Genomic DNA, 62871 nt, shown 5'->3' on the forward strand with positions numbered 1-62871 from the left:
TTCTGCAGGGGAAGCTGGAAGGTGGAAATTTGCATTGTTACAACTCACTAAGCCCCTCTCTGCGCTCTTCCTATGAACTGCACAGGGCTCTCCCTCCTCTTGGCATTTCTTGTGCCTGATAGAGAATGTGATTCATGCAAGCATATGTGCACACAGGAATGGTCAGGGCCAGTGCAATGCATCTGCAGGGTATTTAATGGATGACAGGTTTTGGGGGTCCTCATACTTAGCTGATGAATCTGCAATTTCATTCAGTCAGATGTCCTTAGCAATCTTACAGGTCAAACACCTCGAGGCTAACAAAACCTTTTGGCTTCATTAAAAACTGGAGAAATGTTCCTGAGCTGAGAGCATCACTAACTAGGGTTGAAGAGGCAGAGCTGGTTCCCCATCCCCGAGGTTATGCTGTTGTCACTGCAGACTGGAGGCATCATCTGACATCTGCAGGGAGTGGAGCGTGAACCTCGGGGGTGCTCTTCTGTCTCTGCCCACCTGAGCACTCAGGGTTTCTGAGTTCAAAATGTAAGGCACTTCACATCTAGGGAGTTATTTCTGCCTTTCCTCTCTGTGAGCTGTTATGAGGCCACTGTTTTAGCTCCATGAGGCAAGTGGATAAAAGAAGAGTATTTTAGTGGGAAGTGAGAAGTAGAGATTTATGTAACAGGTTTAAGAAGTAGACTTGAGGGCTCAGCTGAGAACAGGAACGTTGTGGTTGTGATCACGGAAGCACCGTGAGGACCTGCAGGAGAGAAACAAAGGCAGAGGATTCGTGGGGAGGGGCGCCCAAGACAAGCTACTTAGAGTTTCCATTTAATGTGCTACATGCAAATGTTCTACATATAAATTTCCCCAACTAATGTCTCTAAAGACCACTTATCTTAACATTAAGACTATTGAGAGGAAGAAGATGTAGTTGCTCTGTCATCTACCTCTAGTCCCTGGAGAGTCATTAAGGTCCATCCTGATTTTACAAATATGTATGTAGACATTGGTACAAATACAAACAAATTTCACAGAATTAGAATTTGGTCTGTGTAATAACTTTTTTCACTTCAACTATGAAGATAATTTTCTGTATCAATGAAGAATAGTCTTATAAAATATTATCTTTAGTGACTATAAAAATATTACCATATACTTGAAATTGTATTTGTTATTATTTTTCACTTGGGATATTTAAGGAATTTAATTTAAAGATTAGATGTAGAATACTTAGTTCTCATCTTTTTTTTTTTTTTTTAAAGATTTACTTATTTATTTGGAAGGCAGAGTTCCAGACTTCCAGAGAAAGATAGAGACAGAGAGAGATGCACTGGTTCACTCCCCAAATGGCCACAACAGCCAAAGCTGAAGTGATCTGAAGCCAGGTGCCAGGGGCTTCATCTAGGTCTCCCAGGTGGGTACAGGGGCCCAAGCACTTGGGCCATCCTTGGCTGCTTTCCCAGGCAGTTAGCAGGGAGCCGGATCTGAAGTGGAACAGCTAGGACTGGAACCGGCGCCTGTATGCGATGCCAGCGCTACAGGAGGAAGCTAAACCCACTGCGCCACAGCGCCAGCCCCATAATTACAATCTCTTGTCTACCATGACCATTACCACATAGGCAGCCTAGTGAGTACTCCTCAAACAAAATCCTTGTGGTTTCCTTTTAGGATAAATTGAATGGTCCCAAAGAAAATAATTCCATATACAGCCTTCATGGTCCCCCAGTGAAGGGTCAGACTCTGAAAGATTATCCCCCAGTTGCCATCAAATCTCAGCTGATTTCTTGGAACTCAAAAATAATTTTTGGTCACTATTAAGTGTGAAATGATATTAAAGAAAAGAAAACATTTTAAAAGAGCAATAGGGATAAAGAAAGAAACAGAAAAAGAGAACTATATTAGAGAAAACAGATAATTCAGGGATTAAAGGTAGCTTTAAAACATATACATAAAACAAAAAAAGCCAAACAAAATTTTAATTATTATTTTCACAAAATTTGGAGAAAGCAGCCTTCTTATAATACAAGTAAATTGACTGTTAATCTTTTGCTCATAATATAGCAATTAAAACCTTTGAAAATTAACAGCATGGGAAAAGGATCAGTACAATGTAATATTTTTTCATAAACTTCTAGAGCATTAAGTTTGAAAATCTAGTAAAGATTTTGAATAAAATTTGTCTTAAACCTATAAATTTTATCTCCATCTGAGTTCTTGATCTCTTTATTAATTTATGACTTGTTTTCTTTTCAATAAATTACTTTCCTTGTTTTCTATTGATTTTACATATTTCTTATGAAAATTATTCTTTGATATTTTCTATAATTCCCAATGTTAATGGGGTGTCTTCCCCTCCCCTAACCTTGAGTATATCTCCTTGATATAGCTTATTCTGCCAGAGACAACTGATGTGGCCTCCTTCCTTTGCCTTATTAGTCAGAAAGAAGAATATTTGATGATGTATCGTGGTTTCACGTAAATGTGGTTTATGCAAAGATTTATGTCAACATCCTTCCTCTTCAACCACAGCTCCTGTCTAGTAACCACTTCCCATGCCCAGACAGCACTTTCTTTTCTATAAGTACCCAACAAGTTCTTAGTTTTTCTGAGATTCTTCATGTGAATTTTAACTAGAAGTACATTCTTTAATGATTCGTCCAACAGTCTTCATACATGATGTGCAGAACATGAGAACAAAACTATCTACAAGTAAAGGTATCAAATGCATATATAGTATAAGATTTCCAGCTATGAAGAATACAATTTTCTGTAAGACATTTTTCTGAAGAATACTTTCTGGCTGTATGAATCCAGTTTATTAGTAATCACATTGTAGACGTTTCCTAAGGAGGGAAAAGCAGATGGGAAACCTGTAGTGATAAAAATGATTTGCAATTGCGTAGGTTTGAATTGTGAAGGTGGATGTACAGCTCAGGGAGAAGCACACAGAATCAGGGTGCTTGTCCATCTCCCAGTGCACCTGTTGGGCTGGGGTGAGGCTTGAATTTACCAGGAGGTTGTATTTATAGAGACCACAGTTGAACAGAGGTTGGAACCAAGCTGATGGTCAGCTCAGGTTCATGTTCTGGGCAATGCAAGGGCCTTCCACTGGAGAACCATGCCTTGAACCCTGTGCATATGCAGGGCCATGAGTTAGGGCACAAGTTCATTTTCTAGGACAACGAACTCTTCAAGGTCCAGGCTGAGTTAACCAGTGCACTCTTCTCCAACACCCCACCCAGTGGCAAATGTAATAGATCATCCCTAACTTGCTGTATGCTACAGAACTCACAAAGTACGGTGGCTGGTGTTTTCAGCCAAGTTGGGTTATGTGATTACTGACTCCACAGCAACTTGTTGTAGTGGCTCAAGAATGAGAACAGGATTATCAATTGCTCTGCAAATTTACCAGTGGCAAGAAATATGTCTCACTACCCACTTGCAGTGGTACTGATAAAGATATGCACAATATTAGGAAGTTTATAGTAAGAGTGGTACCATGGAATGCTTATTTTTATTTCTCTTTTTCTCTCTTGTACTTTGTTGTATCTTTTTCATTCTTGCTGAGACATCACCAAGTAAACTTATAAATTCTGTAGTATCTTCTAGTCTTTTTTATATTTAAATTTTAATTAAGACTAGAAATTCTTTCTGACACTTGGAAACCAAAAAGAGGCATCTTTTTAAAAAATATTATTTATTTGAGAGGCAGATTTAGAAAGAGAGAGAGAGAGAGAGTCTTCCTGGTGCATTCCTCAAATGGCCAAAATGGTGGAGCTGGGCCAATCTGAAGCCAGGAGTCAGGAGCTTCTTCCAGATCTTGCACGTGAGTGCAGGGGCCCAAGAACTTGGTACATCTTCCACTACTTTCCAAGGCCATATCAGAGAGCTGTATTGGAAGTGGAGCAGCCGAGTTTCAAATTGGCTCCCATATTGGATGCTGGCACTGCAGGTGGAGGCTTAACTTGCTAGCTACAGCGCTGGCCCCTAGGCATCTTTCTGTTTTCTTCCTTATTCATACATCTTCTTAATAATGAGAGAGTCTGGGGGTCTAAAGTCAACTCAGGAAATGGGTAAATTTCTTTGGTAGTGTGTTCATTTTTGAGGCCCACTTAACATAGGAGTCTTCTATATGTCTCCTGGGGAATTCGAAGGATGTGATTGGCTTTGTGTGGTTGATCACAGGGAGATCTGCACTTGCCAGTGGTTCAGTGAAAGGCAGTTAGGTCTCCTGCTGTGAGCATTTTGATCTGAATGTCTCCTTCACATCAGGTCCCTCTGAATTGCTGGCCAATGGTGAAGGAATTCTGAGAACCCTTCACACAACAGAATTCTGGTTATTTCTTATTTATTTATTTTTGTTTGCTATTATGACCTACACCTTTCTTCACATCCTTGTCATGTCTGCTGACATGATAATATTCCTTTAAAACATATGCCAAGACTCTAATTGCTGTGTGTTGTATGTGCATAAACAATTTAACTAGATATAACTAGTTGTATTAATTAGCACCCCTACTAGCCATGTATAGTTTATTCCCACTAATGAACTTTCTTGCAACTTCTTCATATTGTTAGACTTTTTTGTTTTTGCTCATTGTTGTATACTTTGTGATACTTCCTAATGGCTTGAAAATGTGTTTTCCTGAATATTAATAAGGTTTGGAGCCTTTTCACGTGAGTATTGACTTGCTATGTTTCCTTCTCATAATCTATCTCTGGACTCTAGAGTGGCATTGAGTTCTTTGTTACTTTTACAAGTTTAAGAATAACATATGTATAGATAGAAATAAATTTAAATAGATGCCCCCACTGACATAACAGAAATGTTAGAATGATTTGTTGTGAGCTGCAATAAGCTCAAACTCCTGTTTCAGGTTCTTGCCTTTTATTTAGAGAAATCTAAGTACAGGCACAAAACACAACACGCAGCATGATAAGGTTTATTTGCAGAGTGAGAAGGATACACAGGAAAATGAGGGCTTTATTAAGGGAGAGTGAGATAGGAAGGGGAAACAGGGACTTCCATACCCTGATTTACTTGAGTCCAAGAGAGGAGAGAGAGAGAGAGAGAGAGCCCTCCCTGTCACCACGCTTCTTATCCACTTCCAAAAGGGAAGTGGTTATGTAGTCTGATTGACAAGTGGGGGTGGGGGAGTTGTGGCCTCCAGCTCATGAACTAGCTATCTACCTTGAGTTTTCCCACATCAGTCTGACAACTATTTTATAGAAACCATCAAAAATGCCTGTAAATGTATTTACAAACATACTTAAAGAAAATGAAAAGTAGAATGTCTCAACTAAGAATTTGAAATGTCAACAAAGAAGTAGAAATTATAAAGAAGAAAAATGGAAATTTCAGAGCTGAAAAATAAAATAACCAAAACATTCAACTTAATGATTGGGCTCAATGGTGGAATGGAAGGAGCACGGGGAGGAATTTGTGTCAGAGATAAAATAGAACTTAAGGTGTATGTGGGAATGGAACAAGATTTAAATTCCTTTTGTCAAGTTTCCAGAAAGAGACAATAAAGAATACAGGGGTGAAAAATAGTGTCTGAATACTTCTCAAACATAAAAAATTATCAACCTGTAAATCAAAGAAGCTAAGTGAACCCTGACAAGCTCAAAAACCCATGACAACACACATCCTAGTGAAACGTCTAATAAAAGAAAAAAGATATTGAAAACAGTGGGAGATGGGGCCGGTGCTGTGGCGCAGTGGGTAATGCTGCCTCCTGCAGTGGCGGCATCCCATATGGGTGCCGGTTTGAGTCCCAGCTGCTCCACTTCCAGCTCTCTGCTAAGGCCTGGGAAAGCAGTGGAAGATGGCCCAAGTCCTTGGGCCCCTGCACCCACATGGGAGACCCAGAAGAATCTCCTGGCTCCTGGCTTCGGATCGGCTCAGCTCCGGCTGTTGTGGCCATCTGGGGAGTGAACCAGCAGATGGAAGACCCCTGTCTCTTTCTGCCTCTCCTTCTCTGTGTGTGTGTATGACTCTAACTTTCAAATAAATGGTCTTAAAAAAAAAAAAAAGTGGGAGAAATACTTCTTACCTACAGAGGAAAACAACTTGAATTACATAATTCTCATCAGAGAATTTCTCTCTAGAGAAAGTGTAATAATAATTTCTGAGTGTTCAAATAAATGAACTATCAATCCAGAGTCCTATACGCTGAGAAAATATTCTTCAGGAATGAAGGAGGAATCAAAACATTCTGATATAAAAGGAAGCTAAATGAATCCATCACCAGCACTCCTACCCTAAAGGAATGGTTCATGAAAGTTTCATAAAACAGAAAGAAGATGACCAAGGAAGGAACCCTGAGACATTGAGAGGAAGAAAAAATTCCAGTAAGAAAAAATATGAATAAATAGAATAAACTGTACTTCTTTTTTATTTTTATAAATCGTGTTTGATGATTGGAGCAAAATTATAACACTGGGAGAGTTGTAAATGTATTTGAGAAAAAATTTTTAAAGTAATTATTATAATTAGGGGAGAACAATAGGGCATGATAACTATGATGATTTATATATATATATGCACACACATATATAAATAATTTAATACCTAGAACAACTGCCAAAAAAGCTATAAAAGAATACACTCAAGAATAGTATAGATGAATCATTCTAAAATGTTCTAGTAACTCACAGGAAAGCAGAAAAAAACCCCAGAAATGAATAGAGAAAACTAACAAAAAACAGACTTAAGTAGCTGAAAAAAAAGTTGGCAGAGGAAATCAAAACATGAAACAACCTTATGTTTATAAGAGATGTACTTCATATATGGTGAAAAATACAGTTTTAAAGTAAAAGAATGGAAAAAAGATGTGGAAACCCTAAAAAAAGTAGAAATGATTGCAATAATATGAGATAAAGTAGACTTTCTTGAAGGACAGAATATTACTGTCATGTGTAATAATGACAAAGTTAATCCACTGAGAAGATGCAGCATCTTGTGTGTTCATGCATTAAACCACAGAGCAGCAACATACTTAGAACAAAAACTGGTAGGACTAGAAGGAGACACAGAAAACTCCTCGAATAGCTGAAGACTTTAACATCCATTTTGTCAAAATTGGCAGAACTAGACATAAAATCAGCATGGATACAGAAGTATTCAACAACACAATTAGTCAGCAGTATCTAATCACCATTTCCAGAACCCCACCCAGTAAAAGTTGAATATGCATTCTTTTCAAGTGCAGTAGGCACATACTGAAAGAGATCATATCCTGGGCCATAAAACAAACCTCAAGAAGTTCAAAAGAAATAAATCCAAAATACTTTAATTTGAAATAATTGAATAAAGAGTATGTTTATAGTTACAGTGGAATCAAACTAGAACTCAGTAACAGAAAAAATAATAGGAAATTTCCAAACACACAGGTACTAAAACAACCCATCTAAATAATACTTGAGTCAAAAAAGATGACACAAAGGATTGAAAATATTAAATTTAATGAAAATGCAACATATGTTAATTGTGGGACATGACTAGAACAGTGCTTAGAAAAAATTTACAGTACTAAATGAAAATATTAGAAAAGAAAAAAAATCCAATCATTAATCCAATCCCCACTTTAAAAACCTAAAAAAAAGAAGAGCAGAATAAACCTAAAGGAAGTAGAAGGAAGAAAACAATAAAAATAAAGCACAAATTAATGAAATAAATAAATTGAAAAAATCAATTTCTTTGAAAATGTCATTATGTTGACAAATCTACAGCAAGCTAGATAAAGAAATAAGGGAGAAGAAAAATTAGTAGCATCAGGCTTGAAACAGATGTTAGCACTTGTAGAGATGCTGCCTAAGCATCTCTCAGCGGGGGCAAACTCCCCTGAAATTAGAGGCACAGCCTGGGGTGCTCAATTAGTTGTCACCGATCAGGGAGAACATATGATATTTGTCCCTTTGGGACTGGCTTATTTCACTCAGCATAATGATTTCCAAATTCCTAGCAGGGATCACTTTTCAGTTAAAATTTAAACACCTAAGAATAATTGTGTGTTAATTACAGAGTTCAACCAATAGTACTAGAACAAAAAAAATACTAAAATGGATAAAGTATTACATTGTACATCAACAGTCAGGACAAGAGCTGATCAAGTCACTGTTTCTCATAGTGTCCATTTCACTTCAACAAGTTTCCCCTTTGGTGCTCCGTTAGTTGTCACTGATCAGGGAGAACATATGATATTTGTCCCTTTGGGACTGGCTTAATTCACTCAGCATGATGTTTTCCAAATTCCTCCATCTTGTTGCAAATGACCGGGTTTCGTTGTTTTTGACTGCTGTATAGTATTCTATAGAGTACATGTCCCATATTTTCTTTATGCAGTCTACTGTTGATGGGCATTTGGGTTGGTTCCAGGTCTTAGCTATTGTGAATTGAGCCAGCAGCACACTTTTAGAATGGTCATTCCCGTGTCCTGTCTCCTCATTAGAAAAACCCCACAAGCACTGACTCTACAGATATCCAAAGTAAAACAAGGGAATACTAGGAAATGTCTATGGAGACAAATGAAAGGCCATCACAAAGCACGCCAAACATTGGAGTTAAAGGAAAAGTTTATTGTTGGGGGGCAGCGATAGGCTGGAAGGAGAGGGTGAAAAAGAGAAAGAGCCTGTGTGTGAAAGCAGGCCTTGTCATAGCTTTGCAGGGATGAGGGAGTGGGAACAGTGAATCCTGTTAGAGTGGGGGTAGAGTTGCCGCTTATGGTTGGGCCATTTGGTCACCTGACCCTTGTAAGCTGGGTCCTGGAGTGACCCAGCACCTGGAGTGACTGAACCTAGTGTACAAGGTGGCGGCTGGGCCAGAAACTAAGATGGCACCTGGAGCTTAAGATGGTGCCTCGGATAAGAAGACACCATTTCACTAACATTCCCCCCTTTTATTTTTTATAAAGCAAGTATTGCATGGGATTACACTGGCTCCAAAGGCCCAGGAGAGGTGGAGGGATGATGATCTATCTTGTAGAACTACTTCCTACTGACATGGGGCAATGAGTCACTCTCCCCTGGTGGGGCAACACCTCAAGTCATGATCTCCTGGGTGGGGAGCTGGATTTATCCCTGTAGTAACATTTGGTTGACTGCTTGGTTGGTGAAGGCTTTGGTTCATTCCATTATCACCTCCTGTAAACACTTAAACAGACAAGGCAGTATAAAAGCCAGAGTGAGGACAGCAGCCAATGGTCCTAGGAGTGGCATTAACCAAGTAATTTAATATTTTGTTGTACCTGGCCCAATTGATTGACATTAATAACAACATTGTTCTCCCAGAAAGATGCAAGTTTCCCTTTTTTAACTGTTATAAGTTCTAAAGCAGGTCTGTTCTGTAGTACCATGCCTGTTAGTGAGGTGATTTGGCTTTGGACCTGGTGATCTCCTCTTGGAGTTGTTTTGGAATTGGTTGGTCAAGATAACGTGTGGCCCAAAGCTGTTCCTGAAATCACTACAGAGGAGAAGGAGGCTGCAAAGCTGATCCCAACCAAAACTGGGAGAAACGCTGCTTGTCTCTTGCAGGTAGCAGGGTTTGTCTGTAGAAAAATTCTGAACAATCGCACAATGCTAGGTGGGGGGAGAGGACCACCAATACACACGGGCGGGAGTACAGTGATTGATGTAAGAGTAGAAGTTGTGATTACAAAGGAATGAGGCCTGAGGGGGCTAGATAAAACAAAGGACAGAGTCATTATTTGAGGGCTATGAAAGGTGCTGTCTAAACCAAGAGCAAGTTTTCCCTTTGAGAGTCAAAGAGAGGATCAGATTTTTTTTTAACTTTTATTTAATGAATATAAATTTCCAAAGTACAGCTTATGGATTACAATGGCTTCCCCCACCCATAACGTCCCTCCCACCCGCAACCCTTCCCTTTCCCTCTCCCCTTCCATTCACATCGAGATTCATCTTCAATTCTCTTTATATACAGAAGATCAGTTTAGCATATATTAAGTAAAGATTTCAACAGTTTGCACCCACATAGAAACACAAAGTGAAAAATACTGTTTGAGTACTAGTTATAGCATTAAATCCCAATGTACACCACATTAAGGACAAAGATCCTACATGAGGAGTAAGTGCACAGTGACTCCTGTTGTTGACTTAACAAATTGACACTCTTGTTTATGGCATCAGTAATCACCCTAGGCTCTTGTCATGAGTTGCCAAGGCTATGGAAGCCTTTTGAGTTCACTGACTCTGATCATATTTAGACAAGGTTGTAGTCAAAGTGGAAGTTCTCTCCTCCCTTCAGAGAGAGGATCAGATTTTAATTTTATGTCAGAGAAAAATAGATTAATAGCTTTTGTATGAAAACATATTTGTTAACAAACCCAATAGTTTTTTACAGAAGATAAGGTGCTAAGAATATCAATGTTTACATTTAGACACATTTATCATTTGCCTTTACCCAATTTACATTTAACAATTACACCTAGATGACTGAAGACACTGATACTATATCATACCTTTATCTGAATTAAAATGAAAATTGTAATAATATGGAATTCTAGTCCTTTTTATAAAACTCTAGCTATAAATCAGTGACATTAAACGAGAAATTGCAAAATCTATCTTAGGGGGCTATGACAAGTACTGATTGCATTGCTATATCATCAGAAACCTGTTAAACCACATTGCAAAACAAATTTGGCAAGTTACAAAGAAATATTTTGAAAGGCAGTGATCTCCCTAGATTCAAAAGAGAGAAATTCCTTTAAACCCAATGTCCAGCTACAGCTGAACCAAATTTTCATGCATGAGATTGTTATTTAACCAAGACATAATTTTAGATTTTAATTGAATTTGGGTTTGTTGTGTTCGAATTTCCCAATCAATGCATAAGGCACAGTCGCAGATGCAAAAGCAGAGGTTTATTTGTTACCAGCTGGCTGGGACCTCCTACCCACACACAGCCATTTAGCAGTGCACAGGCAAGAAGCCCTCTTCTTTCCTTCTTTGTGTAAAAGAGGTTTGTTTGTTTGTTTGTTTGTTTTTTTTGGACAGGCAGAGTTAGACAGTGAGAGAGAGAGAGAGAGAGACAGAGAAAAAGGTCTTCCTTCCGTTGGTTCACTCCCCAAATGGCTGCCACAGCCGGCGCTGCGCCAATCCGAAGCCAGGAGCCAGGTGCTTCCTCCTGGTCTCCCATGGGGTGCAGGGCCCAAGCACTTGGGCCATCCTCCACTCACTCCTGGGCCACAGCAGAGAGCTGGACTGGAAGAGGGGCAACCAGGTCAGAACTGGTGCTCCAACTGGGACTAGAACCTGGAGTACTGGCGCTGTAGGTGGAGGATTAGCCTAGTGAGCCATGGTGGCAGCCTAGAGAGGTTTTTATAGCCTTACATTAACAAGGATGCATGTCATCTGGTATGTAGGTTACCTTCTTATTCTCTATATGGACCTAGCATATTTATTGGTTCATTTAAACGTAAATGTGGGAATGACACACAAAGGAGATGGAGGCAGAACTACACAAAGGAACTGGCAGGAAGCATTGGGCCATAAATTCCAGGGGAGCTGGCAGGAAGCAACAGGCCATAAACTCTAGAACTTAACTCTCTTTGTTCTCAAGGATCCGGCCTGCCTCCTTCCTGGTCCAGGATGAGGCCTGTCATGGCGTTACAGCAGGCAAGCAAGCAAGCCAGAGTACAGAAGTGAAACTGGCATTTAGCAAGCTGGGGACTCCAACTCCTACAGGTTCTAGTTTTCCACTGGAGATTGTTCACCTTTATGTAAGGTTTAATGGGGGAAGTCATCCATCATAGTAGATGGATACCTCTCTGGTTGGAGAGAGAGATATTTAAGGAGAATCTGATAGGTGACAGAGTAAGGGGCAATTAGGGAAAAGGAGCTATGTCTGGATATAGTTATTAACCTGGTGAGCCTGCTTGTTTGAAGGGCCAGAGTCTTGGTCATTATTTTTACACAGATTTGGAGAGATATCTCTCAGGGTAATCTTTTCTTTGGAGGGAGACCTTTATTTTGTTAGGTTTTAGGATTTTAGGCTTCAAAGAAGAGGAGGCGGCTAGTTAGAGAAGACTTTAGAGCTGAGTCTGCCCAGACAGAAAGTGGGGGTATTTGAAGTCAGCCTTGGCCCTCAGAGCTGCTTGTTGGGGGAGATGTAGAGCACCCCAAGGACTCTGATAAGGAGGGTGGAGGATGAGAGGAAGACTCTTTGGTGAAGTTTACAGTGTATTGTTTTAGCAGTTTGGAATGTCCCAAGCACAGGGCTTTTATAGTGGTAAACATTTTGTTAGCGTTTACAGTATTTTTTGTACTCAGGAGAGAGTGGCAGAATGGAGAAGGGTTTAGAAGGAGAGAGGCAGTTTTGGCTGTTGACCCAAAGCTAACAAACAAAATATGTAGGCAATACCCACTAATGAGACCAGGAAATTGAGTTTGTAGGAATTGAGATCTGGTGAGGTATGGAAGGCACTTAGAGGAGCAGAGAGAGATGGAGGTCTTGTCAGGATCTGGGGTAAAGGAAAAACTCATTGAGGCAGGGAGCCCAGAGCCCATGGCCTTGTTCCAGGCTGCTGCTCCCAGTCTCACGCACAAATTAATCTCAGAGGAAGGAAGAACAGAATGCATTTTTTGGCTGACATCCTAACTGCAGAAAACCCATCGAAAGACCTAATTATCCTGCCTGGCTTGCTCATGATAAAGCAAAGAGTCATTAGAAGAGTGGGACAGGTGACTTGTTTACAGTAAACTGTGAGCTCAGGAGGATGGAATTGCCACTCCCTTGCTATTCTTATGGTAAAATTGGAGCAGGAGGGGGAGGGGCGAGGGTGAGCTGGAGGATAGGACGACTGGAAGGTGAAGCTACCTGAGCATCAAACTGATAGAGTATGTCTCCTCCCAGAAGGGAGCAGGGCACCGAGGTATAACAAGCAAAGAGTAAGAGAAGGGTGTCTTATAAATCATGCAGAATAGATTGGGAGTCTGCAGAGGCAAGGTTTTCCTCTACCCCAACTATGGAGGGTGAGGCAGCAGAGGTGTCCCCCAATAATGGGTGAGGACTGAGAAGGCTGCCCTGTGTTAATGAGGAAAGAAATTGGCCTACCTGCTACCACCACAGTTACACTGGGCTCCCGGGGAGTGATGGCCGTAGTCGGGTAGTGGGAGTCTGGGCTCCTTTAATCCTCAGATGCCAGTCCTAGAAGGTCAACCTTGGGTGTGAATGGAGTGGATGGCCTATTGACCTGATGGACAAGATAATGTTGAGGGGAACCTCAGATAAGAGAGCACCATTTCACTAACAACAAATATGGCAACACATGGGGTAGATTTTTTTTTTTCCTAAAAATCACAAACCACTACAATTAATTCAATATGGAATAGATGGTTGCATTCTCTTTTAATTTGAAACTCAGATCTCCCATTCTCTGCTTCACTCCCCAGATGACTGCAAGAATTGGGGCTGGGCCAGGCTGTAGCTGAGAGCCTGGAACTTCACCCAAGTCTCCCATGTGGGTGGCAGGGACCCAAGTACTCAAGCCATCACTTGCTGCCTCTCTGGTGCACATAATCAGGAAGCTGGAACTAGGAGCAGACCTGAGACTCAAACCCAGGTATTCCAATATGGGATGCAGGCATCCTAAGCAGAGTAACTGCCATGCCAAATGCTGACTCCTGAACAGATAATTTGAATATCCCCTGCACCTGTTGTGGAAATTGAATCTATAAAGTGAAAAACTCCCCCAAATGATATCCCCTGGCCTCGATGGTTTCACTGAAGCATTCTACTAAGCCTGGATATGATGTGGTATTTCATCGTGACTTTGATTTTCATTTCCTTGATGACTAATGATGTTGAGCATATTCTTACATGCTTATTATTTTTGAGAAATGTCTATTCTGATTCTTTGTCCATTTTTGAATTGGGTTATTTGTCCTTTTATTATTGAATGGTAAGAATTCTTTATGTATTCTAAATGTAAATCCTTTTATTGGGAGTATGATCAGAAAATATTTTCTACCATTTTGTGGGAATGTGTCTTCTTGTTAGGTAGGAAGTTAGATATGAGCTTATGTGTGTCACTCCCCCTCTTCGTGGAGGAACGACACAGGACCCTGCGCTGTTCTTTCGTCCGCTCGGCCCTCCCCGGGCTTGCTGCTGGTTCTTCCCGGGTTGGCTACTATCCCTTCCACCTCCGTGGAAGGGCAGTTCCCCCGGCCACATTCCCCACTTCCGCAGGGGAGCGGCACACCGCCGGCCGGCTCTCTCAGGGGCTGCACAGGTGTTCCTTCAGCTAGATGTTCCCCTTAGATGTTCCCTTTAGATGTTCCCTGGTGCATGCCGTCTCTCTCCTCCTTTATAGTCCTCCTCCGCCAATCCCAACTCGGCTGCCCACACGCCGAGTACGCTGCTCTCCAATCAGGAGCAAGTCCTACAGTTTATTGGTTGAACTGGAGGCAGCTGTGCGGAAGCTGTTTACTTCTCTCCCAGCGCCATATTGTGGGAGAGCAGATGCATAGAATAAGTCTTAATTCCAGTAACTCAGTCCAGTCCGGGCTGCTCCCCACATATGTGTGTATGACAGGCCTAAAGAGAAGATATCTATGTCCAGCATACATCTCAAAGTCATCCCGATAATGTTTTAGAGGCAGCCCGGCATTCGCATCCTGCCCTGCCCCTTTCTACCTGATAACCTGCCAGGTGGAGATCCCTGCCCCTTCTGCCTGACAGTCTTCCACAATCTCCCAGGTGCAGCCCAGTATCTGCATTTCAAATACCCTGCTCTGGATCCCCATTCTCTAGGGGGTCCTGTTCACCCTTCCTCTGAACCCAGGATGGCGCCAGCTAGGCTTCCTCCTGTCTGATACCTTCAAGGGAAAACTCAGATAGGAGCTTCTTAATATTTACAGCCATAAAATCCTTTGTTTCAGGAGGAGATATGTGAAGACAAAGACCCATCTCCTTAAAAACCCCCGGCCTCAACCAGACTGTGCGCTCAGCCCTCTGCCTCTCTGTTGAGCTGCCCGCCTGGCCTGCCCAGGTGTAATCTCTCTACTCAACCATGTAACCTCGCTTCCCCCCACCCCTGTCCGAGAGACTGGGCACTCTCTCTCAGGTCCTGTCTGGAGAGGTGCCAATCCGTTCTTGCGGATGTCCCTACCCTAATAAACTTTGCTACTTTTTACTTTCCACTACTCTGTCTCACGCCTGAATTCTTTCTTGCGCAAAGTCAAGAACCCTGCATTTTCTCCGGTAACATTCTCACTTTCTTGTTGGTGTCCCCTTTGAAGTACAAAAGTTTTCATTTTTTTTTTTTTTGACAGGCAGAGTGGACAGTGAGAGAGAGAGACAAAGAGAAAGGTCCTCCTTTGCCGTTGGTTCACCCTCCAATGGCCGCCGTGGCCAGCGCGCTGCGGCCGGCGCACCGCGCTGATCTGATGGCAGGAGCCAGGTACCTATCCTGGTCTCCCATGGGGTGCAGGGCCCAAGTACCTGGGCCATCCTTCACTGCACTCCCTGGCCACAGCAGAGAGCTGGCCTGGAAGAGGGGCAACCGGGACAGAATCCGGCGCCCCGACTGGAACTAGAACCCAGTGTGCCGGCGCCACAAGGTGGAGGATTAGCCTAGTGAGCCGTGGCGCCGGCCAAGTTTTCATTTTTTAAAAAATATTTTATTTTATTTATTTGAGAAGCAGACTTACAGACAGAGAGAGGGAGAAACAGAGACAGGTCTTCCATCCACTGGTTTACTTCCCCAACGGCCACAATGGCCGGAACTGAAACCATCAGAAGCCAGGAGCCAGGGGCTTCTTCTGGGTCTCCCACATGGGTGCAGGGGCCCAAGTCCTTGGGCTATCTTATACTGCTTTCCCTGGCTATAGTAGAGAGCTGGATCAGAAGAAGAGCAGCTGGGACATGAACTGGTGCCCATCTGGGATCACAGCACTGCAGGCAGAGGCTTTAGTCTCCTACGCCACAGCGCCAGCCCTGGTTTTCAATTTTTACAAGTCCAGTTTATCATTTCTTTTGCTGTTTAGGCTTTTGGTGTCATTTAAGAATCTATTATCAAATCCAAGTTAATGAAGCTTTAGCCTTATGTTTTCTTAGCATTACTTGAGCTGCATTCCATGCCTCGGTATATTGCGTCTTAATTTTTGTTAATCTCAGAATGTTTTCTGGCTTATTTTTTGAACCTTTTTTTGGACTCACTGCTTATTTAGAGATGTGCTGTTTGATTTTCATGTATTTGTGAGTTTCACAAAATTTTTTGGTTTTAACCCATTGGGTTCAATGAACACACTTTGTATTATATGAGTCTGTATGTTAGGTAGGAAGTCAGAGATGAGCTTATGTGTGTGTGACAAAGGCCTAAGGAATTGACATCTACAGGGGTCCAGCATCTGCATCTCAAAGTCAACCTGCACTTCAAATGTCCTGCCTGGATCTGACCTTCCAGGGGGTCCTGCCCCTTCTACCAGATAACCATCCTTCCTCTAAGGCGGCCGATGTCAGCCAGGCTTCCCTTGTCTGATAACTTGGCGGGGGGGGGGGGGGCACTCAGAAAGGAATTTTTCATATTTACATCCAACAAGTCCTTTGCTCTGGAGGAGAAGGAGAAGAGGTGGGAAGGCAAGACCCACCCCCTTAAAAACCTGGGCCTAAATGTAAGCTGTGCACTCTCTCCCAGGTCCTGTCTGGAGAGGTGCCCATTTGTTCTTACGGATGTCCCTACCCTAATACACCTTGTTATGTTGTTTTCTCCTGCTCTCTGTCTCACACCTGAATTCTTTCTTGTGTGAAGACAAGGACCCTTTGCTTCTCCGGTAACATATATGCCTTCAAATTTAGCATGATTTGATTTACATTCTAGCACATGGTCTATCTTGGAGAATGTTCCATGTGTGCTTGAGAAGAATATACGTTTATTAGCACTGAACACTGACAGTGCAGCCAATAGTCTGATCTCCTCTCAGGTTGCCTCTTTCAGGGCAAGGCTTACCGGAGCCCCAGTAGTCATAACACGCCACACCCATGGTAGACCTTCCATCCCTCAATTGGGGACTGGGTAGAAAAAGGGAACTGTCACTTCTCAGTGGTGCTTAACCCCGCCTTAGCCTCAGCAGCGAGCAGACAGGGGAGTGGGGCAGGATGAGCAGCTCTAAAATCCCATTCTTTATAAGAACTAGGTTCTCTGACTTGGAGCTGTGGGGAGAGGGATCCTTTGTTCTTGGCTGCAAAGATCTGGTGTGAAATCCCTCTCTCTTTTTAAAGATTTATTTATTTATCTATTTGAAAGGCAGATTGACAGGACAGCTGAAGAGAGAAAAAGGGAGAACAAGTAGGGGGTGGAGTGGAGAGAGAGACCTTTCATCTGCTGATTCAGTCCCCAAATGGCAGCAGTGACCACGGCTGGTCCAGATTGAAGCCAGGAGCCTGGAACTTCATCCAGGTTTCCCACATGAGCAGCAGGGGCCTAAGCGTTTGGGCCATCCTCTGCTGCCCTCCCAAGTGCATTAGCAGGGAGCTGGATCCAGTGTCTCAGGTGTGGGCTTAACCTGCTGTGCCACTGCCTAGAGTGGAATCTCTGTCTTGCTGAGCTGAGAGTGGGAATAAAGAAATACTCTGGATTCAGGTACTGCAGGCTTGCCTTTCTTACTGGATTTTTTTTACATTTTCACTTGCTGTTTGTCCTTAGCATACTTTCAGAGGTCTTAAATGTTTTCTTTTTATTCTTCACTTACACTGGAGAGTGGGTCAGCAGCACTCCTTACACTGTCATGCCAACAGTCTGCCTCCTTACATAACACTGTTGAAGGAAAACATTATAGAAGCAGGTAAGTTAGTTGTTGCCAAGGGTTAAGGGTAGGTAGGGTAGGTGTGGAGGGCAGCGGGGAAGCAGGTGTGGCTATAAAAGGGGAAGACGATTCTTGTGATGATGGCAGTGCTCTGTATCTTGACTGGGTCAATGCTAATGTCCTGGTAGTGATATTATACTGCAGTTTTTAAAGATGTTACCTGGGTAAAGGGCATACAGAACGTGTGTGTTATTTTTTACAATAGGAAACAGACTGAAAATCACAAATTTAATTAATAAAAAGGCATCTACTATTGAAAGATATTCTAGCAGACAAAATTATGACACATGCTTGCATGAACACATTTTTCCCTTGGTAGCCGTGGACACATAGCTACAGTTTCATTCTGGGGCAAGGTTTAAGTCACAGAGTAGAACTCTGCTATTGGAGCTGGTGCTGTGGTAGGGTGGGTAAAGCCACCACCTGCAGTGCCGGCATCCCATAAGGGCGCCGGTTTGAGTCCCAGCTGCTCCACTTTCGATCCAGCTCTCTACTATGGCCTGGGAAAGCAGTGAAAGATGGCCCAAGTCCTTGGGTTCCTGCACCCATGTGGGAGACCTGGAAGAAGCTCCTGGCTTTGCATTGGCGCAGCTCTAGCTGTGCGGCCAATTGGGGAGTGAACCAGCGGATGGAAGACCTTTCTCTCTCTTTCTCTCTCTCTGTCTCTACCTCTCTCTGTAACTGCCTTTCAAATAAATAAAATTAAAAAAAACTCTGTTATTTGACTACTGATTTTTTCTTTTCAGTGCTGAGGATGGCAGATCACTTGGTTATTTCTCTCCTTTGACAAATTTTCCTATATTCTAGAAGAGAATTGAGATCTATGGATCCTCACTAAATTCTACTTGAAGATATTTCTATCTACATGATCTTTTCCAATTCCCAGTTCATATATAAAGCAGAGATTTCTCTTTTTCACCGTTATTTTTTTAGGAAGTAGCAAGTCTGGAATGTTGTGAAGTCATCCAACTTCGTTGGAAGCGTAAGCACCGATGACAGGCTTCAGTGACTCCTACATGGATTTAGAAAGGGAGTAACTAATAATCCTCCCTCACAGTCAGTAGTCAAGGAATGAATTGGAAAGTAAGCACATAATGATGAAAACTAAGTTATAAAGCTTCTCTAGCTAAAGAGAAGATTCTATTCCATAATTCTATATTAAGTGGCAAAGAGTATTAATCAATTCCTGAATTCTGGTGAGCATAATTATTCTAAGAATAGTTGTAACAAATATTGGTCTTGCTTCAAAGGGATACGTAAAGAAGACTTCAAAAGGGGATTTTTTTTTTTTTTAAATTAGCCAACATGGTTTAGTTATATTGAGGAATGATTTTCTTCTGGGATAATTAAGTTTTAATTTTTTTGTTGAATTTGCTTTTCAGACCAGTCCCTTTCCCTTTCTGTAGTTATATTTAGCTAGTGAAATGACCAAAAGAAGTGGAATAAAAATTAAATTTTTGGTAATATTTATCATGTTTCAGGAATATGATAAATGATCTTCCACATCAGTAGGTGTTGACATGGAAGATCATGTAATTCAACCATTCCATTTTAGTGATAAGGAAATAGAAGCTCAAAAGGGTAAGTCACCTGGCCAGGGGGCGAATTGAGTGCCAGAATTCTGACCTCATGACCTGGAACGCAATGCTGTTCCTTGCATTTGACTGTGTAACTATATTTCACTAACTTGCTTCTGGCAATAGTTACCCCTGCTCAGGCAAACTATTGCCTTCTATTGGAGGGAAATTGGGAGAAGAAATATTACTTTAAGGGATGTGGAATTCATAGAATGAAGGTTCACTCAATTCTTATTCAAATTTTATGATGAATTCAGATAAATTAATATTTTAAATTCACAAGCTTTGAACTGGGTTTGAATCCTAAAAATGACTATGTTGGATCGCTTAAAATGATCAATTCTTAGACCACTACTCACATTAATTAATTTGACAAATATTTTTGAGTGTTATCTTAGGTGTCAAAGACTCAGGAGTTATGATTCTGTTATGATGATTGAGATGTGCACCGGGAGGTGCTGCTTTGCTGGAGCGAAATAATCGGACTTTCCTTCCAATTGTCCTGTGACTATCACAGGTGGGGTCCTGGACTTTTTCACAATCTCCATCTCGTCTACCACAGGTATCAGTGCATCAGCAGCCAGCAGAGTCCAGCGTCACAGCCATTGCCTTCTCTATTTTTTTTTTTTTTTCATTTCCTTCTCTATGAAAACTGACCAGGGACTTCCCACACATGTCTGAAAAATATCAGGTACCATTCCCTCCCCCATCCCCAGTAATCCTTAAATCCTCATTCTCCATTCTGCTTCACACTATAAAATGTGGTTTCCTGGCTCTCCACATGATGTATCTTATTTCTTTCCATGAAACTAGGTTGTTAGGCTTCCCTTCACCATAAATCAGTCATCCTGTCATTTCTCCACCTTCCCCCAAGACCTGAGGTCAGATTAGACCTTCTTAGCAGAAGAATCTGCTGGAGATTAGTGATGCTACTGCATTCTCTATCCCTATTGGCTGAAGAAAAAAGCACTGAAGGGCTGGGGATTTCCAGGAATGATTTTCTTAAAATGTCTCAGTGCAAAAAGCTGGAAGCCTTTTCCAACAGGAATCGGCCTGAACTGAGAACGATGTGGCAGAATCTGGGTCTGAGGGATGAGCCTGTGGGAGCTGCCTGTGAACAGAGAAAAGATGTATTTCTTCCCAAGGACTCATATTTCCATTTTCATCAAATGATACGCTGTAGTACGATGATGAGAATGTTAGTGCTGGACAAACCCAAACCCTCCATTTTAATGGCTTTTTCTTAGCCTTTTAACTACACAGGAATTTCCAAAATGGTTTCCTTGTTGATTTTCCTTTCTATCTACAGCTGTATAATTTTTTTTCTTTTAAGTTTCATTTATTTTGGGGTCAGCACTGTGGCATAGTAGGCTAAGCCTCTACCTGTGGTCCCAGCATCCCATATGGGCACCGGTTCGAGTCCCAGCTGCTCCACTTCCAATCTAGCACTCTGACATGGCCTGGGAAAGCAGTAGAAGGTGGCTCAAGTCCCTTGGGCCTCTGTACCCACTTGAGAGACCTGGAAGAAGCTCCTGGATCCTGGCCCAGCTCCGGCCACTGTGGCCATCTGGGGAGTGAACCAGCGGGTGGAAGACCTCTCTCTCTGTCTATCCTTTTCTCTGTAACTCTGCCTCTAAGGTAAAAACAAAACAAAACAAAACAAAACAAAAAAACAAACAGAGAAGACTCTGCTCACATCAGGCAGAACTGCTCTCTCTACCTGTGTCTGTCATTCTTCCTTGTCCCTGCAGTACCATTTTGTTCATTCTTTTCCCCTTTGCTCCCTTCTTTAACCTGAAGCATGCTCGTCCTCCTTTTTAGGAGTCTTACTATCTCATACACGCGGAGAACTCCAATCCAATTTTGAAAGTTCTTACAGATTTGTAAAACATTTTAACAGTTTTTCTACCTTTTGAAAACTCATGATGCCTGAAATTTATGCTCTTATTGTATTTTATAAACAAATGGGTTGCAGCTTTTGTTGTGTTATATTTATGTTGTCTCTGAACTCCTACAAAATAAAATCTACAGATCACATTGATATTTTTAAAAATTTTATTTATTTATTTGACAGGTAGAGTTACAGAGAGAGAGAAAGAGAGAGAGACAGAGAAAGGTCTTCCTTCTGTTGGCTCACTCTCCAAATGGCCACAACAGAGCTGTGCCGACCCGAAGCCAGGAGCCAGGAGCCAGGAGCTTCCTCCCGGTCTCCCCTGTGGATGCAGGGGCCCAAGCACTTGGCCCATCCTCCACTGCTTTCCCAGGCCACAGCAGAGAGCTGGACTGGAAGAGGAGCAACCGGGACTAGAACTGGTGCCCATATGGGATGCTGGCGCCACAGGCGGAGGATTAACCCAGTGTACCATGGCGCTGGCGCCCACATTGATTCTTATATACCCGCACCTTGAAGAATGCTTTTTGTAATTTCAGTGCTCATACACTTTAAATAAATTTATGTTCCCCAAAGAGAATTTTTTAAAGCCAGAATATAATTCCCATATTCCTACTGTCACTTCCAAAACTGGTATAAAATGTTATTTGCAGAATTGGTCTAAAGATTAGATGAGATAACTGAAAATGCCTAGTTAGGGCCTAGAACTATTGATTCTTTTTCCATCATTGTCCCTGTGTTTTCTTCCGATAACCAGCAGATGGGAGATGACTCTTGATAAATTTCTCTCTCCTTTCCTGTCAATCTCCTTCCCAACACAGATTTAAATTTTCCACCAGAAATGAAACACTAATAACCTAGCACTTTCTCTGCCATTAAGTCCTTGACAAGGGCTTTCCATTTGTGCCTGAAAGGAATAAGTTTCTTCGGTCTAGTATTCTACACCCATCCTGGCACGCTTGCAAAAAAAAGGGGAAGTTCTTGGACATCCACATGACCAGATCCCATTTCTTCAAAACACTAAATTTTGCTCTCCACATAACTCATAATCTGCCCCATATGCCACCTTCTCACATGATCTTAAAACAAGTCTAGGGGCCGGCACTGTGGCATAGTTGGTAAAATCACCACTCTGGCATCCTGTTTGGGTGTGAGTTCGAATCCCAGCTGCTCCTCTTCCGATCCAGGTCCCTGCTAATGAGCCTGGGAAAAGTAGCAGAAGATGGCCCGAGTGCTTGGGCTCCTGTATGCAAGTGGGAGACCAGTGTGAAACTCCGGGCTTCTGGTTTTGGGCAGGCCCAGCCCCAGCTGTTTGGCCATGTGGGGAGTGAATCAGCAGATGGAAGATCTTTATCTCTCCCTTTCTCTCTCTCTAACTCTGTCTTTCAAATAAATAAAAAACAAATCTAATAAAACAAACAAACAAAAAAACAAAAAACAAACCAAGACTAATGCCAGAACTGTTGCAGTAGTCTTAACTCAAATTTGCAGGAGGCAGGTGGTGTTATTTCACCCATTGGATGTATAGGGAGGAAACTGGTAGGTAATGGAGAGTTTCACAAATTACCTTTGTCCATAAAATCGACCTGTTTCATCCTGAAGTACAGAGCCTGAAATCAGGATAGAGAAGTGGCCTGAGGTTCAAGCACTGAGTGTTCAGAATGCTATCTCTGAAGGAAGAAAACAGTTCTAAAAACACTCAACATTTTCTTGCCCTACCCATTCAACGGCAGCAACTCACACAAGTTTGGAAGGACAGAGGACACTTAGCAATATCAGTACTCTAGTCCTGCGGTCATCCCACGTCTCCCTGTGTCGGCACAGCTCCTGGGTTCCCAGTGCTTGCTCTGTTTCCCATGTGCACATCTCAGTCCATCATGTCCCTGAGCAGCAGCGGCTCGGCCCAGCTTCCAAGGCCTGTCAGACCACAGCACCTCTCTGCGTCTCTGTGTCCCACACTGTTCTGTGAGTGGCACATTCACTCTGGCCAGTCAGGGCTTCCCCCTAATTTAATCTCCACCTTGTAACCCCGCCTCAGTACCGCTCCTGCCCATGTAGCTCACATTTGCCCTTTCCTCTGAGTCATGTCCTCCACTTCTCTGCTCCAGTTCTCATTTCTGTGAATGAACCAACATTTTCAAGTTTTCTCTAAAACTCCAATTTATGAGTATATGAATATATCCTTTCTCTACAATCCTTACATTTTGTATCTTGATCTATAACCATTTGTATACTTATTGTAATTTATAAAAATGTATACTTAAAACATTGTTTATTAATTCAATAGCTATTAGCAATTGCCCATTTTGGATCTAACTTTTCTTTCTAGGAGCTGAGAATAGTGCACAAAGAAAATAAAGTCCTAGACTTATCAAGTTTCTGCTCTATGTGTGTTTCTTTCCTGGTAAATGTTGATCTTCATGACATCCTTATCCTGGTACTGCCATCCCCTAGCACACTCCATTGAACACAGGAGGTGTCCAATAAGTGTTCGCTCTTGATTTCATCTGTTCCACCCCACGCTTCTATCGTCCACATAGTACTTAGCATACCACTTGTCATTTATAGGTTATAAGTTAAGATTTGCTGTTTTTTAACTTTTATTTAATAAATATAAATTTCCAAAGTATAACTTATGGATTACAATGGCTCCCCCCCATAACTTCCCTCCCACTCTCAACCCTCCCCTCTCCTGCTCCCTCTCCCATTCTATTCACATCAAGATTCATTTTCAATTATCTTTATATACAGAAGATCGATTTAGCATATACTAAGTAAATATTGAAATCACAGCATTAAGGGCTGGTATTGTGGCGTAGTGGGTTAAGCTGCTGCCTGAGACACTAGCATCCCATATGGGCACCAGTTCAAGTCCTGGCTGCTCCACTTCTGATCCAGTTCCCCTAAAAATGCACCTGGGAAAGCAGTGGAAGATAGCCCAAGTGATTGGGCTCCTTTGCTCATGTGGATGAAGCTCCTGACTTCGGCCTGACTCAGCCCTGGCTGTTGCAGACATTTGAGAAGTGAACCAGCAGATGGAAGATACCTCTTTTTCTCTCCTTCTCTGTCCCTAACTCTGCTTTTCGAATAAATAAAACACATTTTAAAAAAAGATAGCCCTTGGCCGGCGCTGTGGCTCACTAGGTTAATCCTCCGCCTAACGGCGCCGGCACACCAGGTTCTAGTCCCGGTCGGGGCACCGGATTCTGTCCCGGTTGCCCCTCTTCCAGGCCAGCTCTCTGCTGTGGCCCGGGAGTGCAGTGGAGGATGGCCCAAGTGCTTGGGCCCTGCACCCCATGGGAGACCAGGAGAAGCACCTGGCTCCTGCCATCGGATGAGCACGGTGTGCTGGCCGCGGCGCGCTGGCCGTGGCGGCCATTGGAGGGTGAACCAACGACAAAGGAAGACCTTTCTCTCTGTCTCTCTCTCTCGCACTGTCCACTCAGCCTGTCAAAAAAAAAAAAAAAAATAGCCCAGCATCAAGAGGAGTTTGAGACTGACATCAAGGTGGAGTTTGCTTTCTGGACTGCAGTGATGGTTGAGAAGGCGACCTCTGCCGAGCACTCTCCTGCCCCCTCTGCATGTGCGTATTCCAGTTCACCAACTTCCTAAAGAGGGCAGTGAACACTGGATGCTTTAGGAAGTGCTCCACGAACCCATTCTAAGGCGGGAAAGTGAAAATATGGACGGGAATAGTTTAGTGACCAAAACATGGACAGAACTGGCCCAGCCACCAGGAATCCCATCCATCACAAAGCATTCCTGGAGCTGTGTCCTTCACTGCTTCTTCTCCTTCTCCACCAGGTCATTCCTCAACGTGCATGCTGATGTTTCTCAGATTCTCCTACCCTTTCCCTTCTGTGACTTCCTGCTTTGTGCTCCTCCCTTGTTGCCTTGTTTCCTAGCTACAAGTGTTGCAGCCAGGGTAGCGAGCCACAGGCTCGTTTATCATCCTCATCAGCAGCTTTCCGACAGCCTCCCAAGGCACCCACTAGCATGCTCAGTAATTCCTTATTCTCTCTATTTAACACTTTATATTTCTTACTGCAGATTAATTGTTTTCCTTATGATTAGTGAATTTGGTGTCCTATTTGGAAATGCATTTTCGGCTTCACTGCCATGATGATATTCTCTATTGTCTTTTAGAAATTTTATTGTATTGATTTCACATATAGATATAGAATCTTACTGGAATTAATTTTGTGAATGATGATTAAAAATTTATATTTATGTATTTACTTGAGAGTCAGAGACACAGAAGGAGATATATATATCTCACATGGGATACAGGTGTCCTAACTGGCAGCTTTATCCACTATACAAAATGTGCACCCCAGGTTTCATTTTTGTTTAAATCCTGCTGACCCTGCAGCACAGACAGACAAGCTTATCCTTTCCTGGATGTTCAATTAAAAATAATTAGATGGGGCTGGTGTTGTGGCACAGTGCATTAAGCTGCTGCTTATGATGCTGGCATCTCATATGAGAGTGCCAGGGGCTGGCACTGTGGCCTAGTGGGCTAAGCCTCTGCCTGCAGTACTGGTATCCCATATGGGCACTGATTCATGTCCCAGCTGTTACTCTTCAGATCCAGAATCTCTGCTGAGAGCAGTGGAAGATGGCCCGAGTGCTTGGGCCCCTGCCACCCATGTGGGAGACCCAGAAGAAGCTCCTGGCTGCTGACTTCAGATCTGCCCAGTTCCGGCTATTGTGGCAAGGGGTGTGAACCAGCAGATGGAAGACCTTTCTTTCTGTTTCTCTCTCTCTCTGTCTGTAACTCTGCCTCTCAAACAAATAAAATAAAATATTTTTAAAAAATTGAAAACTTTTGTACTTTAAAGGAAACCAATAAGAAAGTTGCAGCCATTTGGGGTGTGAACCACTGGATGGAAGACCTTCCTCTCTCTTTCTTTCTCTCTCTGTTTGTAACCCTACCTCTCAAATAAATAAATAAAATTTAAAAAAAAACACAGATGCCAGTCCTGACTATGTGCTTCTGATCCAGCTCCTTGCTAATGCACTTGGGGAAGCAGCAGAGAATGGTTCAAGTACTTGTGCCCCTGCACCCATGTGGGAGACCCAGATGCAGTTCCTGGTTCCTAGCTTTGGCCTGGCCCATCTCTGTTCATTGTGGCCATTTGGGAAATGAACCAGTGGATGAAAGATCTCTCTCTCTCTCTCTCTCTCCCTCTTTCTGTGTGTGTGTGTGTGTGTATGTGTGTTTCTTCCTCTCTGTCACTCTACCTTTCAAGCAAATAAATAGATATTATTTAAAAAGAAAATTAAACAATAAAAAGGCACAAATGAGAACATACTGTGTAATTTAATTTGTATAATGTTACTGAGTGTGGTTAAGGATAAAGATTAGGCCATGAAAGTACAAGGGAAAGCAAAGAAGCACTTGCTACCCAAGTCTAAAGAGTGAGTTTTCTTGGTGGGAGGGGAAAGCAGTATGGAAAGGAGGAGGCATATTAGGGCTTACGAGTTGCTAAAGTTTTGTTTCAATATCCGGGTGGTAGTTCTTGGACGTTGACAGTGTAACAATTGCTTTAGTTGTATTTGTCAATGAACATGTGCTTCATGTGGTTTTCTATACATATGTTCTTTCACCGTAAAGTTTTAAAAATGTAAAATATATAATTTCCTCACCAAACTCAAATAATTATTATTTATTGAGTACTAAATGATCAATATTTTTAAATATGCAGGGATGAAACAGCTAGCTGGAAATGCAATGTGTATATACCTACTACAAAGTGATAATGAGAATTGAGTGAAATAAAGCATCTGGAAATGTAACTCAGTGCCTGGAAGAAAACCAATGGTAATCAGTTATTAGGTCTTCCTTTCATTTGTCTATGCATAAAACCATGACAAAGTTGATACAGTACATCTCTCTCATGTCTCCATTTCTTCTGTAATGCAAATACAGGGTGATACCAGCATTGCAGATTTTAATTTGTGCTTTTAATATTAGTGAGGATTTCCCACATAGGAACTCTGATATCCAGCTCCTCCTATTTTCACCCCACATTTTGTTTTATTTTTCAGAAACTCCTTCCTTGCTAACCAAGTAACCACGTAGGTCATAATTTATCCTGCAAATTGAAGCCTCAAACCTTTGTTATCAATATCTGATTTAGTCATCCTGTCCTTCATCCACTTCTTGCCAAGATTTTGTATAAGATGTTCTGCTCAGATGTGTCTGACCGGCTGTTGTGGCAAGCTGGGGTGCAAACCAGCAGAGGGAAGACCCTTCTTTCTGTCTCTCTCTCTGTAACTGTCTGTCAGATGCATCTGCTGGAGATAAGTGATCCTTCTCCACTCTCTACGCCCATTGGTTACAGAAAAAAAATACACACACACACACAAATCAGTTACCTTAGAAGGGATGGGGATTTCCAGTGAAACTTTTTCTTTTTTCTCCAAAGCCTCTCACACAAAAAGCAAAAGGTCAACACCTCGATGGATACAAGGATTGATCCTTTGGGTGCTACCTCCAAAAGGAAAGAAAATACATTTCTTCTAATCTTCTATAAGATCTCAGGTTTTGTCCTTAAGTACGCAGTTACTAATGTATGTCTGGGGATCCAAAAGTAGCGCAGTATTCTTGTTGTCATTCCTATTGTCCTTACATTAATTTCTGTGCCCAGCCCTTCATAATTAATCTTGGGTTGATAAACTTTTCCCCAGTTAATAATTTTTCTGCTGTTGTTTTCACATTTCTAAAAGATATGCCTTCCTGGCCAATTTTCTTTTCTGCCTCCAATGTTGTTCAGTCTTGCATGGCCGCTCAGCTCTACCAGCATTACGTAGGGAGGAATTTCAATTCCAGTCTAACAGGACTCCCTACTATCCACTACCTCATGTTTTTTGTTATTGTTCCTGTTCCCCAGCTGGTCTCTGACCAACCCGAAACACAGCTTCTTCCTCTGTGTTCTGAGTCTCACTTCCTCTGGAACTCACATCTATGTAAATACTTCCTTTTTGTTGCAAATACAAGTTAGCACTTCATTTTTTAAAAAGATTTATTTATTTATTTGAAAGGCAGAGTTATAGAGAGGGAGGGGGTGGGGAGGGAGAGAGAGAGAGTCTTTCATCTGCTGCTTCACTCTTCAATGGACTGAGCTGAGCCAATATGAAGCCAGGAGCCAGGAGCTGTTGATCCTGTCAAATAGTTCTATGTTAAATTTATATGTCTATTTTAACTATAGACACTAGTTTCCTTAAAAGTAGGATTTAAATCCCATGTATCTCTGTATTTTCTGGATGAGAAGAATGCTTTTCACCTAGGAAGAACTCAATAAACATATATTACTATAGATCTAAATATTAATTTATATGTATATATTCATATGTGGGGATAAGTATCTGGATTGCTCTACTGCTTAACCCCACCACTCTGTTTGGTAACAATCTAGATGTACCCTCTGCATTTGGGTGGGAGACAGTGAGAGGAGGGTGCAAAAGCACAGCTCGTGAACAGACACATGGGCAGTAAACACCCAGGGTTTAATCCCCCAGATTTTACTTCTGCTTTCAGCCCCACCTCAGCTATGTCTTTAAAGTTTATAAGAGATTTACCTTGACACACTCAAAAATAGGAGATATTACTATGATTTTAAAAATTATTTTTGACAAAATACAATTATAGGTACATGTAATACAAAGTGATGTTATAAAAATCACATACATATAATGTAGAATTATTAAACCAGATTCATTAATCTTTTTTTTTTGACAAGCAGAGTTAAACAGTGAGAGAGAGAGACAGAGAGAAAGGTCTTCCTTTCATTGGTTCACCCCCAAAATGGCTGCCACGGCCGGCGCCTGCGCTGATCCAAAGCCAGGAGCCAGGTGCTTCCTCCTGGTCTCCCATGCGGGTGCAGGACCCAAGCACTTGGGCCATCCTCCACTGCACTCCTGGGGCCACAACAGAGAGCTGGACTGGAAGAGGAGCAACCGGGACAGAACCAGTGCCCCAACCAGGACTAGAACCCGGAGTACCGGCGCCGCAGGTGGAGGATTAGCCTAGTGAGCCACAGTGCTGGCTTAGACTCATTAATCTTTCCATTAACTTAAATACTTACCATTTTCACCCCATTTATCTGTAACTTTGTACCCATGGACCAAGTACCCGCCCCCATTTTCCTCATTTCACAGATTTTGATAACCTCCAGTCTTATGATTTTACAAGTTCAGTTGTTTTAGATTTCACAGGTGTGAGAATGTGTATTATTTGTTTTGTTTTATTAGAAACCCATTTAGCATTCATATTGTTCAAAGTGGCAGAATTTTTCTTTCTCTTTTTATGGTTGAAGAATATTTCCGTGTGTGTGTGTGTGTGCGTGTGTGTGTGTATCAATATTTCTTTACCCATTTATCCATAATGGACATTTAGGTTGGTTCCATAGCTTGCTTACCCCTGATAAGTAACATTGCAGTGAATATGGAAGTGCTGATGGTCTCTTCCCTGTACTATTCCAAGTCCTCAGGATAGACATGGAGAAGTAGTGTGGCTGAACTGCTAGGTCATGGTAGTCCATTTTTTAATTTTTAGAAGAAACTCCAAATAGTTTTTATAGTGGTTGCACCAAATTAATATTCTCACCAACTGTGCAAGTGTTTTCTTTCTTCACATCTTCTCCAACATGTGTTATCTTTTGTTGTTTTGATAATAATTATTCCAATAGGTGGACCAGAGGAATATGGAAATGGAATTTTGAAAAATAAACTGCCCAAGATATTTGCTGGATGAAGCCATGAATATTTTACCACGTTACAGCTAATATAAGATCAAGATCAAAGAAAAGGAAAAGGAAAACACTTCCTATATACAATAATAATTTACATGCCAGGTAAATTCCAGTAGTTCTCCCTATGACTACTCATTGGGAAATATTCTGGGTATAAAGACAGTGCTGGCAAAAATCAACAGCTTTTGTATACACAGGCAATGCCATGGCTGAGAAAGAACTTCTAAGATCAATCCCATTCACAATAGCTACAAAAACAATCAAATACCTTGGAATAAACTTAACCAAGGACGTTAAAGATCTCTACGATGAGAATTACAAAATCTTAAAGAAAGAAATAGAAGAGGATACCAAAAAATGGAAAAATATTCCATGCTCATGGATTGGAAGAATCAATATCATCAAAATGTCCATTCTCCCAAAGGCAATTAATACATTCAATGCGATACCAATCAAAATACCGAAGACATTCTTCTCATATCTGGAAAAAATGATGCTGAAATTCATATGGAGACACAGGAGACCTCTAACAGCTAAAGTAATCTTGTACAACAAAAACAAAGCTGGAGGCATCACAATACCAGATTTCAGGGCATACTACAGGGCAGTTGTAATCAAAACAGCATGGTACTGGTACAAAAACAGATGGATATACCAATGGAACAGAATAGAAACACTAGAAATCAACCCAAACATCTACAGCCAACTTATATTTGATCAAGGATCCAAAACCAATCCCTGGAGTAAGGACAGTCTATTCAATAAATGGTGCTGGGAAAATTGGATTTCCATGAGCAGAATCATGAAGCAAGACCCCTACCTTTAACCTTACACAAAAATTCACTCAACATGGATTAAAGAATAAATCTATGACCCGACACCATCAAATTATTAGAGAACATTGGAGACACCCTGCAAAATATAGGCACAGGCGAAGACTTCTTAGAAAAGACCCCAGAAGCACAGGCAGTCAAAGCCAAAATCAACTATTGGGATTGCATCAAATTGAGAAGTTTCTGTACTGCAAAAGAAACATCAGGAAAGTGAAGAGGCTACCGACAGAATGGGAAAAAATATTTGCAAACTATGCAACAGATAAAGGGTTGATAACCAGAATCTACAAAGAAATCAAGAAACTCCACAACAACAAAACCAACAACCCACTTAAGAGATGGGCCAAGGACCTCAATAGACATTTTACAAAAGAGGAAATCCAAATGGCCAACAACACATGAAAAAATGTTCAGGATCACTAGCAATCAGGGAAATGCAAATCAAAACCACAATGAGGTTTCACGTCACCCTGGTGAGAATGGCTCACATTCAGAAATCTACCAACAATAGATGCTGGTGAGGATGTGGGGGAAAAGGGACACTAACCCACTGTAGGTGGGAATGCAAACTGGTCAAGCCACTATGGAAGTCAGTCTGGAGATTCCTCAGAAACCTGAAGATAACCCTACCATACAACCCAGCCATCCCACTCCTTGGAATTTACCCAAAGGAAATTAAATTGGCAAACAAAAAAGCTGTCTGCACCTTAATGTGTATTGCAGCTCAATTCACAATAGCCAAGACCTGGAACCAACCCAAATGCCCATCAACAGTAGACTGGATAAAGAAATTATGGGACATATACTCTATAGAATACTATACAGCAGTAAAAAAACAATGAAATCCGGTCATTTGCAGCAAAATGGAGGAATCTGGAAAACATCATGCTGAGTGAAATAAGCCAGTCCCAGAGGGACAAATATCATATGTTCTTCCTGATTGGTGACAACTAACCAAGCATCAAATAGGAAACCTGTTGAAGTGAAATGGACACTATGACAAATGTTGACTTGATCAGCCCTTGTCCTGACTATTGATGTACAATTTAATACTTTATCCCTTTTAGTATTTTTGTTTGTTTTACTTAATACCATTGGTTGAGCTATGTAATTAACATACAATTATTCTTAGGTGTTTAAATTTAACTGAAAAGTGATCTCTGTTAAATATAAGAGTGGGAATAAGAGAGGGAGGGGGTGTATAATTTGGGACATGCTCAAGCTGACTTGCCCCAAGTGGTGGAGTTAGAAATGTGCCAGGGCATTCCAATACAATCCCATCAAGGTGGCATGTACCAATGCCATCTCACTAGTCCAGGTGATAAATTTCAGGTCACAATAGACCATAATGATAGGTCTAAGAGTCAAAGGGATCACATAAACAAGACTAGTGTCTGATAATACTAACTGATAGAATAAAAAGAGGGAGAGAACAATCCAACATGGTAAGCGGGATACACAGAAGGCTCACAGAATGGCAGTTGTCCTAAACAGCTCTCTGGCCTCGGAATCAGCCCTTAAGGCATTTGGATCTGGCTGAAGAGCCCATGAGAGTATTTTAGGCATAGAAAGCCAAGACACTCTGGGGAAAAAAAAGAGGACCTAAATGAAAGATCTCTGCAAGTGAGATCCCAGTGGAAAGAACAGGCCATCAAAGAAGGAGGTATCTTTCTCTGAAGGGAGGAGAGAACTTCCACTTTGACTATGGCCTTGTCGAAATAAGATCAAAGACGGTGAGCTCAGGGGGCTTCCATGGCGCTGGCAACTCATGACTAGAGCCTGGGAAGATTGCTGATGCCTTAAACAAGAGTGGCAATTTGTTAAGTCAACAACAGGAGTCACTGTGCACTTACTCCCCATGTAGGATCTCTGTCCTTAATGTGTAGTTCAATGTGAATTAATGATATGACTAGTGCTCAAAGAGTATTTGGCACTTTTTGTTCTGTGTGGTGGCAAACTGATGAAATCTTTACTTAATATATACTAAATCAATCTTCTGTATATAAAGATAATTGAAAATGAATCTTGATGTGAATGGAATGGGAGAGGGAGCGGGAGATGGGAGGGTTGCGGGTGGGAGGGAAGTTATGGGGGGGGGGAAAGCCATTGTAATCTACAAACTATACTTTGGAAATTTACATCTACTAAAAAAAAAAAAAAAAGACAGTGCTGGGGCTGGTGCTGTGGCTCAGCGGGTTAACGCCCTGGCCTGAAGAGTCGGCATCCCATATGGGTGTCTTCCATCTGTGTCTTCCATCTGCTGGTTCACTCCCCAAATGCCTGCAACAGCCTGGGCTGAGCCAAGCTGAAGGCAAGAACTATGACTCCATCCACATCTCACATGGTGATGGCAGGTACCCAAATATTTGGGCCATCATTTGCTGCTTTCTCACATACATTAACTAGTGAGCTTGTTTGGAATTGGAGTAACTGGGACTCAAAATGGCACTCTGATATGGGATGTAAGTATCCCAGACAGCGGCTTAACATGGTGTGCCATGACACCAGCCCCTGTCACTAAGGTATTACAGTATTTAGGGAATGACTGGTGGATTCAGCGTTGTGAAGCACTGGGTTAAGTCTCTTTCTGTGACACTGGCATTCCTTACAGGCGCCGGCTGGTGTCTGGGTTGCTCTACTTCTGATCCAGCTCCCTGCTAACGCACCTGGGAAAGCATCAGAAGATAGCCCAAGAGCCTGGGCCCCTGCCACAAACATGGGAGACCTAGATGGAGCTCCTGGCTTCTGGCCTTGGCCTTGCACAGCCCTGGCCTTTGTGACCTTTTAGGAAGTAAACCAGCTGATGGGCAATCTTGTTATGCCCAGTTTGATTGTCCCCAAAGACCACCAAGGAGCCGATACTGCTGCAAAACACATGAGAGTTTTATTACAGGTCCGGGCCTGGGCTCTCAACTATCACTGACACAGTGGATTTGAATTGAGGGAGCCAACTCTTCAGTTAACAAGGTTTTTATAGGGTTTTCAGAGACATTCTATACATTATAGTACCATTTAGCAAATCATCTCATCCTGTGGGAAATTCAAAGAATATCTCTAAAAACTGATTAGTACATCCAGTGGTGGGAATGGACCTAGTAAAGGTGGTTGGATGGCTTTGGGGTTGATGCCTTTTAAACTGATTGGCTAAAGTATAGGGTCCGAGCTGCTGGGGTGTGGGTGCCAAACTGCAGGGTCTCGGGAAGTTATCAGTCACCTTAATTGCCTTGAGAAGACATCAGGAACTCTAGGTATTTTTCTGTTATCTGCTAATTGGTTGTTGCTAGGAGAGTTTAATGCAAGGGGAGTTCATTTATTTATTTTTAGGAGCTTCTGGCTCAGGGTTCAGGGCCTGGTCAGGCCCGAGTTACAAGATGGAGGCCTATTTTAAAATAGTTGCACCTTGATCCAGGCTCAGGTCTCTCAATCTCTCTATCCCTTTTTCTTTGTAACACTGCCTTTTGAATAAATAAATAATAAACCTTAAAAAAAATCACTGCTTATTAGAACAGTGGTGGAGTTTGAATTAATGGGGAATTTACATGTAGAGATGTCCTTTAATATTAATGTAGTGAATAATTAGCCAAAATAGTATTATATGTTTAAATTTATATGACTACACTGATAATGTAATCCATACCTTTTCTGTAGTGTTCTATTTCCTGAACATTCTATAATGTACTCATTAGCACATTCCTCTTAGATCTCATGTTCTGATGAAGCAAGAGCAGGAGACTAATAAAGCAGTGCAGTCTCAATAAAATAAGGAAATCAAATGGGAAGTATGGTTAAGAGATTAAACACCCTTTTGCAAAGATATTAATCATTTTAGAGCAGACTGTGGTGTCAAGGGCTGACTTTGTGTTCTTGCTCTCTCAGCGTCCTGAGTACACTGATTCAGGAGTGTCCTGTTGGGTCAGGTGCTCTGCATTCTATCCCACAGGGTCACCTCCTCTAAGCGCCTGGCCTGTGTGTTCTCGAGGGGCTGCTAGACTCAGGGGCAGCATCAGCAAAGGAAAAAACTGTTTCCCTCGGGTTAAATTATTGACTAGCATTTTATTTCTGTTAACAACCCTACCACTGAAGAGGTACAGAATACACTGCCAATCAACAAACCGGATTCTGTCACATCATCAGTTTCCAGGCAGTGCTACACTTTGCTGTGTCCACAGAATCATAGCATTTTCCAACATGGAAATACAGGAAAGATTACAGTGCTTGAGCTAAACTGAGAGAAGCTAAATAATTTCCCAAATTTATAATTTCAATGTGTGATACAACAAGGACCAGGTTAAAATCTTCTGACTTGGATTCATTCTCCTTCCACCTGTTCTCCTAAACACCCTCAGACATACACTTGTGCAAACAGCCACTGATAGATGAATATTCTTGCAAGGCTCAAACTTGGGACATAACAGTGACCAGCTCAGGGCTGGCTTCCAAGAGAGGCCCAATTAACCCGTTTTGAATGCAACTGGATCAAGCTTTTAACATACTAAGTTAACGCAGTCCTTTTAAGGAAGGAAATGATATTTCAGAAGGGAATCTTCATACTGAAGCTCTGACCAGCAACTGATGATGCTTTTCACCTGTGATGCTGGTTGGTTCTTCCACACTGAGACGATCCAATCCAGGCACAGAGAAATGAGTACCTTAGGAGGAGAAGGGTCAGAGGTGTCACTCAGTGAGACTCGCCTGCTCCCCTGGCAGCCATCCCTCCTGCTCTCAGAATGCTGTGTCTGTGGCTCTCCCGAGGCCCCTGCCTGGCAGCTCTGACCGTGACACTGCTGGTGCTGAGCTCTTACCCGGCTTTGGCCAGGGACACCCGACGTAAGTGCATGCTTTGGATGCTGGGCTATTGGGTGGGGAAGGAAGGGAGTTAATTTGTCTCTGAGTCCAGACTTTGTTCCTTAAAAAACTGTGACATTTTCTTCACTGAACACCTATCTTTGTCCTGTGGATGTTCAATATTTCCCTTGAAAGGAACATGGATGTTTGCCCTCTGTGTGAGATCTGCGTAAGGGGCCTCCTGCTCCAAGCCATTTCCTCCCAAATCTCTTCCAGTCTAGCCCCTCCAGCCATGCAGCACGTTTCCTGTCTCAGAGTGTTTAGAAATAATGATGTTAAAGGAATCCCCCATGAAACATTTCTCTCTATTATGTTAATTTTTTCCAGAAAAATGAAGGTGCCTCTGAAAACTTTACTGGGAATCAAAAGGAATTTGAAGTAATCCTCAAACTGGAGCCATGTGCTCCACAGGACTTGTGGAGCTGGTGTCACTCTGTGCACAGCCTGAACCACGGGTCATCCTCTGCTGTCTCCTCTCATCCTCTGCTAAAGCTTGTACCCTGAAGCTGGGATTCTCTGATAGGAACTGTGGTTGGTGTTTCTCATTCTCTCTGTCTTCCCTTTCCCTCTCCTTTCCCCCTCTCCCTCTCCCTCTCTTCTGGAGACAAAGCAAAGATCCTTAGTGCTTGGAGTCACCTTACAGACAAGGAGCAAATATGAGCTGTTCTTTGGTGCTTAGAAGAGCTTCAAGCCTCTTCTGAAAGCCTGGCTGAGTTTAGTGTCTATTTGAATCCTTCTAAAAGTTTCTACTGCATCTCCTACATTTTCTGGCTGGAGCCCACCAAGCAGGAATCAAGTAATTTTGGATAAATTATATGAGGTTCTATTTTTGCAGGTCAAAAATGGAAACCAAAATCAGGAGTGTCATATGTGCCCAAGTACACACTGTGTGCAGGGTGCCAAGACAGTGGGAAGGTTGTTAGCATCCCAGGAGGCTGAAAGCCAGCCTATGAATACTCCTCACTGGAAGGAGGAGGAAGAGAAGTCTGTCCGAATTTCCACAGGAAGTGGGAGGGATGAAATGTGTTAATGAGAACAAAGGAGGAGTTTGCACCCCTTCCTGCTTTCCAGGGTCTCCAGAATGAGGAGGCCCCAGAATCCTGGTTTGTTCATTTTGGGGGACGTCTGGCTTGCAGGCCATGAGAACGCTTGGTCTGGCCCTGCCAGGGCAACCAGAGATGGGACCCAATTTCAGCACATCTGTAGCAGCACATCTGTAGCTATCCAAATGGCCCCTGGCAGAAAAAAGTTCCCGGCCCTAGTGGTGTCTTCTGTGTCCCACCTTAAATGTCCCTCCTCATCCTTCTCGGCGCCCTCCTGTGGCCCAGGGCAATGCTCTGCTCTCGGTTCTGGACTCCGCACCTGTCCTGTTTGGCTCAGTCCCGGGCACACCCGCGTGCATTTGGTCTTGGTCCTGCGCTTCTGCCGGGCTTTAAGGGTTGTGAGGGGAAGGGCGATTGCGAGAACAAGATGGGAACTAAGCACTGGCCGGGCACTGCGTGTGGACTCCAAGAGGGCTTCCTGGGAAGGAGAGGAAGGCAGAGGCGTTTCAGGAGAGGCCGGAGCTGAGAAGTGAGAAGCGGGTGGCGGCGACAGGGCTAAGGATCCGGATGGCTGCGGACCACGCAGGGTTTCCCGACCCAGGGGTCTCGCTCCCGCCGAGGCTGAGGAGGGACGCGGGGCGCAGGGTGTGGGGCGCGGTGGGGTCCCTCAGGGGTGTCCTAGGCCCGCCTTCTCCCAGCGCCCTCGAGTAGGCGGGCGTCGCTGTCGGTCTCTCCCCAGAGACCGTCCCTGTGACCGGTCTCTGTGTCCCCGCAGCCCGTTTCCTGCATCAGTTTGCACCTGAGTGTCATTTCTCTAACGGGACGCAGCGGGTGCGGTTCCTGGATAGATACTTCTACAACCGGGAGGAGTACGTGCGCTTCGACAGCGACGTGGGGGAGTACAGGGCGTTGACCGAGCTGGGCCGGCCTATAGCCAAGGACTGGAACAGCCAGCCGGACATCCTGGAGGACGCGCGGGCCGCGGTGGACACTTTCTGCAGATACAACTACGAGATTCTGGACAGCTTCCTGGTGCAGCGGCGAGGTGAGCGCGGGGCGGGGCCGCGTCCCTGCCAGCGGGGGCGGGGATGGGGGAGGGGCAGCGAACCACCAGGCACGAAGGGCTTCTGAGACCCGTTTTAGGTCTGAGTTGCCTGCTATGTTTTCATTGTTTACTTTCTGAGTGTAATATTTTTACGTTGTTGAAATGAGTGTGAAACCCGCTTAGAACAATTTAACTTAACATACTGAGGTTAGTATTTTAATAATGCCAGTGGAATTGAATTAGTCGCATACTTTGTGCATCTGTAACATAATTTACCTCGCATTCCCCTTTGTTAAGTATTTAAAAAATATTTCAAATACTTTGGTCTGTGTGTGAGGGGGAAGCAGTTCCAGGAGACCCGCAGGTGTCCAAATCGGAGGATGAGGGGCCCTGGTGGTGGCACATGTTAAGCTGCTGCTTGTGGTACTGGGGCCCTGGTTCGAGTCCCAGCCGCTCCGTGTGAGATCCAGCTCCCTGTTAATGCGCCTCGGGAAAGCAACCGAAGACGGCCTAACTGCTGGGATCTCTCCCACCTACTAGGGAGACCTGGATGTAACTCTTGGAGGCTGGCTTTGGCCACACTTTGGAAGTGTAAACGCTGTGCCACAACTTGTCAAGTGATGTTGTTTAGGAAATAATAACAAGAGACAGAAGTGTAAGTGTTCAGTATGGTCACCTTTTTTTAAAATTTTTTCCCTCAAATACTTCCAGGGTGAATTTCTCTGATCACACTTGAGGGTCCAGATAGCACACTGCGCTTTGCCATGTCTCACGTGTTATATATAAATATAAAAATAAATAATAAAGATTTTTTTAAATATTTATTTTATTTATTTGAAAGACAGAGTTACAGAGAGAGGTAGAGACAGAGAGGTCCTCCATCTGCTGGTTCATTCCCCAGATGGTCGCAATGGCCAGAGCTAGCTGATCCAAAGCCAGGAGCCAGGTGCTTCTTCTGGGTCTCCCACGAGGGTGCAGGAGCCCAAGGACTTGAGCCATCTTCTACTGCTTTCCCAGGCCACAGCAGAAAGCTGGATCGGAAGAGGAGCAGCCGGGACTAGAACTGGTGCCCATATGGGATGTCGGTGCTTCAGGCCAGTGCTTTAACCTGCTGAGCCACAGTGCCAGCCCCAAGATTTATTTATTTATTTATTTATTTATTTATTTATTTGGAAAGTCAAAGTTACACACAGAGAGAAAGAGAGGCAGAGAGAGAGAGAGAGAGAGAGGTCTTGCATTTACTGGTTCACTCTCCAGTTGGCTACAACGGCTGGAGCTGTGCCAATCAGAGCCAGGAACCAGCAGCTAGGAGCTTCCGCCAGGTCTCCCATGTGGGTGCAAGGGCCCAAGAATTTGGGTCATTTTCTATTGCCTTCCCAGGCCATAGAAGAGAGCTGTATCTGAAGTGGAGCACCTGGGACTCGAACAGGCACCAATATGGGAGGTCAGCACTGCAGGTGGTGACTTTACCTGCTACTCCACAACGTTGGCCCCAAGTGTTATATTTTTAATATCTGTTTCTTTTGTTTTAAGTTTCTTGAGCATTTTTCACATCATTTGGCCAGTTATTACAACTGCTATAGAAATTATTATCCTTCCCACGAGATTTCCAGATGTTGTCTGGTTTTCTTATGCAGCAACTTTATTAACACTTTGATGGTATTTGATTATGCATTTTCTCCCATTTCTGGTTTATATTTAGACTATGTTTTTTAGTTTACATGATAAGACGATGAATGTTTTAAATCAATGAACTCTACTGCAAAATCATTCATAATGACTTTTAACCAAGCAGAAATCTATCATTTTCTATGTTATCAAAATGTTTCTCCCTAGGTTTTTTTTTTTAACAAAAGTGCCTAGTTGAGGTTGGCAGTGTCAAGGATTGCCCAGGTGTTAGGAACACATGTTAGTCAGTGGCAGACCCTGCCCTGCCCTCAATGTCAGGTTACAAAGAGAGAAGACTCTTGGATTAGCTGTGCTCATGTTGCAAAGGAGTGGGGTTTGTCAGCTGATCATAGAGAGGTTTTTAATGAACAGCCTCTTCTCTCCTTCCCCTCTCCTCAGGACTCCTGCTCTAGACTGGAGCCTGGGGATGGAGAGGCAGAAAGCAGCCACAAGGGAGAACTGCTGTGCCTGCCTCACTCACCCCTCTCCCTCTGCCTCCTAGTTGTGCCAACGGTGACCGTGTACCCTACAAAGACTCAGCCCCTGCAGCACCACAACCTCCTGGTCTGCGCTGTGAGTGGCTTCTATCCAGGCCACATTGAAGTGCGGTGGTTCCGGAATGGAGAGGAAGAGGAGGCTGGGGTGGTGTCCACGGGCCTGATCCGTAATGGAGACTGGACCTTCCAGACCCTGGTGATGCTTGAGACAGTTCCTCAGAGTGGAGAGGTGTACACGTGCCAGGTGGAGCACCCGAGCGTGACCAGCCCCATCACCGTGGAATGGAGTGAGCAGCTTCCCGACCCATAAAGCCCTCCCCCTCCAGGAAGGGGACTCTGCCTGTGCCCGAGTGTCAGGCTGCTCTCCCCGCACTGTGTCTGCATCTGCTGCATGCGCACTCTCCTTCAGCACAGGTCCCTGAGGTAGCCCTGTGCGGGTTTCCACACACACTTCTATCCCCTGGGGAGGTGACCATGCCTGCAGGGAGAGAGAGGTTGTTCCTGTTTTGAACATCACAGGTCATGGTCATCCCCTTGGCTATGGGCTTCTGTCTCTGCTTCTGAGGCTGGGCTTGTGTTTCCGGTTCTGCTGCTCTGAGTTTCTGGTGGTGATCAGAGAAGAGGAGCAGGCAGGGTTTTCCTGACACGAGGGGAGTCCAGTCTCTGCTCTGCCTGCTATTAGCTCTGCTGTCCTGTCCAAGCCCCTGAACCTCAATGAGTCCCAGATGATTCCCACCTCTGCCGTCATTTCAGGCTTGTTCTATTTCAGTAAGCTGAATGCCTGAGCTTGGGGCTCCTCAGTAAGATTTTAAAAATCTTTCTTGCAGGTTGGCTAATCACTGTTGCTCCTCTAGTCCAGGCTTCCTTCCCCCCTCCAAAAGCCCTGCATCTCTGGGTCCTGATTGCAGGGGTCATATGAGATCAGATGTCTAACGCTGGCTTCTTCTTTCAGAGGCACAGTCTGAATCTGCACAGAGCAAGATGCTGAGTGGAGTTGGGGGCTTTGTGCTGGGTCTGCTCTTCCTCGGGCTGGGGCTCTTTGTCTACCGCAGGAATCAGAAAGGTAAGGACCTGTTGCTGTGAGGACTCTCCTAGACCTAGCTGGGGAGAAACAGGGTTTTTCTCAAATTAGTTATTTGTCCATCATTGGCCCTTTGTACTTTTGCATTTGGATCACAGTTTCCTGGAAATCTAGAAACCAGCAATGTGTGGCACTCTGAACAAGGGTCGTGCTGCATAGAAACAAGGACAGGTTAACCAGCACAGAGACTGAGAACCTGGGGCCCAGGACAGCACAGCCACCAGGGCTGCCTGATTGGCACTGCCTTTGTGTGACAGCAGCGTCCCTACCACAGGCTCGCAGATTCTGCTCCTGTCTCTGAACCATTGCTGGAGAGGTGGTGGGAGAGAAAGGAGGACGTATCTGGGGACATATTTGCCTCCACATCTTTATTCATGTATCTTCTCTCTTCCCAGGGCACTCTGGACTTCAGCCCACAGGTAATGCGCCTTTATCCTCTTCTAGAGACAAGTTCAGGTTATCATGAACTGGTAGCAGGGGCAACAAGACATGAGACTGAGCTAATGGCCAATGATCTGGGACCAGACCTCTGCTCTGGCAGTTTGCACTAAGCTTCTCTTGTTATACAAAAGGCTGTGCTCTGTGTTAGCATTAGCTCAGGAGACTTGAGATTTTTCTGTATCTTTCCCACTGCAGTGTGATCCATGCAGCCCTGAGAAAGGGCAAAAGCAGCTGTCTTCAGAGTTGGTTCTGACAGCAACCCTGTCCTCTGTCACCTGCAGGGCTCCTGAGCTGAAGTGAGGAAGGCAGCTCTCAGGAAGAACCTCTGTCCCTGATTCTTCACATCAGCAGGTGCCCTGGGTGGCTCTCCCTGTTCCCCAAAGAGTGTGGTTTCTCAGCATCCGGCTCCCTCCTGGTTCAGTGACCCTGAAGAAAGTGTCCTCCCTGGTGGCGTCCTCAGCCCCTGCCCTTGACCTGGTGTCCCAGTGCTGATGGCAGTGCCTTCTCCGCGCTGTTTTGTGTGCTCCTTTGCGTTCAGCCCTTCATGCCTCCCCTCTGATCTCACTCGTGGCACATTTTTGATGACATTTTTCTCTAATAAATATGAAATGAATATCATCTGCTTCATACAACTTCAAGGACAAGAAACAGAAAAGAGAGGTTTGCATCACCATATAGTAAGTGTTCTTTCCTCTATGATAAGTGTTTGAATTAATGCATGTGTTGAATAGCTTGATGTGTGCATTTCACATGTATACATACATATCAGCATCACGCAGCTAATTATATGTAGGTACAATTTTTCCTTGTCAGTTAATTAAAAAAAAAACAAAAGAAAAGTAAATAAAGTCTAAATGAATGCATAAAAACTGCTACAGGCTGTAGCAATAGAAACATACAACAAAATTATGTAATGGGCACAATGTAGCAAGTAAATAAAAAACTTCTTGGGTATTTGTCTAAAACATTTTGTAACTATAGCTGTAAAACACTACAAAGATCTGTGAGCTTCATTCATATGCTATTATACTGGAGTTGGAGATGTGTATTAGCTTTACTCTAAGTAAAATATGCAAGCCGGATTTCTTGTGAAGGAAATTTATTCTGGCTTACATTTGGCAGTCACAGCTCTGGATCGGGCAGCCCTGTAATCTGGCGTGTAATGGAGGCTGGCAGTGGTGGAGTGGGTGAACCGGGATGATGATCACATGCTGAGGAGGAGTCAGAGAGAGAAGCCAGGAGAACCTTTTCTCCAACAACCAACATTCTAGAGAACCTGCATGAGGAGGAAGTTTGATCAGAAGGGAACAGCTGGGCCTCAAACTGGCACCCTGATGTGGGATGCCAGCATCTCAAGTGGAGACTTAACCCACTGTGCCACAATATACCTATTTAATGAGCATGTTTTGGTAAGAATTCATTGATGATTAAATACACATGTAGAGCAGAGTCCCAAACTAGAACTCCTAACAGTTGAGATTCAATTTAAGAAGTAAGGAGTTCCCGGTTGTTGATATAGTATATTGCAAACTGACACTTTCAGCATAAACATAACCCTGAGAAATAAAAATTAAAATATAAAAAAGTATAAAATAACTGAAACATTTTGCTACCATCATCATTATTGAAATTGTGATTCAAAACAAAAGCCTTTCTAAATAGTGATGCATTGCTGGTGGGGTGGATGATGTCATAACTACGGAAATCCATTTGGCAATTTCATAGACTATCTAGCATAGTTCTGCTGTGGGACTCTGCAGTTGCACTCCTTGAATCACCCAAACAGAGGACAACATGTACTCACAACAATGTGTGTGCAGGTGTTCAGAGCAGCATTAGCATTTGCCTCAAACTGGAAAAAAAAAAAAAAACCCAAATATCCAGCCACAAATAAGCAGAGAAAGAATAGTTCTACAGCTATGTAGTGGAATAGTATTCATCAATAAAGGAGAAAAATGCTGATGCATGTTATAAAACCCATGAACTTCATCAACATTGCACTCTGTGAAAGATACTGGGCACAAACTATGATGTTATCGGATCCCATTTACATGCAACACCTAGAAAAGGTAAATTTGATCAACACAGAAAGCAGACTAGTGGGTGCATGGGGCTTGTGCTGAGGTAAACATTCATGATACACAGCCACATGCTACAGAAGAAATGTTCTAAAACTATTTTCATGATGGTTGCACAAATTATTAATGTTCAGTTTCTTTCTTTTTTTTAACTTTTATTTAGTAGATGTAAATTTCCAAAGTACAGCTTATGGATTACAATGGCTTCCCCCCCCCCATTACTTCCCTCCCACCCCCAACCCTCCCCTCTCCCACTCTCTTTCCCCTTCCATTCACATCAAGATTCATTTTCAATTCTCTTTATATACAGAAGATCAATTTAGAATATATCAAGTAAATATTTCAACAGTTTGCACCCACACAGAAACACAAAGTGAAAAATTCTGTTTGAGTACTAGTTATAGCATTAAATCACAATGTACAGCACATTAAGGACAGAGATCCCACATGAGGAGTAAGTGCACAGTGACTCCTGTTGTTGACTTAACAAATTGACACTCTTGTTTATGGCATCAGAAATCTCCCTAGGCTCTTGTCATGAGTTGCCAAGGCTATGCAAGCCTTTTGAGTTCGCCAACTCTGATCATATTTAGACAAGGTCATAATCAAAGTGCAAGTTCTCCCTTCAGAGAAAGGAACCTCCTTCTATGATGACCTGTTCTTTCCACTGGGATCTCACTCGCAGAGATCTTTCATTTAGGTCATTTTTTCTTTCCAGAGTGTCTTGGCTTTCCATGCCTGAAATACTCTCATGGGCTTTTTAGCCAGATCCGAATGCCTTAAGGGCTGACTCTGAGGCCAGAGTGCTGTTTAGGGCATCTGCCATTCTATGAGTCTGCTGTGTATCCTGCTTCTCATGTTGGATCATTCTCTCCCTTTTTTATTCTATCAGTTAGTATTTGCAGACACTAGTCTTGTTTATGTGATCCCTTTGACTCTTGGTCCTATCATTATGATCAATTGTGAACAGCAATTGATCACTTGGACTAGTGAGAAGGTACATGCCACCTTGATGGGACTGAATTGGAATCCCCTGGGATGTTTCTAACTCTACCATTTGGGGCAAGTCTGATTGAGCATGTCCCAAATTGTTCATCTCTTCCCTCTCTTATTCCCACTCTTATATTTAACAGGGATCACTTTTCAGTTAAGTTTCAACACTTAGGAATAACTGTGTATTAATTACAGAATTCAACCAATAGTATTAAGTAGAACAACCAAGGAAAAAAATACTAAAAGGGATAAAGTATTAAATTGTACATCAACAGTCAGGACAAGGGCTGATCAAGTCAACATTTGTCATAGTGTCCATTTCACTTTAACAGGTTTCCTTTTTGGTGCTTGGTTAGTTGTCACTGATCAGGGAGAACATATGATATTTGTACCCTTTATGGGTAGGCATTCCTACCCATAAAGAGGTTCAGATGATGCTCTCCAATCAATAGCTCTAATTCTGTTACAGCATCATTTACCAGGCAGGGTTTCTCCTTGATGTGTCCACAGAATCACAGCTGCTCCTTTCTTTTTTCCTGGGTCCATCAGAGATTTTTATTTTAAAGATTTTATTTATTTATTTGACAGGTAGAGTTACAGACAGTGAGAGAGAGAGAGATAGAGAGAAGGGTCTTCCCTTTGCTGGTTCACTCCCCAGATGGCCACAATGGCCAGAGCTGAGCTGATCTGAAGCCAGGAGCCAGGTGCTTCTTCCTGGTCTCCCACATGGGTGCAGTGGCCCAAGGACTTGGGCCATCTTCCACTGCCTTCTCAGGCCATAGCACAGAGCTGGATTGGAAGAGGGGCAGCTGGGACTCAAACTGGTGCTCGTATGAGATGTCAGTGCTTCAGGCCAGGGATTTAACCCACTGCGACACATTGCCGACCCCATATATAATCTTTTTTTGAAAAAAGATTTATTTATTTATTTGAAAGGTAGATTTACAGAGAGGCAGAGGCAGAGAGAGAGAGAGAGAGAGAGAGAGAGAGGCCTTCCATCCACTGGTTCACTCCCCAGATGGCCTCATGGTTGGAGCTGTGCTGATCCAAAGCCAGGAGCCAGGAGCTTCCTCCAGGTCTCCCGCACAGGTGTAGGGACCCAAGGACTTGGGCCATTTTCTACTGCTTTCCTAGGCATAACAGAGAGCTGGATTGGAAGTAGAGCAGCCAGGAATTAAACTGGCGTCCATATGGGATGTTGGCATTGCAGGCGGCAGCTTTACCCACTACATCATAGCGCCGGTCCCTGTCCATATAATATTTATAATAAGATTACAAATTAAGAAGGAATTCATGGTTACAAAATGTAATGAACTTATGAAATAATTCTTAAGCCAATATGCAGAGAGGAGACAAAAGAAAAATCAAGAGGTCACTGGCTAGAAAGGCTCACCAGGGTGGGGAGGATATTTAATGCCAATCCCACCATTGGGGATTTCTGGCATGGCTGTCCTTGGGACAGGAAGCTGCAGGAAGGAGCCTTTTTCCCTGTGGCACCTGGACTCCTTTCAAGGCATGAATGGTCAACACTAAGTTTCTACTTGTTTACTAGCTGCATGTGCCTGTGTGATATCAGAGCACTTGATTCAGTTCTATGGTGAGGAAAAGGAGACGCACACAAATGCCAAAGTGACCAAGGAATGGTGGCCTCACTGGAAAAAGCAGCCTGCAAAGCAGTCAAGCTGTCTCACCAGCATCAAGTCACCCATGGACTTAGGGAAAGATTAGGTTACATTCCTGTGTCAGACTGTGTTTCATAAACTTAACTGAGTTCATTTTCAAGCAGTAATAATGTGTATAAGGTTGTAAGCAGATCTCACTCACACTGACAGCCCAAACCGGGGATTATCTTTCCTCAGGTGGGTTTTGGACAAGTAAAATCTATTTTTAAAATAGGCATGTCTTTCATAAGATGATTTTAAAACTCATTCCTTGAATGACTTGGTGGCATTCCAAATGGGAAAATCCACACAGAGAGGAAATATAATGGCTTCTTGAGAGATTGACAAATTAGAAACCATGTAGTAAGGATTTCAGAGTTGGTTCACTGGAAAACAGTCTGTGCCCAATGGGACACATACAATGGTACTTCAAAAAGCTCATGGAAAAATGTAATTTTTTACTTTGGTACCAAAGCATTCAAAGTCGATATATAGTTTTTTTTATAGTATGCATTTTCTCTTAATTTTCTGATGACTCCTCTCCTATCTCATCTGACTTCCTTGATCTCTAAACACACATTGGAAGTACCAGGAGGTGGCCATTGTCTAATCCCAGTGGAACCCTTGGTCAAGGTCACAGCTGATGATGGATGAAGAAGGATTTCATCTTCCACAGACAGGATTTACACAGAGCAGACAACTCAGTCAAGGGCTGGGAGCCCAGCTCTTTGGACTGGATGTACCAGTGCACCAGATCAGCCAGGCCTTAGAGAACAAAGCATTTCCGTGAAGATACTCTGCTCTTATGAAGTTGTCTACTCCACATTGTCTACTCTGATTGACTAATATTGAGGAGTACTTGATATTCAGTTCCTACAAAGCATCAATGTAATCACTGATAAATATTATTGGAACTCCCCCATTCACAAAGCCCTTTGATGGCCTCATCTGTTTGAGGATCCAACCAGCAATCAGACCAACCTTGTGCTGCAGAAGCAGCTGGTAGGGGTTGGAGTAACACAGCCTTTCCATGACTCTGTGGATGGTTGCACCTACCTCTTGAGGATAGGGGTCCCTTCTGTTGAACACTGACATTGGCAGAAAGTGAGCAGAGAACAGAATATTCACCTCCCTTTCTTCTTAAGTGGAAAATGGTCCAGTACTTTCAGAATGAGGTCTGGAAAACACTGGATGAGGACAGGATGTGTGGGCCACAGTCAGCAGTGCTCCACCTCATGGCAGGCTTCTTTCCTGCTCCACTACAGTATCTGTAAATTCCATTTAAGCTGCTGCTCATGGTAGAAAAACAGTACTGGGGTACTGTGTGAAAACAACAGCCCTTTCTTGTCCCTCTTTCTCCATTTCTTCAATTTCTTCTTCAATTAAAGCATGGACATTTCCAGTATCCAATAAAAATATGTGAGAGGCTATATGGGGACCAACTCATCAAGGAGCTTCACCCTGCCTTCTCCTTGTTTGGAAACCCACATCCTGATGGGGGACCCACCTTCACTCCTGTGGCACTGTGCTTGAATTTTGGAAATTTGGCATTTGGACACAATACTGCCAGCCCACTTTGGAAATGTCCTGGACTTTCAATCCAAGAAGAGCCTCAGAAGGAAGTGGTGAACTTCTGTGAGGGTTTCAGGGCCTCTTGTTCAGCATTAATATTACAGTCTTCAGATCCCTTATTTCCAGATGGACTTGAGGTTATGTGCTTTTGGCACATCGGGTTGATTCTGTGTTGGCGGCTGTGGCTGTACCTGGTTGGTGCCCCCATGACTGATGTGCCCTGAAGCTGCCCACAGCTTGCAGGGTCACTGCCATGTTTGGGCTGACTGAAAGCCACAGCATCTTCTGCTATTGAAGTTTTAGAAAGACGAAAGTAGCTTCATTTCAACTGTGAGAAGTTAAGCAATTTCCCCAAATATACAACTCTAAGTTATGGTACAATGAGGAGTAGATTAAAGTCTCTGACGTGGGAAGTCATCTTCCCTCCAGCCCTATACTCTAAACATCTTCACACATATACCTGTCCACACAGCTCTGTCCTTAGTCAGAAGTGATGTCTCCTACAAGGTTCAAATCAGAACAGATCACTGCTGATCACCTCAGAGGAGGCTCACGTCCCACCCTGATGAAAATGCTACAGTTGTAAGGTTCAAAACTTGACAACACTAAATTTAAAACACACTTCATGTGTTTCTGAACAGGACCTTCACTCTGAATGTCTGGCCAGCAACTGATGGTGCTTTTCATGTGCTATGCTGATTGGCTCTCCAAATTATCATTTCTCAGTACAATCCCTAAGCCATGAGTATCTTGGTTTCTATTATTTGAGATGTGTCTGGGTCAGAGTTGTCCTGGGACTTGCCTGCTCCTCTGGCAGCCAGCCCCTCCTGCTCCCTAGAATGCTGTGTCTGTGGCTCCTCAGAAGCTCCTGCCTGGCGGCTCTGACTGTGACACTGCTTGTGCTGCGCTCTCCTTTGTGTCTGGCCAGGGACACCAGACGTAAGTGCATACACTGGATGCTGGGCCCTTATACCTGATTGGATGGTGGGGGAGGAAGGCAGTTAATTTGCCTCTGTGCTCATGATGTGTTTCTTAAATGATTGTGGTGTGTCCTTCAATGACCACCTATCTTTATCCTATGAGTCCTAAGTTATTTCCCCCATAAAGAACATGGTGCCTCCTCTATCTGTAAGATCGCATGAAGAGACCCTCCCATTGCTCCCAGCTCTCCTCCAGTCTCACCCTCTGACCCTCACCACATTTCCTCAGCTGTGAGTGTTGAAATGGATTCTCCTAAGGTAATTCCCAGGCAGCACTGCCCCTTACTATGAGTGGTGCCCCCAAAAATGTTCTTTTGAATATTTTTTGGGGGACTAAAAAGAATTCGAAGGATCCTACAACAACCAGCTTTAGGTGCTCTGCATGCTCCTTGGAGCTGATGTCACTCCCTTCAGATAGGATGTATCACGAGTTGCCCTCTGTCAGCTCCTTCCTTTTCTCCATGTTTATAAAGGGTTTATAAAGGTTAGTGTTTTCTCTAGTGGAAAGCACCTTGCAGCTGGAGCAAAGATCTTGAATGTTTGTGATGACTCAGTAGGTAAGGAGCATCTATGAATTGTTCTTTGATGCCTTGTAGAACTTAAAGCATCTTCTGGAATCCTAGTTGAGGTGAGAGCTCTTTACAAATTTATATGAGACTTTCAGTACTGTAAGTATCTATTATGTCTCCAGATTCTCTGGCTGAAGATCAACAAGAGGGTTTCAACTAATGTAGCATAAATTGTATCAAATTCTGCTTTTGTAAGTCAAAAATAGAACAAATTCAGCAATTTCATCTTGGTCTACACACACACCCATATACAGTGGTACAGAGACAGTGTGAAGGTTGTTAACATCTCCCAGAGCTGAAAGTCAGCAAGCAAGTCAGGGGAACTCATTGGCTTTCTGGTCCTACCCCAGATTTCATGATTTTTCATAATGATCTGTTTTTCTCAATGAACCTTGTCCAGTTTCCTCTACCTTCACTTCCTCCCTATTCTGTATCCAGTTGTGTCATTCCCATTACTAAAAATCCCTGATTTCACACAGATCCTCAGTACTGTTGGAAATCCATCAGAGGAGAGGATGTGATGAAAATCTCCCTCTTTCTGAATATTATCTTTTCCTTACTTGTGAATACTTCTGCCTAGAAGCAGAAGAAAGAGAAAGTTTGTCTCAAGCTGTGCAGGAAGTGGGAGGGATAAAGCATGTTAATGAGAACAAAAGAGAATAAAAGCTTGAGTCCTCTCTTGCTTTTCAGAGTTCCCACACGAATTCTTTTTTTTTCCTCCACTTTAACAATTTTCTTTTTTCCTTTTTTTTACAGTTATGGACTTGATACATTTCATAATTCCAACTTTCTGAACATGGTGATTCTTCCCACAGTGCCCTCCTTCCCCCCATGCTATCACACCCCTCCTCCTCCCTCTCTTATTCCCACTAAAAATATTTTACTAACATCTATTTTCAATTAACTTTATACACATATGACTAACTATGGAAAGTGAAGAGTTCAATTAATAGTATGAAAAAAAAAACACCCAATACTGTTCTTCAACAGTCAAGAGGGCTGTTCAAAGTGACTGCTTCTCAAAGTGTCAATTTCACTTCTATAGATTACATTTTAGGTGCTCTATTAATTATCAGAGGTAAGGGAGAACATACAGTATTTATCCCTTTGGGAATTGCTTATTTCACTAAGTATGATGTTTTCCAGTTTCATCCATTTTGTTGCAAATGATCAGATTTCAGTTACTTTTTTTTTTACTGCTGTGTAGTATTCCATAGCTTACATATCCCATAATTTCTTTATCCAGTCCTCATTTGATGGGCATTTGAGTTGATTCCATATCTTAGTTATTCTGAATTAAGCTGCAACAAACATGGGGATACTGATAACATTTTCATATGCTGATTTCATTTCCCTTGGGTAAATTCCCAGGAGTGAGATGGCTGGGTCATATGATAGGTCTACATTCAGATTTCTGAGGTATCTCCATACTGTCTTGCATAGTGGTTTTACCAGCTTACATTCCCAGCAACAATAGATTAGGGTACCTTTCCCCCCACATCCTTGCAGCATTTGTTGTTGGTTGATTTCTGTATGAAAGCCATTCTAACGGGGAGGGGGGAGGCTGAAACTTCATTGTGGTTTTGATTTGCATTTTCCTGATGTCTAGTGATCCTAAGCATTTTTTTCATGTATCTGTTGGCCATTTGGATTTCCTCTTTAGAAAAATGTCTCCTTCTTGGTGAGATGTGTTTCTTGTAGGCAGCAAATAAAATAAATGAGTTTTTAAAATCCATTCAGCCACTTTTATGTCTTTTAACTGGAGATTGAGACCATTTGCATTCAAGGTGACTATTGATAAGCAACTATTTTGCCTTGCCATTTTTCCATAAATATTCCTATTTTTTACTTTGGATTTCCTATGTGTTTTTATTGGCAGATTTTCTTCCTTTACCTGCTTTTGTAGTGATGATCATGTTTCTGTGTTTCTGTGTGTAGCACATCCTTAAGCATCTTGATTAAGGCTGGATGGGTGGTGACAAGTTCTTTGAATTTCTGTTTGTTACAGAAAGTCTTTATTTCACCTTCATTCATAACTGAATGAACTGCACGGTACAGTATTCTGGGTTGACAGAATGAATGATGCAAGAAATAATTTGAAGTTTATGTTTAGAACTAAATATTTTATTTGTGTTAAGTTTTAAATAATTTTTTTGGCGTTTAAGTGAAGCTGTTCAAGATTTCAAATGAATACAAGACACTGGAGTCCAGTGTAAGACCAGAACGAGAGATATTCCTGAAACTGTGGTGTTACCAACTCATGTATAGTGTTAAACTCCAAAAAGATGAAAGAGGTTACATAGGGAGCAGTGTTGTGTTTGGAAAATAAGAATAGGGCCTAGGCCTCCAAAGGGGATTAAGAAGGAGAACTGGAGAAGCTGGAGGAAAACCAGGAGAATGTGGTACAGTAGAAAATGTTTATCTGCTTGTTTATACTTTCATTTTTGAAAAACAATGCATAAGAGCATACATCTTTCAGACATCCTGGATTTTGTCTTAGTCCCTTTCCGTTTTATTTTGGATGAGCCTATAGGATTAGCACAGCCAGACAGTCACTTCTGAGTTAGTAACTTTTGAGACTTAGTAGGTTTTCCTACTCTCTCATCAAAGAGGCAGTGGTCAACATTGTTGAACGTTGCTGAGAAAATTAAATGATGGTTGAGAACAAGCAACAGGACTGAAGAATTTTAAGATTACTGTTAATTTTTAATTAAGATGGAGACTTGCATAGGAGCTGTGACATAAGGCAGAAATCAAATAATTATATTCAGGGAGTTCTTAATGTAGCATTCACAGGGAGTAAATTCTAGGACACCACTGCCAGATTTCCTAATCTCCTCTGTTTGCTTGACTTGTCATGAAACATGTGACCATGGACAAGTCAATTCACCCCTCTCATTTAGTTGCCTCCATTGTTTGAGGATTAAAAGAGATGATGAACAAGGCATTAGATACAGTGCCTCTACACTTACTTCTGTGCAAGCATATCCTTTCTCTTGCAGGCGTCGTGGATGCTGTCTGTCTCTAAAAGAGCTCTCCAATCCAACTGCCACATGCTTGCAGCAGGCTGCTTCCCTGGCACTACCTATCGTTATCTTGTACTGGATTGTCCCAGCAGCCTCCAATCTCATCCCTTTCCTTCTACATTTTCCTTCATACTTAGGGTACAAAGACAAAAAAATAGCATTCCAGTATATTTTCATACTAACAAAATGGTTGGTGAAGTGTTAGAATAAATATAGAATACAATTTGCTTAAGAAAAATTTCTCACATTAAGTTAACTACTAAGCTAATACACAGCCATGCTTACTACAAGTTATGGTTTGAGGATCTCACATAAGTAGGTTGTTAGGGTCACAGTTATCACTATCATCAAGTAGAGTTAAGAGTCTCACAATTTCAGTGAATGAGATTCACAGAAGTCGCATATTGCCATTCTAAAGACCTTTTCCACTGCCAATACAGTTGTCTAGTAGTGATTCTCACTGTGGGAAACACAGTTATTTATAGTTCCAAAGTTTGTGTCCATTATGTTAGGCTAACAGTGTACTGTTCCCTTATTCTCACCGTATCTTTTGTGGGAATCTTTGCACCTGTGCTCAGTGTTAATTAATTAATGCCACCACTACTATTTTCCTCTCACTTCACTGTCAGTGTTCTGTACTTTATTTTTAATGTCAGCTGTTCCTGATGTATTTATATTATTGGGTTATAATTTCTATCATGTATAGAAGTGCAATATGGTTTTCTTTTCATTAATGATATGGTCGTCTAAATATTCTTTACTAGGTTGTTTGCAAATATGAACACATCTCAACTATGCCAAGTCTTGTTCAGATTTACTTATTTCTTAGCTTCATAATAAGCTCTATCAACTGATTTCTCACATAGATGTGGATTCTGAAGTCTCTTTAAAGTACAATAAACACAGAGTTCAAAAAAGTGTTTGTACCTACTCTTCACTGGACAAGATTCTTTAGTCATTATATTTTAACATAGATAACATCCTAGGAGGAATTAAAAGCCAAAACTTCACCTTTTATAAGAAATTCAAAATATGGTGTGTATAACAGTTGTATAGGGACAATATAAAATTTACAGTTTGCTGTAAATAATTCCACTGTAACAGCGGTTATTGAAGAAATAACAAAATATATCCCTGGTTAGAAACCATATGTTTTTTTTTTTTATTTATTTTTTTCTTTTTGACAGGCGGAGTTAGACAGTGAGAGAGTAAGACAGAGAGAAAGGTCTTCTTTTTTCTGTTGGTTCACCCCCCAAGTGGCTGCCACGGCTGGCGTGTTGCCCCTGGCACACTGTGCCAATCCGATGGCAGGAGCCAGGTGCTTCTCCTGGTCTCCCATGGGGTGCAGGGCCCAAGGACTTGGACCATCCTCCACTGCACTCCCGGGCCACAGCAGAGAGCTGCACTGGAAGAGGAACAACTGGGACAGAATCTGGCGCCTCAACCGGGACTAGAACCTGGTGTGCCGTCGCCGCAGGTGGAGGATTAGCCTAGTGAGCTGTGGTGCCGGCCCAGAACCATATGTTTTGATAGTGTCTCAATAGTCATTGCAAATCAATTTTAAATATTTTGCATTTAGAGGTATGTTTCTCAAAAAATGTGTCATCAGACACAATGTTGGGGGATCTTTTCAATGTAATTCTCATCTGTTTATAATTAATGCTGGTTCCTTTCTCATTTCTCATCTGTTTGTAATTAATGCTGGTTCCTTTCTCATGCATTCTTTTTCAGGTGGTTTACACCAGTGATTCTCACCAGGGGACAGTTTTGTATCCTACTCCCCACCTTTGCACCCCAAATCCCTCCAACAGGGAACTGTTGGCAAGATGTCAGGTCCACAGTTTCAGGAGTGCTGAGCTGGGAAACACTGGTTTACACTGTGCTGATTCTAAAACTTCTAGATTCTCATCTTAATACAAATACTACACAATTCAGTTCTGCATGGTTTATTTTACCTCATTTCATTATAAAACAGAGTGATATGAAACTACAGTTATAGGAATTTACCACTTTCTTACTGAAGCCACTAGATAAGTGTAAATTCAATACCTTCATTTTAGTTTTTGTAACCCTGTGCAATGTTGTTCAGTTTTTGTGAGTTCTTAGTCATCACCTTAGTCTGTCACCTTTCAATAACTTGCTTTATAAGGCATCAGCAGTGTTGACTGCCACAAATATTGTCAATAAAACGCTTAAAACTCCTGCAGAATTCCCACATGCTGTACTACTGGTCTTGTCAGATGCTTGTGTCACTTTTAACCACAGGATTAATTTTGGCAAACTTATTGGGATCTTTTCTCATATTAACTAAATAAAAAGCAAAAATTTAAAAATATACATTTATGTAATGAATTCATGCACAGAAACACATATGTAAGTATGCTAGCATGAATGGAAACTGGGAACACGTGTGATGGATGAGTCCGGACAGCTCTGAGACACATCCTTACCTACACTTCATCTGGTCTAAATTTTCAAAGAATTTGGAATAAAATTTTTAAAAGACCTGGAGACCTTTGCTTTTGAGATTTGGAAATTCATTTAAAGGGCTGCAGACTGTATTAGAATCAGAGTTAGTCTCCTGACGACTTCTCAGTATTTTACCATCACTTGCTGCAAATCTGAAATCCCTACAAGGACCACAGGACTCCTCAGTACGTGGCTAAGGCCGAGTCTCCGTATTCCACCCTCCTGTCACTCTGCAGGGCCCGGCCTTTTCCTGGTTGTGCTCTGCCATTTCTGGTTTCTTGAGGAAGTTCATCGGCCTTCGGACGTCACATTTCCTCTCCCTAAACGTTGCTGCCTTTCACACACACACACACACACACACACACACACACACCACTCCTAGCTCACTCCAGTCTAACCTTTCGTGTCCCACCTCAGAGGTCGCTCCTCATAGGGTCCTTCTCGGCGCCTCCTGCGGCCCAGGTCAACGCCATCGTTGTCTGTGCTGGTCTTGCACGCCCCTCACATTGGCATGTGTTTGGCCTTCGTCCACCACGTTTAGTGCACTTTGCTCCGCGAGGGGAGGGGACACGTCCCTTGTTCTCTTCTTGGGGTTCTCGGGGTGGACACAGGCCGGGCACTACGCGGATACTGGTTATTCCCAGGAAGGAGGAGGTGGATGCCTTTCAGGAGAGCCAGAGCCCTGCGGTGAGAGGCGGGCGGTAGCGTCCCCGCTGAGGCAGCAGCAGCGGCCGGTGCAGGTGCAGGCAGCACCAGGGCGAAGGTGGCTGTGGCCCAGCTGGGAGGCCCCAGGCTGCGCAGAGGCGGAGGGTCCTGAAGGCTGCGGCTCAGAGGGGCTTCCAGCAGCAGGGAGCTCCCTCCCTACAAGGCTGAGGAGAGACGCGGGGCGCAGGGCTGGGGGCGCGGTGTGGTGCATGGGCATGTCCTGGGCCCGCTTCCGCCCCGGCGCCCCGACAGGTGACAGGCGGGAGTCACCATCAGTCTCTCCCCGGAGGCCGCCCCTGTGACCGGGTCTCTGTGTCCCCCAGCCCGTTTCATGCAGCAAGTTAAACATGAGTGTCATTTCTCCAACGGGATGCAGCGGGTGCGGTTCCTGGATGGACACTTATACAACCGGGAGGAATACGTGCGCTTCGACAGCGACGTGGGCGAATACAGGGCGGTGACCGAGCTGGGCCGGCTGGACGCCGAGTACTGGAACAGCCAGACGGACAGACTGGACTACAAACGCGGCCAGGTGGACACATACTGCAGATACAACTATGGGGTTGTGGACAGCTTCCTGGTGCAGCGGCGAGGTGAGTCCGGGGGCCTGGGACAGCGACCTCCAGGCACCAAGGACTTCTGAGACCCATTTTAGGTCTGAGTTGCCTGCTATGTTTTCACTGTTTATTTGTCTTTTGGTGTAATATTTTTACGTTGTTGAAATGAGTGTGAAACCGGCTTAGCACTACAATTTACCTTAAAATACTGAGGTTAGTATTTTAATAATGCCAATAGGATTGAATTAGGCGCATATTTTGCTCTGTGCATTTTAACACAATTTACCGCACATTCCTCTTTGTTAAGTAATTTCAGATACATTGGCCTGTGTGTGAGAGGGGGAGCGGTTCCAGGAGCCCCGCAGGTGTCCAGTTGGGAGGATGAGGGGCCCTGGTGGTGGCACAGGTTAAGCTGCTGCTTATGATGCTGGCGCGCAGGTTCCAGTCCTGGGTGCTCCAAGTCTGATCCAGCTCCCTGCTAATGCGTCTTGGAAAGCCTGGAGGATGGCCCAAGTGCTTGGGCCATTGACACCTTCTTGGGTGACCTGGATGGAGATCCTGGAGGCTGGCTTTGGCCTGGCCGTGTGCTGACCCTTCTTCTCATTTGCAGAGTGACCAGTGGATGGAAGAATCTCTCTCTTTCTCTCTCCCACTTTCTCTTTCTTTCCCTGTTTCTACCACATTGCCTTTCAAATAAATAAATAAATAAATAAATGATAAATAAACCATTCTTTTACAAAATCCAATGGTGCTCCACTCCCTTATATGAAATGGGTAGTGTTTCCATGTGACCTGTGCACACCCTGCCCTGGTCTTTAAAGCATCTCAGGTCACTTAGGCTCCCTAACACTGGCAGTGTGAATGCTGTGCCAACCCTTGTCACACGGTGTTGTTTAGGAAATAATGACAAGAGACAGAAGTGTAAGTGTTCAGTACAGCACTTGTTTTTCCCTCAAATACCTGATCACGCATGGGGATCTGGTAGCACCCTGCACTCGACCATGTCTCCCGTGTTGTATTTTTCCTGTCTGTTTCTTCTGTTTCTAGGTTTCTTGAACATTTTTCCCAATACTGGCCAGTTGTTATGACTGCTCCAGGAATTATCTATCATCACTGACCTCTGGATTTCCGGAGCTTTTCTGGTTTTCTTGTGCAGAAACTTTATTAATACTTTGATGATACTTGGTCCTGTATTTTCTCCCATTTATGGTTTATATATGACTTTGTTTATTGCTTTACATGTATGAATTTAAATGTTTTTATTTAATGAAATACACTGTAAAGTTGTTCATAATGACATCACCAATAGAAAATCTATCATTTTATGTATTATGAATATGTCCCCCTCCCGGGTTTCTCTTTTTTTATTTTTTTGAGATTTAAAAGCAGAATGTATTAGAGTCAAAGACCTCCAGCTACAGTGTTATGGAGGGGGCTCCAAGAGAGGCAAAAACCCAAAGGGCACAATGGTACTGGGGTTTTTAAGCACAATTTTGCGGAAGAAAAAACATGACATTCAGTTACAAGGTGGGGACCAGGTTTCGCTTTTAACAAAATTCCCTTTGTTGAGGTTGGCAATGTCAAGGATTTGCTGGGTTTTAGGAACACATGTCAGTGAGTGACAGATCCTGCTCTGCCCTCAGATGTCAGCTTACAAAAAGAGACGACTCTTGGATTAGCTGTGCTCATGCTGCAAAGGAGTGGGGTTTGTCAGCTGATCATAGAGAGGTTTTTAATGAACAGCCTCTTTTTTCCTTCCCCTCTCCTCAGGACTCCTGCTCTAGACTGGAGCCTGGGGATGGAGAGGCAGAAAGCAGCCACGAGGGAGAACTGCTGTGCCTGCCTCACTTCTCCCTGCTCCCTCTGCCTCCTAGTTGTGCCGACGGTGACCGTGTACCCTGCAAAGACGCAGCCCCTGCAGCACCACAACCTCCTGGTCTGCGCTGTGAGTGGCTTCTATCCAGGCCACATTGAAGTGCGATGGTTCCGGAATGGAGAGGAAGAGGAGGCTGGGGTGGTGTCCACGGGCCTGATCCGTAATGGAGACTGGACCTTCCAGACCCTGGTGATGCTTGAGACAGTTCCTCAGAGTGGAGAGGTGTACACGTGCCAGGTGGAGCACCCGAGCGTGACCAGCCCCATCACCGTGGAATGGAGTGAGCAGCTTCCCGACCCGTAAAGCCCTCCCCCTCCAGGAAGGGGACTCTGCCTGTGCCCGAGTGTCAGGCTGCTCTCCCCGCACTGTGTCTGCATCTGCTGCATGCGCACCTCTCCTTCAGCACAGGTCCCTGGGGTAGCCCTGTGCGGGTTTCCACACACACTTCTATCCCCTGGGGAGGTGACCATGACTGCAGGGAGAGAGAGGTTGTTCCTGTTTTGAACGTTCCCAACATCACAGGTCATGGTCACCCCCTTGGCTCTGGGCTTCTGTCTCTGCTTCTGAGGCTGGGCTTGTGTTTCCGGTTCTGCTGCTCTGAGTTGCTGGTGGTGATCAGAGAAGAGGAGCAGGCAGGGTTTTCCTGACAGGAGGGGAGTCCAGTCTCTGCTCTGCCTGCCATTAGCTCTGCTGTCCTGGCCAAGCCCCTTAACCTCAGTGAGTCCCAGATGCTTCCCACCTCAGCTGTCATTTCAGGGTTGTGCTATTTCAGTAAGCTGAATGCCTGAGGCTTGGGGCTCCTCAGTAAGATTTTAAAAGTCTTTCTTGCAGGTTGGCTAATCACTGTTGCTCCTCTAGTCCAGGCTTCCTTCCCCCCTCCAAAAGCCCTGCAAATCTGGGTCTCGATTACAGGGGTTGTTGTGGGGTTAGATGTCTAACGCTGGCTTCTTTTCTCAGGGGCACAGTCTGAATCCGCACAAAGCAAGATGCTGAGTGGAGTCGGGGGCTTTGTGCTGGCTCTGCTCTTCCTTGGGCTGGGGTTGTTTGTCTACCGCAGGAATCAGAAAGGTGAGGCCCTGTTACTGTGAGGACTCATAGACTTTCTTAGGAGCAGAAATGGTTTTGCTCAAAATAGTTATTTGTAAGCCATTGGCCCTGAATAAAGTGTTTCTTTTTCCCAGTTGACCACAAATTTCCTAGAAATTCAGAAACCAACAGTCCTTGGTTACTGTGTCAGAGTTTGATGGTTATGCTTCATGGACAGAAGGAAATAGGAAAGGTTAAGCATAGACATTTGTGAGTCAGAAGCCCGAAGCCAGTGAAGGAAGAGCCACTAGGGGTAATTAAATTGCACTGAATTTGGGTAACAGCAGCTTCTTTGGTTTCAGGCTCCCAGTTTCTGCTTCTGTCTTGGTATGCTTGGTGTATAAGACATGGTAGTAGAAAAATCTAAGATGACACATCTTGGGTTGGGGACATCAGGTTTGGGGACATATTTGCCTCCATGGCTTTTAAACATATCGTCTCTCTTTTCCAGGACACTCTAGACAGCAGCCAAGAGGTAATGCTCTTTTTTCCTCTTCTAGAGACCATATAATTTATCATGAACAGGCAGCAGAGATGACAGGAAACTGAAATAAGGGGAAAGACCTTGGAATAAGACCTCTCATCATTTTTAACTAAGGCTTCTCTTCATTTAAAAAAGGGGGAGGGCTTGTGTTCTGTGTTAACATTAGTTTAGGGAGAGTGAAGGTTTTTAGTTTCCCTTCTCACTGTGGCATGATCAATGCAGCCCTGAGCGAGGGCAACAGAAACCATTTTCAGAGTTAGTTCTGATAGAGTAACACTCTTCTCTGTCCCCTGCAGGTCTCCTGAGCTGAAGGGAAGATGGCGTCTCTCAGGGAAGAACTGTCCCTGATTCTTAACACCATGAAGAAGTTGTTCCAAGTGGACTTCATTCTTCTACAAAGAGAGTGATTTCTCAGGACCTGGATCCCTTCTGGTTCAGTGACCTACAGGAAATGTCCTCCCTAGCCCCTGCCTTGGTCAGGGAGTCCCAGTGCTGATGGCAGTGCCTTCTCTGCATTGTTTTGTGTGCTCCTTGTGTTCAACCCTCACTGACTCCCATACATGTGATCTGACCTGTCACACGTTGCTTTATCACAGTTTTTCAAATAAATATGAAATGAAATATCTTCTGCTGCATATAGTTTCACAAGCAAGAAACAGGAAAGAGTGGGTGGATTACATCACTATGCAATAACAGTTTTGTATTCTTACATGATATGTATGTAATGTAATACCTATATTAAATACCTTGATTTCAGCATTCTATATGAATATATATGTCAAAATGTCATATAAATGGATACAGTTTTCCTTGTCAGTTAATTGAAAAAGAGAAAATACAAAATCTAAGAAAGCAATGCATAAAAACTGAAAACAGGCTGTAGCAATTAAAGCAAACAACAAAAGTATGTTATGGGAAACAATGTAGCAAGTAAATAAAATTTTTTGGCCTTTGTCTAAGACATTTTGTGACTATAGTTGTAAAACGCTACATAGGTCTAAATTCTGTGAGCTTCATTTGTAAACTATTTATACAGGAGTTGGAGAGGTGTGTCAGCTTTCTGTTTCAGGGACTTCTTTGGAAGGAAAAAGTTTATTTCAGCTTACAGTTTGGAGGTCACAGTTCTGGAATGCACAGCCCCATAATCTGATGTGTAATGAAGGCTGGCAGAGGTGGAATGGGTGCACAGAGACGATCACCCAGCGAGCAGAAGGCAGAGGGAGAAGCTAGGCAGACATAGGCTGCAGTAAGCAACTATCTTAAGGACCACTTTCAAATGGCAAGTCCCCAATGACCCAAAGTCCTCCCACCAGACCTGTCTTTTGTTATAATTACATCAAATCTCTATCCTTAATCCTTAATTCATCAACCCTTGATGTTAAGACATCAGATAGCAGTTTAAACATCTACATGAGTTTTGGGAATCCAAGTTTTTTTTTTTTTTTAAGATTTATGTATTTATTTGAAAGGCAGAGTTACAGAGAGAGGGAAAGACAGACAGAAGGAGGTCTTCCATCTGCTGCTTCACTCCCCAGATGGCTGCAATGGCTGGTATGGGCCTGGCTGAAGCCAGGAGCTAGGAACTTCATCTAGATTTCCCATGTGAGTACCAGGGCCCAATAACTTGGGCCATACTCCATTGCACATCAGCAAGGAGCTGTATTAGAAGTGGGCAGCCAGGGGTTGCAGGTGGCAACTTTACTTGCTAGTCCTGGGGATCCAAATTCAATTCAGTCCATAGCTGGCTCCCCAAACTCATGTCGTTGTCATATATAGCATACAGTATTTCCATTCCAGAAGTCCCAAAGTCTTAACTCAGTCCAATATCATTTTTTTAAATTTTAAAGAGTTATATTTATTTATTTGATTGGCAGATTTATTTGAGAGGCAGAGGCAGAGAGAGACAGAGGGAGGTCTTCCATCTGCTGCTTCACTTTCCAAATGGCTCAATGGCCAGAGCTGGGCCAAACTGAAGCCAGGAGCCAGGAGGTTCCTCCAGGTCTCCCACGTGGATGCAGGGGCCAAAGCACTTGGTCCATCCTCCTCTGCTTTCCCTGCTATTCCAAAGTGCCACCCTCCCAACATCAATTTAAAAGTCCATAGTCCAAATTCTCATCTGAGACTCAAAGCAAATTAACTTGGAACCTGTGTAACCAGAACAAGTTATACTCACTTCCAAGATACAGTAGTGTAATGAAAAAGGAAAAAGGTATACATTTTCATTCCAAGGTAGTCAAGGAATTAGGACTAATAGGGGCAAAGCCAGACTGAAAACAAGCAAGGCAAACATTAAGATCTGAAGTTGCAAGTCTAGAGTCCTGGGCACACTGCTTTGGGAGCTGGGATTCCAACTGTTCCAGCAGTACCACCCCTACAGCTTGGCTGGTCCTAGCCCATGTTCTATTCTTACAGGTTAGACTCTCATTTCTACAGCCTATTAGGCACTGGTGTGTAGGGGCTGACTGAGGCAGCTCCAACCCTACCTTTCTGCTTGGCATTACCCTCGTGGAGACTCGTTGCAGTAACCCCACTCTTATGACTCCTGGGAGGCAGGTGATGATAGTTCAAATACTTCAATCTGTTACTCACGTGCAACTCCAAACTGACATCCTGTTTCCTTGTTGAGGTCTGTCCCAGCCAGGGATGTTGTGGGTATTTGGGAAGTGAATCAGTGGACTAAAGATTTCTTTCTGTTTATCTCTGTCTCTGTCTCTTTCAAATAAAATGAGAATAAGTAAAAAGTTAAAAAAAAACAGCACTTAAAGAAATGGTGGATGGGGTAGGAGATAATGGGAGATATATACATATACATATATATAATTATCATCAATTTATCCAGTTATAGCAAAAATTAATAAAAAAGCAAGAAGATTGTTTTTACAACTTAATATACTGACACTGATTTTATGAGAAAAATACATTTTCCAGGTTCTTTTTGAAAAAAAATATGTAAATACCAGCTGTATATTTGGTATTTTTTTTGGATTTTTTTAAACTTTTATTTAATGAATATAAATTTCCAAAGTATGGCTTATGGATTACAATGGCTTCCCCCCCATACCGTCCCTCCCACCTGCAACCCTCCCCTTTCCCACTCCCTCTCCCCTTCCATTCACATGAGGATTCATTTTTGATTCTCTTTATATACAGAAGATCAGTTTAGCATACATTAAGTAAAGATTTCAACAGTTTGCTCCCACACAGAAACATAAAGTGAAAAATAATAGATGATTTTTTAAATGATGATGAAATCAGATCAGACCTATTGTCATGTTTAATCCCAGTGAGAGTCAAGTTGGGAATTGATAATTTCTTCTTCTTCTTCTTCTT

The 62871-nt window shown here is 43.1% G+C and overlaps 2 protein-coding genes and 1 pseudogene across 2 annotated transcripts; 2 read left to right on the plus strand and 1 right to left on the minus strand.

Moving 5' to 3' along the window:
* The first annotated feature begins 35502 nt into the window (after positions 1-35502).
* RLA-DRB1 (H-2 class II histocompatibility antigen, E-S beta chain) lies at positions 35503-42101 on the plus strand. Its single transcript, XM_070074193.1, has 6 exons — positions 35503-35692; positions 37529-37798; positions 39969-40250; positions 40916-41026; positions 41440-41463; positions 41767-42101. Exons 1-6 carry the CDS (start codon positions 35593-35595, stop codon positions 41778-41780), a joined length of 801 nt encoding a protein of 266 aa, XP_069930294.1. The 5' UTR covers positions 35503-35592; the 3' UTR covers positions 41781-42101.
* A 4750-nt stretch (positions 42102-46851) lies between these two features.
* LOC100350410 (ferrochelatase, mitochondrial-like) lies at positions 46852-47997 on the minus strand (annotated as a pseudogene).
* A 540-nt stretch (positions 47998-48537) lies between these two features.
* Positions 48538-60502, plus strand: LOC100350168 (HLA class II histocompatibility antigen, DRB1 beta chain). The gene is made up of 6 exons (XM_008262756.4): positions 48538-48728; positions 55862-56131; positions 57970-58251; positions 58929-59039; positions 59509-59532; positions 59838-60502. Exons 1-6 carry the CDS (start codon positions 48629-48631, stop codon positions 59849-59851), a joined length of 801 nt encoding a protein of 266 aa, XP_008260978.2. The 5' UTR covers positions 48538-48628; the 3' UTR covers positions 59852-60502.
* Positions 60503-62871: the final 2369 nt, after the last annotated feature.

The sequence above is a fragment of the Oryctolagus cuniculus genome, chromosome 5 (genome assembly GCF_964237555.1).
Source record: "Oryctolagus cuniculus chromosome 5, mOryCun1.1, whole genome shotgun sequence".
Classification (NCBI taxonomy): domain Eukaryota; kingdom Metazoa; phylum Chordata; class Mammalia; order Lagomorpha; family Leporidae; genus Oryctolagus; species Oryctolagus cuniculus.

Excerpts from the sequence above, each read along its gene's own strand:
- LOC100350168 (XM_008262756.4), top strand. The coding sequence starts at position 48,629 with ATGCTGTGTCTGTGGCTCCTCAGAAGCTCCTGCCTGGCGGCTCTGACT. Across the intron at positions 56,132-57,969 it reads CTTCCTGGTGCAGCGGCGAG|TTGTGCCGACGGTGACCGTG; the intron begins GTGAGTCCGGGG and ends TCTGCCTCCTAG. Across the intron at positions 58,252-58,928 it reads CCCCATCACCGTGGAATGGA|GGGCACAGTCTGAATCCGCA; the intron begins GTGAGCAGCTTC and ends TTCTTTTCTCAG.
- RLA-DRB1 (XM_070074193.1), top strand. The coding sequence starts at position 35,593 with ATGCTGTGTCTGTGGCTCTCCCGAGGCCCCTGCCTGGCAGCTCTGACC. Across the intron at positions 37,799-39,968 it reads CTTCCTGGTGCAGCGGCGAG|TTGTGCCAACGGTGACCGTG; the intron begins GTGAGCGCGGGG and ends TCTGCCTCCTAG. Across the intron at positions 40,251-40,915 it reads CCCCATCACCGTGGAATGGA|AGGCACAGTCTGAATCTGCA; the intron begins GTGAGCAGCTTC and ends TTCTTCTTTCAG.